This window comes from Urtica dioica, chromosome 1 (assembly GCF_054948205.1).
Source record: "Urtica dioica subsp. dioica isolate 48M chromosome 1, U.dioica_male_clone48M_v1_H2, whole genome shotgun sequence".
Lineage (NCBI taxonomy): Eukaryota > Viridiplantae > Streptophyta > Magnoliopsida > Rosales > Urticaceae > Urtica > Urtica dioica.
The window spans coordinates 8,384,336-8,445,283 of record NC_142756.1 but is presented as its reverse complement, the minus strand read 5'-3'; the positions used below and the strand labels follow the sequence as shown (position 1 = coordinate 8,445,283).

The window sequence follows — 60,948 nt, the reverse complement described above, 5'->3', positions numbered from 1 at the left end:
TTGACTTTCGTCATATTCTTGGCTGTTTTTTATTTGGAGCGATTAAATTATAGACCTTTAACTGATGAGCAAATAAAGAAGCATCCTATTCTAATTTTCCGTTGGGGTCTGATTCAAACTCTACTTTTTTGTCATCCTTATCTAGTTATCTTGTTGAAACTTATCCAAAAAAAAAAAAAAAAATGAAGACGAATACAAGTCAGGTAGTAGGAACGAGCAAAATATGAATCTTATTATCATGTGGGAACAAACTACCTAACCTGCTCAAGCAAGGAATATATAACGCAGAGTTGTTAGATATATGAAGACACCCCAATGGACTGCTCTGTTACTGAATTTACAATCCCACAACTATTTTTATTTCAAATACTCAGAAACATGTTCATGAGAGACGGCAAAAGACCATTTAGCAGTTGTAGTACGGAACACCAGTTTTCCAACCAGAAACATTGACTCAGACCACTCTAAAACCAACAAGTTTCTGCACAAAATCCATGTTCTTGAAGTTGGGAATATTAGCTACTGGACATTCATGGACAACATTTGATTCAAACTTGAAAAACAAACAACACATTTTCTTCGCCCGGCTTTGAGTCAATCACGGCCATCTCATTTCTTTGCGCGCAGTTTAACTCCGAGAGCTCTCTCCAACTTTGTGATTATCTGTTGGTTGGGAATAGCCTTCCCAGACTCGTACTCCTGGATAATTTGAGGCTTCTCGTTGATGAGCTAAATATGGAAACAAGAAACGGACATCAATAACCCGCACATGAAATACCCAAAAGTATTTAAAGAGAATGAGACAGAGCAATCAATACTTGAGCAAGCTGAGACTGGGTAAGCTTCTTGTCGGCACGTCCTTGGATAATAGCTTTCTTTAGATCAGTTGGCACACGGTTATCTGTTGTTTCCGAAATCAATGTCATAAAGACATAATTAAAAAAAAGTGTACAAGAACACATCATATGGCCAAACCATGTCATTCAAAGAGAGAAAGTGAGACTCAAAAGAATCATCTCAATTTTTCAAGTGTGATAGTAAAACAGAGAAAGATACTAAAAAAAATAACCATTACCAGGTTCGTCACACAAATGAAACGAGTTTTCAAAATTCTTATTCTAGTATTGAACAGAGAAAGTGAGACCCGAAGAATCATACCCGGCTCACTGAATTGATTTTTTTCGAGTCTTACAGTATTGAAAAGAATCACCACCACGTTCGTCGCGCAAATGAAACGAGTTTTCAAGATTCTCATAGTATTGAACAGAGAAAGTGAGACTCAAGGAATCATCACCAGGCTCATGGCACAAATAAAACGATTATTCAAGATTCTTACCCATACTATATTTGTGTGGTGGGCTTAATAGACAAGACAACATGTCCTATTTTTTTTCTACATTACTTTTTTGTTATCGTTCGTCTCTCAAATTATTACTAAATCACACTGTCCAATCATGAAACACACGACATGTACGAAATCGCAAATAATCCGCAATCCGATTCATCGAGAAACAGCATATCAAAGAAAGACAACAGAATCAATTCTCAAAAGCTAGCTTCGAGATTGAGAGAGAACTCACGAGCGAGGTTTTCCGTTTCATCATCGAGTTTTCTCGTGTTCAAGGACGTGCTACTGGAAGCGGCTTTGTTGGTCCCAGCAGTAGCTGATTCAATCAATCGAAATGAATGAAATCGCCATCAGAAGAAACATCATAAGCACACAAAAACCTAGCCATAGACATCACCGATTTCTAAAGCAATAAATCATTAAAAGAAAGAGAAGAAGAAAACATTTCTTAAGGGTTTCGATCTCGGCGCCGGAGCGGCGAGCGGCGTTGACGGCCTTCTCGTCCTTCTTCGCGGCGGAGTTGGGAGCCTTCTTCCTGATGACGACGGGTTCCCAATCCTGACTGATGTGTCCCATTCCGGCCATGGCTTCTCTGTTTCTCTCTCTTAGGGCACTTCCACAAGGGATTTTCTTTTCGCAGATATTTTTCTTTCTTCTCGCTGGGTTATCTGATTCTGATCTCTTTCATCGTGTTAAGTACTCCACGGATGGATTTATTTTTCTGGATCACGTTTGTGGGCTTCTTTTATTCATGCTAGTAATGACCTTCAATATAGTCACTTCAAACTTAATTCCCATAATTCTCTTCCTTTATTCCATAAGTACCCCTTTTCTACACTTTCATCGTGTTTCCAGTTTTATTTGAATTATTAGTGTTTTAATCATTTTTTTTTTCTGTTTAAAAGTTCTTTACGTTTTTTTTTTATTGCAGTTTCATATAGAATAAGGATAAAATTAAGGGGGGTATTTGAGGAAGGATCGAAATTATGAGGTATGAAAAAAAATTAGCATCTTTAAACGAGATATTAGTGTGACTCTTCTCCTTGTCTATTTTTATAGTTTTGCAAAACTAATCAACAATTAAACAAACACCTTTTTATATGGATTTAAATATAGACTTTATTATAAATATAGATTTTTATTTTTATGTTTAATTAAAATATTTTCACCTAACTTCATAAATGACACTTTTAAGTGACACTTTAATGGCAACTTCAACTCATGCACTAAATTTGGTGTTTAAATCACACAATTTTTTTTTTGTTATTAGCACCAAAAAAACTTTTCAACTCCAATTACGACACCAAATTTCACACTAAAAACACAATTTTTCATTATCATATAATTAAAACTAAATAAATTCTTTATAATTCATATATTTTTAATTAATTAGTTAAAATTATTTTTTACATGTTAATATATAACAAAAATTAAAATTTATTAAATTTAAAATAATAAAATTAATATTAAATTACTTAAAATAATATAATTCATTTAAATAATTACAAAAAAACACAATTGAAAGATAGATTGTATAATGCTAATTATCTAAAGAGATTTCTAACTAACTAGACCACTTTAAACATGTGATTTTGGATCTAACATATGTTTGACAATTTTTAGAGATATAGCCAAATGGCTTATGTGGCAATAATTAAGGTCTGATTTGCCCTTATTTATTAACAAATTCGTCATTTTCTCTCTCCTATTTTTTTCAAATAATTTTTTTTGCATCAAAACTTCAAAAATTCGTATCTTTCTCATACGAACTAAAAAATTGAGTGATTTCAGATTCTACAAATTCGTGGCGTCGAGATCTTCAAAAATAGACCTATTGTGTTTGATGCAAAATTATATTTATGTCGATAATTTAAAAAAAAATTAGTTATTTCCATATTTAAAGTAGCAACGTGATTTTTCTACATCTATGGTATTAAACATGATTTTTCATCAAACACAATGGATCTATTTTTTAAGATCTCGGCGTCACAAATCTGTAGGATTTGGATTCACTCAATTTCGAGTTCATATGAGATAGATATGGTTTTTTGAAGTTTTTATGTAAAAAAAAGTGTAGGAAAAAAGTAGGAAAGAGAAAATGACGAATTTGTTTATAAATGACTTTAATTATTATCACATAAACTTGTTGGCTGTTTCATTTAAAATTGTGAAACATAGGCTAAAAACAAATTTCATAATTTCATTTTGGCTATTTTGCTGCACTGCCCTTATCTAAATTAGTCTATTACATTTTTTATTACATTTTTTTTATTATAGTTATCTTGTAAGATATGGTTTAAATATACGTATTATATGGTAGCATATGTGCGAAAAGGAAATTCCTATTACGAACTGATGTGTATTTTCATTGAAGGTGTTGCCATAAATAGGCTGTGGAAAGTACAAAACATATGAAATAAATGATAATATCAACTAATAACTTCCTGATATATATCAAGAGAATATCAAGGAAATAAATGACAAAACAATTAATAATAAATAAACTTCTATTACATGCTAACTGATTGTTGATTGTGGCGTGTTGCGCGTAACACTCGTTCAATAGGTTCAACAATATGTATATATATATATATATATATATATATATATATATATATATATATATATATATACATATTAATGAATATTCAAAAAAGTTTTTTTTTTTAAATACAAATTTTCCGTGTATACAATACCACATCAAATTTAGCGTGATACTGTACAAACGCGTGTGGATTGCAGTATGGTTGGAGAAGTTTTTGCACTATATTTGGCGTTTTATCGTTATATTGGAGATGACTTAAGATATAAAGAAGTAGAATTTGATGTTTATGATAGAGGAGAGTGTAAGTATCGATGTTTGAATATGTCTAGGAATTCTATTTGGGACGATGGTCCATGCGGAAATTAGAAAAGAGGAAAGACCCTCGAAACAGCTATCTTAGACTCATAGGAGTTACATGCCCCCCTTGAAGTTTTGAAAATTATAAGTTTTATCTTAATTTTGTTAGCCATATTGCCAATAATCGGCGGGAAAATAATAGACAAATAATAATTAAATAAACTAACAAGAAATTAATATATTAGAAACATAGACATGAAATAAAATAATTAAATACAACTGATAACCAAAACCGGGAAACAAAAGAAAATGGGGAACGTCAAAGCTCATTAGACGATTTTCTTAAAGCGTTATTGCTCTTCCACCGAGTGTTGAAAAACTTGAGCAATCGCTTTCCAAGATACAACGATGTATGAGACGAACAAACCACCAATTTGTTTAACTCCAATGAATTTGAACATGTGTCAAAAAACTATCACTAACACCGAGAGAATTAAAAAAAAAACTAAAAATATTTTGTGCATGAAACTCTAGCTTTAATCCTTGGCTAAGCTTCTTTCTTTTCTGCCTCAAGCTACGGAGAAACTCTCATTTTTTTCCCCAGACGAATGGAAAGACTAAAACATGACCAGCCTTTTACAGGCTAACATATGACCAGTTTTTAAACAAAAATCGTAGCACATAATGGTCTCATAAAGTCCATATATGTAACTCCAACCTTTAAGGTCAATGATGCCAAAAACGGTCAGCCGCCAATGGTCAATCAAGCCATTACTTTTAAGTCAATGTTCACAAAAGTTATGGCTATTATTATTGTTACAGACTAACATAAAAGAGTTATTCATGTAATAACTAAAAAAGAGAGGTGAAAGTAGCAATAAAGAGATAGTCAAGACAAGCAAAACGAAGCCCATCTTGGCCGCCGATCGAACGACGACGCGTACGCCAAGATCACCTGACCCGAACCCTTATGCAAACTTTGCTGTAAACGCTTATTATTATTTTTTTCATTCTCATTATGAGAGACTATTGTAATTTCGTTTTCTTCACACAATTAATGTATTTCTTGTAACAAACTTTGAATATTAATTTCTCATTCACTATAATTTTGATTTTGAAAAATAAATAATCGATCTTATACCTCTCGTAACGATGAATAAAAATCTGTTAAAAATTTCAATTTCGATGAGTGGGTCCCACTTGAATATTTGTCACAAATAAGTCAATACAATACAATGATATCAATATCATTAATCACACAAATTTTCAATAATTTTTTTTTATATAATTTTAACTTAAATTTATATGATTTTTCTAAATTATCCTTCTCCGAATATTACTTCAAATTTGCCCCGATTAGAATTCTTAGCTCCAATCATTTATCATTGTGTACTTTTCCCCTTATTTCTTTAAATTTTTATTTTGTTCCCTTTATTTTTCACAAGACTTACAGTGAACCTCCTCGTTTGGCAAAATCTGCATCCAACAGGATTGTAATTTTTGTATTTTGTTTGTTTTTTGTTTTGTTTTGTTTTGTTTTTATATTTTTTATATATTTTTTTAGTTTTTGCAATTATTCACCGAGACAGAGAGAGGGAGAGAGACATGCGTTTCACGAGCTTGTAGCGAAGGGAGCGACTGTTGGTTTCAGGGCCAAAGCTCCGAAGAAGAGCTCTCCGAGAGAGAGAGAGAGCCCTCTCACACAAAAATAAAATAAATATATAAAACCAAAAAGCCCTCAAAAAGGTAGCGCATGACGTCCTCAAGATCTTCTCTTCCGTATTTATTTCTCGTTTTCCTCTTTCGATCTCTCATTTCCTCTACGCTTTTCTTTCTTCTCAATTTCATTTCTCTGCATCTCTGCTCTACATATTTGCTTTCGTTTCTCTCCATCCACGGCCGTTCTAGGTCCTGATCCAATTCCGCTCTTCTTTCCCATGTTATATGTGTAACTCACGAATTATATTCTGAAATTACTAATTTTGCTTCTTTTTTTTTCCCCATGTATTATTCACTTTATAATTTCGAATTTTCAATTTTTCCTTGTAGACGATATTGCTCCTCTGTGTCGATTTCTCTTCCAACTGGTTTTGCATGAACTTCTGTGTTTGGGATTGTCATTTTCCGTGTTTGTATATTGTAGCTGTGTGCTTTAGTAAAGTTGTGGAAAAGCTCTCATCTTTCTGCCGAATTTAGCGAACTTGATATCTAACCCCCTTGTTTTTTTTGCAGAGAATTGAGAGCATATGAAGGGAAAGCTCTGATGCAGATCTGTTGCGGCTCTTTTGCTTACGCAAAATCAGAATTTGGATGCGCCGTATAGAAGGAGATAAGCTTTCTCTGCTGATTTCGCTCAAGTGGCCATTTAGAGTCATTTCTTAGTTATTCCTTCTGCGAAGGCGTTATCGACTTGTACTGATATCGGAACCATTGTCGATTCAGTTAAAGTTGGTACCGTGTTTGCATCATGCCATATTATATACAGAGACTCTACAATACTTGCAAAGCGGCGTTTTCACCCAATGGGCCGGTTTCGGACGAGGCTCTCGAGAGAGTTCGCAACATGTTAGGTACGAGGAAATTTTTGTCTGAAAGCTTGGTGTTATTGCTTGCTAATGCTGTTTAATTATTCTGGTAGAGAATTGTAATCAACTAGTGTTTTTTTAAGGGGTACGAGTGTTTCTCAAATACATTGAATCTTGCTGGAACCTAAAGAGGGGTTTTCGGGATGTCTGCTCTGAAATATATGGATTTTTTTAATATGAAATTTATGTCTTGAATTTTGATTTTATCCTCTTGTTCTGCTAGTTGTTTTCGTCAAACTTTACTTGTATGTTTTTTATTTTATTTTTATTATTATTATGTGAATAGCACTGAATTTTTCATAGAAATCTGAAATTTCTTGTTTCATAGGCAAAATTCTCTAAAATAATCAAAGCTACTTTGGTGTCTATCTATGCATATGCTTCAAGTTTTATCACTTGGTGCTGTGTATATGATTTACTCTCTTGTTTGATCTGCCATAGAGGTACGGGCCTATGTTTGTCTATAAATTAGTTTATTTGCATCTTTTCGTTTACTGGTAGTTTGTTAGGTTAGCCGATTTTAGATTTATGTGCTATAAACTTACAAAACTGGAAAGAGCCTTGGTCTTCTTAGAATAGTATCAAATGAAAAGGGCAATATTTTTTTTTTATCAGAAACCTCATTTACTTTAGAAAGAATATAATCACTGAAATAGATCATAAAGGTTCTAGTCCCAGTGATATTAGTCTAATACCTTGGGTGGTAACATCAAAGCATATAACTATCTAGAATGGCAGGTTGCATAATTGTGTGTTTTGATTGCATTGGATATTCCACTGTTAAATATCAATGCATAGACATTACAGGTGCTATTTTCATGTGGCAGTTCCTAATCTTCTTACAGTGTTTTTGACCACCTGTTATTGTTTTTGTTATTTTTATGTTCTTTTGTTTCTCCTGCCTCCAAAAATCGTATCGACCTAAATAGTTGTATCTCTCTGATTTATCACTCTCTGGTGTACCATTCAACCTATATATGGCCATTTGTTAATATGGAAGTTTTGGAGCTATAATGTTGTCTTTTATATGGTCAATGTTAGCATTAATGCCTTTCCCGATGGAGGTATTAATATATTTGATAAGTTTTTTTTTTTTTCTCTCAAATGGTGTTCGCGTTAATGTTTAGTTCACGCAAAAGGTTCGAGCCACGAACATGTCTTTTAAAAAATAAAGTTAATTGTCCATGTAGTAACATATTTAAGAAGCCAAATAAATTATTGCGATTTGCAGATTTCTTCTTATTGGCTTTCAATTTTTTATGCTCGAGTGTTTTCCAGATTTAATTGTCCATGTAGTAACATGTTTTAGAAGCCAAATAAATCATTACGATTTCCAGATTTCTTCTTATTGGCTTTCAATTTTGATGCTCAAAAGTTTGTGATTGTCACGTTTCGTCTGTGCTCTTATAAATAGTTTAAGATCACCTCCCTCTTTCTGTCACTAAAATAGCACTCACCGTGTAATGTATGACTATCTTCATATCAGAAAAAATCAAGCCGTCTGATGTAGGTCTTGAGCAAGAAGCACAGTTGGTACGTAACTGGCCAGGTACTATGCCAGAACGTAATGGGCGCCACCAATCACTGCCACCAATCAAATACTTGCATTTACATGAGGACGACAGTTTCTCTGTAAGCACTGTAATTTAATTTATGAGTTATTATCGAGTACAAATTTATATGTCGCTTGGTGGTATATTTGAAATTCAATATTTTACGGTTCCCACCAAATATAAATGCAACAATGATTTGGAAGCTGTTTTATACAATCTTTCATTCTTTGTTTTATTTGTCAGATAGGGATTTTCTGTATGCCACCATCCTCCATTATTCCTTTACATAATCATCCTGGAATGACTGTGCTGAGCAAGCTTATCTACGGTTCATTATTCGTAAATTCGTATGACTGGATTGATTTACCAAGGCCAGAAGATCCTTTAGAAGGTGTTTTTTTCTGTCCTATATCTCTACTTGAGTATTATATTCTCTAATTTTTAAATCTGCTTGCTTCAAATTACTTTATTAATGGACACAGTTGGCGAAATGTTGACATGCACACTTCTAAAGCAGAAACTTGGCCGCCTAACTCTGTTAATAGTTTAGGGACTAAAAATTATATGGAGAAAATTTCAGGGACTATTTGGGCATAAAAGCCCAATCTTATTCTTTTGATATGCTGCATCGCTAATGTGACACATTTGTTTTATGCTCAAGGATTTCTAAGTCTAAGCCTTGAATATAATGGGTTAAGCAAAAGAAAATAGAAAGAGGGATGGGTCTAGTGTGTTAGGACCGTAAGGGTAGTACTGTAATTACGTATTATTAGTTAGTTAGGCTGTTTACTTAGTATAAATAAGAGGTGAGGGAAAGAGAATGGGGGATCGGAAAAGTACCGGAAAGAATTGGTTAGGAAGTTAGTTCAATTTGGAGAGCACGGACGTCTCGAAAGTCCGATATCTCATTGTAATAGTTTCATTCCTATTTGAAACAATAAAAGAAATATCTCGGGGCGTATCAAGTTGGTATCAGAGCAGTAACGATCTCGAGGATGTGGAATCAGATTCCGACCTTCGACGGCCGTTATCCGGCGAGTTGGATTTCATCGCTGGAGTACTTCTTCTCTTTCGACGAGTATTCAGAGTACGAGAAGTTAGAGATCGCAGAAGAGTCAATGGTTGGATATGCACTACGGTGGTTCCGATGGGAGGATCGTCGTCGGCGATTCATATCCTGGAGAGAATTGAAGCTCTGCGTTCTCGACCACTTTCAACGACCACTTTCAACCGCCGCCGGTGGTGCAAGTATCTCACTGGCAAACCAGATCGAAGAGCACGGCGGCGAGATCGGAGGCCGTAGAAGGAGAAACCGGATCGATCCGTCAGCAGATCAAGAACGCGAATCAAGACATCCAAACGACTCATCAAGAAATGAGGAACGAGGTCACGACGAGACTCGACGAGATCCAGCACGTTTCAGACGAGAGATTCGTTCATCTCACGTATCTGTTGGAGCGATTTCTGCAGACCTCGAAGACGAGTCCATCGCAAATGGAGGCTGGTGCTCGAGCCGCGCCTGAGATATTGAGGATGATATTGAGGAGGGTATGTTTAGTTTTGTGAACGATAAGTCTTTGGGTCTAGTTGGTTTCATGATGACTTTTTTTTTCTAGGATTTTTTGGTTTATAAAGGTGGATTTGTTCAAGGTTTATTTTTAGCTTTCGGTTCAACGGTATTGCTAATCAAGCTATCAAAGAGACACATGTGTGTTTGATGCCGAAGAAGGTCGAATCCAGAAGAGTGGCTGATTTTATTTTATTATGTACAGTTCCCCGCCCAACTCTTCAACATCTGGGGAACTGAAAACACTAGCCATTGCTAGGTGTTGAGTGGGAATCGAACTCAGGACCTCTTAGAAATAAACCAAGGGCCTGACCGCCACTAGACCGACAACACTTGGGTAGAAGAGTGGCTGATTTTAGACCGATGAGCTTGGTGACGAAGGTCGAACCCAGACGAATTGCTTATTTTAGACCAATCGACTTGGTGATTAGTCTTTATAAGGTTATCTCTAAACTGTTAGCCAAGGAATTAGAGGAAGTTATGGAGTCTATGATTGCAGAAGCTCATGGTGCTTTTCTGAGAGAAACAAATTACAGATCTCATCCTCAACCCGCTGAGGTTATCGAAGATTATATGAAAAGGGAAAGCAAGGGGCTGTCCTCAAAGTTGACTTGGAGAAGGCTTATGATGATGGAGTGGATTGGGGATTCTTGGATTTCGTCCTTGAGAAGAAAGGTTTCGGAATTAGACGTCACTGTTGTGTGCAGAGATGTTTGCCATCAGGCTCTATTCAGTGGATGGGCAGCCAAGAGAGCATATATTCTTTGCTCGAGGGGCTTAAGACATCAAGCTTAAGTGCCACTCAAGATCCAGTTTATCAGATCCTATTAAAAAGACGCAATCCTTCTTTGTCCCTCTCACGGAGAACCAAGACAACCTTTTCTTTCAGTGCCATATTGCCGAGGCTATCTGGACCTGACTGTTCAGAACTTTAAATATTGAGCGGGACTTCCCTTCTTTCTTCATTATCGTCTCCAAGGAAATCCTTAGTGGCTTCACGCCGCTAAAACAGCAGATTTAGCTTCTTGCTGGGGGATTGTGGAATTTTCTTTGTAGGAATGATGAGAGAAGATTAGTCATTGTATCAAGTTGTGGTGGTTGGTGTTAGTTTCTAATTTGTCCCAGAGCTTTTTCTGCTCTTTCTTTTTTATTTATCAGTTTCTACTTTAATTAAGTTAAAGAAAAGACAGAAGTCAATGTAGCTGTTTACACATCCTTTATCTTCTTCTTCTTCTACTTTCACTTCAGCCAAAGTTTATAGGTAAAAGTGGTATATTGTTGTGCAGCAAGAGCAGCTAAGTTGGTGAGGGAAACCGAGATGACAGCCCCGAGTCCCGCAACGGTGCTATACCCGACAACCGGAGGCAACATCCATTGCTTCAGAGCCGTGACGCCGTGTGCCATCTTCGACATCCTTACTCCGCCTTACTCTTCCGAAAACGGACGACACTGTACTTATTTCCGCAAGTCCCCTAGGAGAGACTTGCCCGGTAATGAAAACCCTTTTCTCAATTTATTTTTTTTAAATATGTTTTGCTGCTATATTTTCTATTTAATATTAAAAAAAATTAAATTAAAAAAAAACGTGGTATGTTACGTTGGGATTTAGGTGACATTGATTTGGACGGAGAGATATTGCCCGACGTGGCGTGGTTAGAAGAACACCAACCGCCTGATGACTTTGTGATTCGGAGAGGGCTGTACAAGGGTCCCGTAATTAGAACTTGAGAGAATTTAATTTATATTTATTTTTTTCTGCCTACATTTTAGTCAAATTTGGTATTACATGTTAGGAAACATTGAGGGGGGGAGAGAGAGAGACAGGTGTGGTGGGTATATGGGGGTTGTTGAAATAGTCATTGCAATAATTTGTAGCAAATAATGTTTTTTTGACTATGTAAGTTAGAGGCATATTTGGGTTGTACATAATAATACAGCTTTTTGCTCCTCAATTTATTGACCTCACATTAAACATGTAGATTAAGTAGGTCAATGTAAGTTGGGAAACTCTTTTGTTGGTAAAAAAAAGTTCACCTGGGAATTGGTGTGTTTGTTTAATGACAATCATATTATTATTTAGCTCAGCTTCCTTTGTGTTGCCGTTTCTCACAATAGTACAGCAAATGTGGTTCTGATTCTAATTTCTTTATACAGTGTTTTCTTTCATTGGAGAATCTACGTATCAACATGGAATTTCATTACTTTGATATATAATCAATCTTAAGGTGATCGTAGTTATATATATTATAAACTTGTCACGTTTGAGCATGTGCCATTTGCGTGTTTTGCATCGACATCAAGACAATGACATGTTACCGGTTTTACGAAAAAGGAAATTAAAATGGCCAAATGGTGATGTCTTTGCACAGTTAGTTGTGCTAAATTAAAGTGTTTTGATAAGAAAAATGCTCAAGTCGTTTTCCAAGAATTAAGTAATTACTTTTCCCAAAATCATAAGTACAGATCATCACAAATTGTTTTTGGCTATGCTTAAGATGCATGAGTTTTTTAAGATATATTATTGTAGTGACCACTATCAAAAGAAAAATTACCCGGTGATATTATAGAACGTGTTATATACCAAGCAGATCCTCAAGAAGAATGATTTGTCAAACGCAACGAAACTCAACATACTTGGAGTTCTCAAAAAAAAAAAAAAAAAAAAAAAAAAAGACATGAATGAACCATTCAAAAACACGGACAAGTTGATTCCACATGTAAACAATAGTGCTCTCTCTCTCTCTCTCTCTCTCTCTCTCCATATATTGTATATATAAATACATATATATACATACATAATAGAGAAATTTCATTTTGTAGACTTAAAAATGATCAAAATATAAAAACTAGACCCATTAGTTTAATAATATATAAAAAATTTGGACATTTTTTGGACAAAAATGTCCCCATGAAATTCAAATAACTCATCTTCCTCTGTCATTTCAACACATCTTCATCACAAGTTTTGTCACCTTCGAGTTGGTTGCGCTAGGATTAGAACTTTCGGCGATCGAGCTCACCGCTGAGCTCGTGGGGTTCGGGGCAACGCTAGGAATTTGGGTATGTGTTCAGCTTCGATTTTTCGCATCATTTTTGGGAAAATTCCATAGTTAGGGTTTCTAAAACTCTCACTATGGAAAAATCCGATGAATCTGATCGGAGATCATCGAATTTCATCGGATTCCGATGAAATCCGATGAGATTCATTGGATTTTTTCATAGTGAGAGTTTTTAAAAAAAACTTGGAAAAATCCAATGAATCTCATCGGATTTTTCCGATGACCTTCAACCCAAAATCTGATTAAATCCGCCAAAATCCGATGCTTATATATATATATATATATATATATATATATATATATATATATTTGTCCGAAAAGTGTCCAAAAGTTCAATTTCGGATATTATTAAACTAATGGGTCTAGTCTTGATATTTTGATAAGTTTTAGGTCTACAAAATGAAATTTCTCTATATATATATAGAGAGAAAACTCACCACATGCTCAAGCCCAACAACAGTTGCCATGTCAACGATCCTCACCTGCCCTCTCAGTCTCAGCCAACACACACTGTTGGATCCAGTCCTTGTTATCGTTAGACAGGCTGTGACATGATGTGATTGTAAGAATCTGTCATGAGTAGTGATTGGTCGTGGCGTGGGATTATCCTAAGGGTATGTACATTGTATATACCAAGGTTCGAAATGCCGTTTTCAACGCCGTTTCGAGCCTCTTGATTTATGAAAAATCGACATGCTGACGGAAAATCGTACGGAAAATTAAAAAATTTGAAAAATGGCAATTGATATGCCGTTTTCAAATGCCGTTTTCCATGGAAAATCGACACGCTGATGGAAAATCGAACGGAAATAATGTTGCACAATATAATAAAATATATAAATACATACATATATACATCTTTTAATTTTTAACTTTGTAATTTACATGACATTTAAATTTTAAGCTATAATAATATCTATAGATCTAATATATAGACTTATACGTAATGGTATTTATGTTTCTTTTTCTAGTATATATATAGACTTTCATATTGAAATTTTCATTTAAATTATTTTTATATAATATTGTATTTATATATGTATATTTATATAATCTTTTATTGATATGAGTCATGACAATTTTCAATGTCACGGTACCAACTCCTAATGTTATCACACCTCTCATGAATGTTGAATATTCACAAAAAAATAAATAATGTTGATTCAATACTAGACTTTTTTAATAAATAAATTGTTCAAATTATTATATTTTTTTAAGTATCAATGTATTAGTCGAGGTTAATCAAATTTTAACCGATAATCGAGCGAGTAATTTAACCAAATTAAAGAATTCAAATATTTCATTTAACTGAATGAGTTAACATATAATGTTGGTTAACAATATTGATATAATATGTTATCTATTATGCAGTGTTAAATATCAGCTCATAATATACATAAATATTTTAAAAAAATGAAAATTAAAAAAAGCTCACAGTCAGTAAAGATTTTAAAGTGTTGATTATGACAAAGTAGATGAATTCAATCAAATCATGTCACGTGGGTCTATAGCTAGGTCAGGTCTCTCTCTCTCTCTCTCTCTCCCCTTTGTCCCACTCTTCTCACTTCGTCTCCTCCTCTCCCCTCTCTCATCTTCTTCTTCCTCATTTTACTTCTTCACCAACCGCCATTTTTTTTTTCCAGAATGAGTTTATAGTTTCAAACCGAAAACGACATAACATGGACAAACGGCATGTCGTTTTCGGAGAAAATCGAACGAAATAACATGGAAAAACGACTTTCATGAGTTCGTCGGCCGTTTTCCCGGCGAAAACGACACCGCCGGCGAAAATCGGGGAATTTTGGCGACATTTAAATCCATGGTATATACCCTATCATGGGAATGAAGGATCAAGCAACGGGGGTCATACTGCTGCAGGAGAGCCTTGAAGATGGTTTATACAAGTTCAGTGGTGGTGGCTCGTCCAAGGAAGAGATCGTTCCAGTTTAAGTTTCTAAAAGGCCAAATTGTTCGCCCATGTTTTTTGTTTTCTAAGTGTTTTAATTCAATCAAGAGTGTTGATCGCTCAAATATGTCGGTTACTAGGTAGCATAAGCAGTTAGGGCATCCCGCTAAAGATATTGTTCTTCGTGTTTTACAAGATTGTAATCCAAAAAACAATTCAACGAGATTTTCAATTATGTTGTCACTGTGTCAAAGACAAAGGTCATAAACTTCATTTTACCACCTCAAAAACAACTTACATAGAATCCTTTCAACTCGTATATTAGGAAGGTGCGCCCATAGTCTCACGCAATGGTTTTTGATACTATGTTAGTTTTATTGACGAATTTTCAAAATTCACTTGGATTTACCTTCTTAGATTAAAATATGATGTTTACTATGTCTTTCTACATTTTCAAAAACTTGTAAAAAATCAGGTTTGAAAAAAAATGTTTTCCGACTGATTGGGGTGGGGAATTTCAATCTCTACAAAATCATCTTCGTAATTCAGGTATCCATCATCGAAGCTCTTGCACTCACACTCCCGAACAGAATGAAGGTGCTGAGTGATGTGGAGAAATTCTTTAACTAGGATATTCCCCACACGAGCAAGCGTAAGTGTCATCAAGTAATAAAGCGTGCATGGGCACGAGTATCGATCTCACAAGGAACTTGTCTATTTATTTATATTTATGGTTTTGAGTAATTGAAAGATAAAATTGACAAATGTTATGGAGAGTGAAGGGGTGTGACTTCGTTGGTTTATTCGATTCATTTGGTTATAGGATTTTGGCAACAGATAGTATTTTGGGTAAACCTAGTCTAATTCCTTCTTGAATACCCATTAATCTATCTAGAGTAGAAACATACCAAATTGGTTGACGGACCTAATTGGAGAGAGTGTTAAGCTCTTCTCCATCTCCCTCTTCTTCTTCTCTCCAAAAGCTTCAATGGCCTCTTCTCTCAAATCCTCCTCCTTGCTATTTGTCCATCTCCAAAATCAAACCTAATGAGATATGATGAAAACTAAACCTAATAAAGGGTATTTAGTGTTTCCATGGGTATTTTCGGAGCATTGTAGGCCCTTGGATGTGATCCAAGGGTCAAAATAAGCCAAAATCATGAAAATCCGAATTTTGATTGCTTCTTCTTGCACGTCGCACGCTGCTCATGCGTCCGTCGTGCGTTGCTAGGAGATGTACGCGCAACAAATTTGAATTTACCATAACTCCTTACTCCGGACTCTGATTTTGGCAAACAAACATGCGTTGGAAAGTAATAGAAAGATCTATTCAGTTCTGGAAAGAACTCATCCAAAAGCTCCAATTATGAATCTCTAAATTGTGCAGAAGAAGGCGTTAAATTTCTTATTTTGCTCAAACTTGTCTGAAAGTCTTTGAATCACCCCAAAATTGCTCCATTAAGCTCCAAATGTTCTCTATAGCTCAACTACCTGAAAATTCACTAAACACTACAAAAATAATATCAAAAACCCCAAGAACAAGTCTTGATTCACTTCCAAAAAACATTGATAATTATGAATGAATCACACTTATCACTGAGCGCAAACACCGTCATATTGTCAAAATGGGTCTCACACTACTCTCTCAGTAAAACCCCCCTCTTAAATTCTGGGACGATACGTTCACCACTGCCTTATACCTCATCAATAGGCTTCCTAGGAATTCATTGCAGCATATGATTCATCTCGAGGTACTCACCGAATCTAAATCCGATTATTCACGCCTTAAGTGTTTTGGTTGTACATGTTACCTTTATCTTCGTGCATACAATAATCACAAACTTGACTTCAGGTTAAAGGCATATATGTTCCTCGAGTACCATAATCAATACAAGGGTTACAAATGTCTTATATCAGACAGGAGACTCTACATCTCTCGCCACGTAATCCTCGACGCAGATATGTACCGCACTCAAACCTCAACACCCAAGATTAAGCCCATCCAGTTCCACTTCTCAATAGTGTCACCTTTAACCAATCCTCCATGTCATCACCAACACGGATGGCCAAGCCTAACAACACCACCGCTTGACGTTGCGAGGTGCCACTATCACCAGATCAAGTCTGCCCAACAGCACCACCTGATGATTTCGAGGTGCCACCATCACCAGCCCAAGCCTTCAACACTGGTGACCATGGCTCGTCAAGCATGGGCAATGCAACTAGTCCTTCACCACCGACATCGTCTTAAAATCAAGAATCTGAGCAACCTGCTCCCAACCGACACGACATGATCACTCACTCCAATCACGACATCTTCAAACTAAAGCTCTTCACAGTCTTCACCAACCTTCATCAACACGAACCTGAAAGCGTCACTGAAGCCCTATAATCTCCTCATTGGCGAGAGGCCATGCTACACGAACTTGAGTCACTTCATCAGAATACTACATGGTCCCTAAGCACAATACCTCCCAACCGTTCTGTTGTGGGAAGTAAGTGGATCTTCAAAATCAAACGACGTGCTAATGGCGACGCATCCATCGGTACAAGGCTCGTCTCGTTGCCAAAGGGTTCCACCAAATGGTCGGCTTTGACTTCACTAAGACGTTCAGCCCGGTTGTGAAACAAGTCACCATTCTCACAGTGGCCTAAGCCGAAAATCAAAATCTCCGTCAACTTGACATAAACAATACGTTTCTCCACGGCGTCTTGGACCTATATGTAGTTTGTATGACTTCGACACCCCCTTCTCTGAACTGGCTTTGCTTCATCACGTGTCGATTCCTCGCTCTTCACTCGTTATCGTCATATATCCACCATTTTTCTCTTGGTGTACGTTGACAACATCATTGCCACCGACAACAACAACCACGACATCAACACGCTTGTCCAGTAACTCCACAAAAAGTTATCGCTTAAAGATCTTGGCGATCTTCACTATTTCCTTGGCATACAAGAAATACGACGGGGGATATGATCTCATTCTCTCCTAAGATAGCTACATCAGCGACCTCATTGCTCGGGCAAACATGAGCATCGCCAACCATGTGGCATCACCATTAGTCACGGGTCTTCCATTGTCTGCCCACCGTGGCGACCCCATTGAACACCCTGCGTCATATCGCAACATTGTCGGAGGCCTTCATTACGCCACCATCACTGGATCCGACATCGCCTATAGTGTTAAAAAGGTGAGCCAATTTATGCATAACCCTATGTCCACACACTGAAATGTTGTGAAACACATACTTTGGTATCTCTTCGGTACTCAACATCTTGGCTTGCGCTTCCATAAATCACCTCATCTCCACATCATCGGATTCTCATATTCTGATTGGGCCACCGATCCCGATGATCGGCGGTCGACGTTTGATTTATGTGTTTACTTGGGTCATAATCTGATCACGCGTGGTGCTTTAAGAAGCAACCGACGATATCGAAGTCTAGCATGGAAGCCGAGTATCGTAGTCTAGTGCTCTGTACTGGTGAGATCACATGGCTCCAATCTCTACTTCGTGAACTACGTATAATCTCACCTCGACCGCCCACTATATGGGTTGACGATCTGAGTGTGGTCTCACTCTCGCCCAATCCGGTCCTTCACTCTCCGACAAAACATATGGAGCTCGACCTATATTTTGTCCGTGAAAAAGTTATAGCCTAAACTCTTACGATTCAGCACGTTCTCACATTTGATCAGAACGCCGACATCCTCACGAAGCTTCTCGGCAGCCAATTCTTCACTTACCTACGAAACAAGCTCAACCTCATCTTCTCTCAGCCGTTCGAATTGCGGGGGGTTGTTATCGACCCATCAGAAACTCACCACATGCCCAAGCCCAACAACACCCCCATCATGTCAGAGATCCTCACTTGCCCTCAATCTCAGCCAACACACACTGTTGGATCTAGCCCTTGTTACCGTTATTAGACATGCTATGACGTGATGTGATTGGCCGAGTCTATAACGTCATAGCGTGATATTACCCTGAGGATCTGTACATTGTATATATACCCTATTTTGGGAATGAATTAAATAAGCCTGATAAAATACAAAATATTGTCTTTATTTATGTATATGTATATATAATAGCCTCCTAGTGTGAGATCTTTTAAGGTGCCTATGTTCACGGCGATTATTTAGCCAACACAGCAGAGAGACCATCGCACCTATAGATTCCATTATTTGTATATGTTTTGTCTTATTGTATATAAAATCATGTACGACCCAACATTATTTTCAACTTGAGCAATTCTCTATATTATTCCTTGATCTCTCGAATCGAAAGCTTATGATACGCGGGTATCTTGTATGGGTGTAAATTATATGTAGTATTTATATAGGCGATTTGTTTTGTCTTATGGCCTCAGTCTATGGTTTAATTTTATAATTAATCCCTTATCTATTTTAATAGTCTTTTCATTTATACACTCTGCAGTGGGTTTTCCGAGATTAAGAATATTGACCACAAATTATTTGCATTAATTGGGGTTATGAGGAATGTGCCCTAGAAAATAACATGAAACTATGGTGTAGCTTTGAAGCTGGCATTATAGAGTCCTTGGTTGGTAAAGGTTTGGTCAATCCTTACAATCTTTAAATACGTACACATAACTAGTAGTGGTATCGACTATAATTCTAATGACACCCAGCCCCAGTTGGTTTGACAAAAAATCACGCTTGTGATTGACAATTTAACGTAAAAATATTTCTTCATTATAGTATAGATGTTATTTATTTATAATTTGTACTTAAATGTTCAATATAATTGATGATATAATATATAATATATAATGTAAGATTAAAAAAATTAAAGTCTACATATTTTATCAAAACAAATCTGCCTAATCTATATAATGTAAGATTAAAAAAATTAAGTATACAATTTATTTTTTGCTCAGTTTGGAAAGTAAATTCTTGGTCCTTTTGGAAAAGACACGGATAAAAGAGAACCAAATGATCCAGGGATTATATCTTATATTTTCCACGGATGAGATAAGTTTAACTACCTCTTTCAGTCAATCCTGGAATAAATAACAGACATTTTCAAAATTGTTATAGAAATTTGACTTATTTGCTTCATCAGTATATCAACACTTAATATTAAAATGTGAAAGTGCTTGTAACTATCCTTTATACTCTTCTCTCACTCAAACTGCTTCAAAAAAATTTCAACCACTGGGACAAAACTAGAATCCAATGCATATATTACATATACATTATACATTGTTTGCAAGCCCCTATCTATGCAATTTAAAAATGTGGTTAGGTTTATGTCTAATGGTATAAACTAGGATATATATATATATATATATATATATATATATATATATACAGTACATACACTGATTCAAAATAATAACTTAATTAATCTATGATATTGAATGTTAATTGTAAAAAAAATCAATATATTAGCTTAACTCGGAATTAGAATTCATGTTGTATATTAAATACACATTTGTGTCTCCAATTGTTTAGCCTGATTGTGGACAGATACAAACAATTAGTATGTCTTCTTTGAATGTTATCCGATTATCCCAGTGCCAAATTGTCACTGCAGACATGGTTTGTCTAATTAATGACCATATTTAGCTGGTAGTGGTTCACCTAATAAATCTGATAATACCAAACAAAATATATAACATATAATTATATATTTTTTAAATAACATATAATTTTTATTTATGTAGTCTTTTTAAGATACCATGTAAAGACACCTGCAGGCTGCAGATATTGGATAATAATATATGAAGTAGACAAAATCCAGATCACCCCTAAAAATTATTCTTCAGCACATATGGATTTGTATCATGTTTTCGAATCCCGCACGGAATCCTGTATCTCACACCCCCACGGGAGCGGGATGAGTATATCCCGTCGAATGGGTCAAAATCACGTGATATGCCGCAAATACCGCATAAATTTCTCCAAATACCGCACATATTTGTCACTATGTATATGCCTGAATAAGACTAGCTGATCAATGATATCTAATTAATCCCGACTAATACAAAGTGATTCCGAAATTCCGATAATCATTCATATATATATATATATATATATATATATATATATATATATATATATATATATATATATATATTGTCATTTTTTACTTTCCATATTTCCAATCTAAGAGGAGTGGTGTTTACAATTTAGCTAACCCCTCTAATTGATAATTATATTTAAATCAATAATATACATGGATGAAAGCATTATCATATAAGAAATGACTTGTACGTGTCTCTGAATTTTATGTTGATTTGGGTTACGAATTCGACGTTGAAATAAGATCGAGAACTATCAAGATTTGTAAAGTCGCGAGTTACTATTTTAGCTGCTAATTGGTTTTAAAATGAAACTCGTCTAACAATTTGTGAGTATTTAGAACTCTAATATATATATATATATATATATATATATATATATATATATATATATATATATCTTCATAAAAATACTACACCATCAACTATGCTTGACTCATCCTGGTTCTCGGACGGTACCGGAAGAACCATTTCCGATGACCCAAATTTTCGACGATTACGGAAACAGAATTTTTTCTGTTAAGCTCGGAACTTCCGTGCTGTCGGAAGTGGTAATTTTCGATACCATAAATAAGCTAGCGGAAATCAAACAAAAGCTGAAAAAAAAGTTTTAGATGTCATTAATGGCAGACTGAATATGGACCGTTGAATTTTACATCCAATGGCCCAGATTTAATAAAAAAAAAAACAAAACATCCAACGACCCATAATTAATAAAATAAAATAAAAAAACAAACAAAACAAACCTGCGGAAGTATTTCTTCCGTATGCTTCAACTACCATTACCAACGTGTGTCGGAAACCATTCCTACCACTTCCGCAGCCACGGAATACGGCCATTTTCGTGAGGCAATTTAAGTATTCGGAAGTCCTTCCTCCCGATATATTCCGTGCCGATAGCCACGTTTATGCTTAACTCATGTCGTTATATAATTTTTTACCTAAATTTATTTATTTTTCTCTTATTTTTATTTTGAGAATTTATAAATTAGCCCCATGAAAATAAAATTCACTTTAGCCCCTAAGTTTAGAGTCTAGCTCCAGTGCCAGACTCCATCATAAACGAAAGTCGTTGACGACACAATCTCAATAACGTATCTTGTATCTTTCACCTCAACTACATATATAACATATGCACATATGATATCTGACATGATTATTGGCATAAATGAATTAATAGATGATATTGCAAGTCGAGATCGTATATGAGATCCTTTCGGTTAGTCCATATATGAACCTTCTTATGTTATGTCAATTCTTCACTCTAACAAAAACTTAAATCACATAGAAAATGTACCCACACTGAAACTCTCTCAAAACCCAAATGCCTAAACAACCCGTGCATGAAAAAATTGTGCACATCATCCAAAAAACACTAAAAATTTGTAATCTAAATACATGTACTCGCTAACTCGTAAAAGTTATGTTAGTGTGCGTAAGAGAAAAAAAACTTCTTAATTAGGTTTTGCGAGAAGTTATAGGAGGCCCGTATGTTGCTGAGACAAAAATATGGCTAGGAAGATAAAGTTGAGTCAAAATTTATAGTTTATACCAACAAGTCACGGAAAACATGTTCCAACACCTCCATGCAGTCCGTCGTAACTTATTTTGCTAAACACAAAAAATAAACTGACACCAAAAGCACCAACATATGATATTTAGTTGTGCACATTTCAATCATTTCTTATTTTTGTTGTTGCATTATTGAGAATTTATGACACCTCTCTCTCTCTCTCTCTCTCTCTCTCTCTCTCTCTCTCTGGTTATTCTAATAGCTTATTATTATTATTATTATTATTATTATTATTATTATTATTGTTGTTGTTGTTGTTGTTGTTGTTGTTGTTGTTGTTGTTGTTGTAATAAGGTAATATATATTAATTCCCTAGATTTATAGTACCTACGCTGCGTAGCATGGTCAACTAATCATAAAGATTCTCTCGACTAGGTTACTAACCAGAGAAATAATGGACGAGACAACCTGTCGAAGAACAATCGGAACAAGAAATGATTGAGAGGTCACATGATTTTTCGTCGTGGTCATACTGATTCTTTTTTCAACTGGTAATAATAATAATAATTATCATCATAATCATCAGTAAAATAATAAGTTTGTAGTGATACGTATATATTCAAATCCAGATTGGATATCAAAATATAGTGTCCGACCGTCGTCTTGTGCATATATATATTAATACGCATTTATAGGTATATTATATTGTAGCAAATTAGGTGCTACTATTATTGCTATCATAAAATATTGAAAATTAATTTAGGATTTCCCCTCAAAGTCCTATCTACCAGCGTTCGATAAAAATAAAACTAAAACCCATCCCTATACTATTTCAACTCAAAAAGGTAAAGTATACCAAGTCTTTCTCTCTTCTATCTCTCCGTCTAAGATCCATGGATGTGATAATGAAGTATCAATATCATACGTTTGCTGGTAAGTTTTTTATGTGAAAAGTTGTCTCATTTTTGGGCTATTAAATGCATAATTAGTTATCGAATCATCTAAGCTGCTTCATTTTGAGATCTGGCCCAGTTATTAATATTGTTCTTTTAATTCTAACTAGGTTACCTTAAAAAAAACAAAAAACTCTAACTAGGTAAATTACTTGAACACTTTCAATTCCAAGAACTTAATTAACCTAATTTTTTTTTTCAGATCTTGGTTATATGAGAGCCACGAACATTGTCTTAGTCAAAAGCCTAGTTTTAGTATTTCGATTTCGTTGGTAGGGTTGACTGTAATGGGCTTTGAAATTATGCAATTAATTCAAAAATATACTTTTATAGCTCCATGACGGCCATGACAAACTTCATACTTAGATGAGGGAACAAACAATATAGCACTTAGAGAATTGATAATTTTCAAAATTAATAACACCCATATGCATCTTACAATTTTGTGTTAGAATGCCCTAGCCAGATTTGAATCACTTCAAATAATCGCGTATTTTCTCTTCCTCGCTCTGATTATATTAATTTTTTTCCTCATATTTTTAATCAAATGCCCGGGGAGATTTGATAGAGGATGGAGAGCCATTCAAGCGTAAAAAGTTAGTTTCTTTTTTCTCTTTACGTTATTTTAAATATGAAAAAATACATGCTTTATGCAATTATAAAACCAATAAACTGAGAGTTTTCACATGTTTTATACAAATAATTAGCACTTACGATTAATTATTTTTAAAATTCACGGATCTTATGATTTTGTGTTAGAATGCCCTAGCAAAATTTGAACTCACTTCAAATATTCGCATGTTTTTCTCCTACTGATTTTTATTATTATTTTTTCCCCTTTTATTTGTAATCAAATGCCGGAGAGATTTGATAGAGAGGAATGAAAAGCTAGTCAAGTATCAAGCAAATATTTAGAAAAGTCTAGCTTTTTTTTTACTCTCGTAATATTATATGTGAAAAAAATACATGCTTTTATAGACCTATATGCCTGTAAACTGAGGTTTGTACATGTTTTTATTCTAGCGATAGTCATGTTAATGAACCCATTCACTGAATTATCATCGTACATGTTGTTTTGGTGCAAACAGGAATCCATACTAAGCCACAAGTAATTATAGATGACGTCATGTGCATGTGAAGGAGATTATTATAAATAATCAAATCCATGGCCAAGAGAATCGAAACAGCACATGAAGAAAAATATAACACCAGGCACATTCTTGAAAAAACCTCTTCTACAATCAGCGATTTTTGCAAATCTTCAACATTCGATTTAAACGAAGAAGCAACCGGCGATGACGTAAGCAGTGACAACACTTCATATGGTGATGAGGGCTCTTCGGCTGATGATCAATCGAATGATATAAAGAAGACGAGTAGTAGCGCCGAAGCCGAGATGGATTTATTGCAAAAGAGTGGAGCTGTGAGGCCGTACAACCGATCCAAAATGCCGAGGCTCCGCTGGACTGCTAATCTTCATCAAGCTTTTGTGAAGGCAGTTGATAGGCTCGGAGGGCAAGATAGTAAGTCTTTTCCTCTTATTGTTATGATATACTTACTTATGATTGGATCCAAGGATTAAAATGTCGATATCGGTACCGATATCGATATTTTAATTTTACTGATATATCGACTACCGATGGATATATCGATGGATATCCAATAACAATTTAATACCAGCTACAGATGGTACCGATGATATATCGACAAAAATCATATAACAAAATATAATTTAAAAAAAAATTAAAATATATGTTTCTTCAAATCCAAAATATAAAATAATTTTATTATTATTATTATTATGATAAAATAGTTCCAAAATGCTACCTAATCAAGACAATAAATAAATTCAAAATACACTATACAAATCATAAAATAGTATTCAAATGGTACCGATTTTTAATATAAATCAAATATTATTGATTATTATTGACAAATGATTTTAATATATTTTTAAAATTTATTAAAAAAAATAAAATTATGATAATTATATGTATATATACATATATATAGGAATATATATATATATATATATTCAAAAGCTTGATTTTTATTTTACATATAAATATATACATACAAATTTGTATAGGTATTGTCATATATATATATATATATTTATATGTATTATAAAATATAAATAAGGAAATATTGATAATAGTAAGTAAAATCAATAAGTAAAAGTTGTAAAGAATAAGAAGTAATGAATTGTTTATTTTCTTTTATTAAAAAAATTTCAAATTCGGAAGATATTTTGTCGATATTTTGACTTTTTTTAACTACTAAAAGATGTCGATATTTTATCGATATATCATCGATTTTTTTAACAATAATTATAAAACGATAACGAATATAGCTGATATTTTACCGAGACCTCATCGGTATCGATATATCAGCAATATATTGCGATAATTTGGACCTATACTATTTTATAAATAAGTGCTCATATGATAATAGTTGGTTTTATTATGTCAATTTCTTATAAGAAGAATTTGTAACTATTAATTAAAATTATAACTCAATATTTCAAATATTAAAAAATATAGCTTAATTTATGTCTAATTCTCCCGTAGCTAGTATGACGCATTCTACGTCTTGTCTTAGTTTGAGGATATTTAAATTATGAGTTAATTATGTTAGAAATTTAAGTAAGGATTTATTTTAAGATTAAGTAAGTAAGAATTTTGAATAAACTATATTTTTAACTCTTCTCTTAAATTAACTAATGTGTAAAAGTTAACCAAAATGTTGATAAAGATGTAAGTTTTTAATAAACATAAGATCAATTTGAAAAGCAAGAGAAATTAGCCGGGATGATTGTAATCGTTTTTATAAGAATTCAGCATTTTAATAAAGGTATGGAAATTGGATCGTATTTTCCTAATAATAATTCACATGCTTAGAATATAAAAAAACAAAATAGTATTGTTAGGTGTGTTCTTTTTAATAAATAAAGCTGATAGGATAGTATCATTTAGGAGAATGATATAGTTTTATGAGATTAGTCTATGAGGATATTTATAAATCTATAAAATACCGCTCATCTTTTTACTTCGTATCATCTTCATCAATGAATTTTAAAAGTTCTTATCAATGATATTCTCTTGAGTGACTAAGGAGACTAACAAATAAACGCGAATGTGAATAAACTTTGTTGGATCCTATGTGATATAGTTTAATTTGGCATTTTGTTAAAGTTGTTTAAGACAAATTGCAAGAAATTGTTTAAGATCCGAATCACTTAAAATCGCATGTCCTCCCCATTAATATAACTGAAAACATTATGTTTTCAGTTCAGAATATTATGAAGAAATATTTTCGGATATTTGATTTTCGAAAATAACTGATTCGCGCGAGATTTTGTGTTGACCTAATAAAACTCTTCCAACCCTTTCGAAAATAACAGATTCGCACGAGATTTTGTGTTGACCTAATAAAACTCTTCCAGAGTTGCAGTTGGATAATCACTTTTTCTGTTTGATCAATTCATGCCGACTTTAGCCTCGAACTTGTCTAAGAATTGCGTGAAAAAAGTGAGGGAGTCTCTGATCTAATTAAGGGGGGCTTAGATTGCAATTTATTGGAGGATAAAAAAGAACATGTGTTTGAGAGGGAATATGCAAACACCTAAGTTTTTTGTAACTTCGATTGAGATATCGTGGATTGTTTTTTATCACTGGACGTATCAGTATTCTTGAGTAGGTGTTTTATCACCGAACATGGTTACCAAATCTTGGTGTCCTTTATAACTTTCTGCATTGTGATTGTTTGTTTGATTGTTGATTTATTTACTTGTGCTTAAACAATCAGTTCAGCAAGTTGATCTACCCCACTAATTGAACAACCAGCTTATAACACAGTAATTTCAAACATTTCCAAATGGATTTATAACGAGCTAAATCCAATGTTCCAATATGTCAGTCTTAACTAACACGAATGACCATATACCAAGAGCATGAGAAATCCACGATGAAAATGATGACTTAAATAGTTGTTGGCTTGGCCAGGTGTCTAAAAGTTCAGTATAGTCAAACCACTTGCCTATAACTCTGTGTGACCAATCTTGCTATATCTTTCATATTCTCATATAAATTCAACTATATGTAGCCTATATCTAGCCAAATAATTGCAGTCGAGGGGGGTAAATTTGAAATAAAATTATTCAGAGGGCTTATATAAAAAAATCATAAAATTTTAAGCCAAAAATATAAATTTTGATAAATATTTTGAGTTAAAATATAATTTTAAAAAATTCAGGGGACATATGCCCCTAGTCCTTGACTACTTCCTATCACGATATAACTGTGTTATTTGGGTGATCAACAGGAGCAACTCCAAAGTTAGTTCAACAAATAATGAATATCAAAGGACTTAGCATTGCTCATGTAAAGAGTCACTTGCAGGTATAAATTATTTACGTTTACCAATTCATCAATTACAAATGTTTACACCCTATAACATATCTACCATTATTTTTTCAACGACTTATATATCACCATATTTATTTATTTATTTGTTCTTTTTGTTTTTTATTATATATTATATTATCATAAACTCCAGATGTACCGATCAAAGAGCCTTGATGAATCTGGCCAAGGTACGTGATGGATATTTCGTAACAACTTTACTTCAAAAGCCAAAGTTAAGTATATTTCTCAGACTCGCTTATCAGTTGTAGTATAATATGGACTACCTGTGATTTATATATGTCTCTCTCAGTTTAATTTTTTTCCCTGTAGTTTTATCTCAAGCTGCGCAAGAATCTGATGATCGAATTGTTCACATGTATAAAAGATCATACCACACATTGGGAGGCTTTACACTTGACTTCAGTGGTCAATGTTTTCCTTCAACGGTCAAACATCCACGTTGTTCCACTGCTTTTAATACAAGGTAGGAGCATTATAGTATCACAAAATCTTCATCTATGCAATAAAAACTCAATCAAACATTAAAGCATCACAAAATAAAAAATAAAATAAAAAATAAATGTAAGGCATCCTTTTTTAGATGGGTATTCCAGTCAAATAGGCAATTGAAATAAAGATATTTGTAAAATAGCAAAGGTTTATCTACCGATAGCAAAATAGTCAATGTTTTGACCAAAATTACAAATGTAAGGCATCGATAATCGTTTTTGCTATTGGATACAAATTTATATACAAGGTAAATGTCTTATATAGAGATTCAATAGTTTTACTAAAAGTGTCAATTTTCTATGAACGTTGTCTTTTTTTGCTCAAATAATGCTATTAGCTATTTTTGCCAAAAAAAAAAAAAACAAAAAAAAAAACTTCAAACCTAATTAGTCTCGAATGATTATTTTGTGTAAATTTTTATTTTCCATGTACCATCATGCGTGGAGATTTGGTGATCCCTTGACTAGGTCAGGCCTCAACTGAGCAAAGACAACGACCCTGTCATTGTCCAAAACCCAGACAAGAGAACTAACTCGTATCTCTTCGATCTCAAAGATCCGATAACAAAAATGGTCTTCCCACATAAATCCGCTGGATTTTATGAAGGGAGAACACCGAACATCAGAAGGAAAACTTCCGATCAGCCGAATTTTTCTCGTGGGGGCAACGGTATCTCATCTCATGTTCCTCAAGCCAGCAAGGCCAGCTGTACGAATTCAATACATCTAAATCCAGGCAATAGTGTTAGTGCTGAGGTAATTTCCAAACAGAAAGTGACTTTAATAATGGTGTGGCTGCTAGAATATCGACAATCATGAAACTCGTGATTGTATAAACTCAATACAAAATGATATTATAGTGAAACTCAACTTAATAACGAGAATGAGCCAAAACCGGACTTTGTCCATTACATAATAATTTATACTAACTAATTCGGAATTGCAGGTTAACAGATTAAGAACAAAAGACAATCATGTTGAGATGATGAGATTAAAGGAGAAGAAAGACATAATCAATTTACAGCTAAGTTTATGTCACAACAATGATGGTAACGACATATCGAGGAAGAACAGAAACTGAGCATTTTCAAGTACGTCGAGCCAACGAGAGCCCCATGATACAGACATATGCTTCAAATTCAGTTGAAAGTTGTGATCAATACTTGGGATTATATAGATTATGTACTAATTTAAGATCTGATGACCATATTGTGAATTCGGGCGTAGGAATGAGATCTAGTAAGTACTTGTCTTGTCTTGTCTTGAAACACCTTGATATTGAGATAAATTTTACATTTGCAAGTTGTGACTTTTTCACATATTTTGGAGAGATTGATCAAGGATTCGGTAACATTAATGTCCCTAATAAATGCAATAGAATATAGAAAAGAGAAACAAAATAATCCTAATTAATTACTAGAGCATATAGTAGTGGTCAATCTCGCAGAGAACTAGTTTCAATTTGGAAAATTACATAATAAGCCTAAAACGTATGTCACTTTTCATATCTCACTCATGTTTTTCAATCATTTCGACAGTAGTCGTTTCCCTTTTCTCCAGATAAAAATACCCCATGTGTTCCAAATCTGACCAACAGTTATTGTAATCAATTTTAAAAGTTATTGAAATCTGATCAACAAGTATTGAAATCTGGTCAACAAGTATTGAAATCTGATTAACATATTTTTTAAAATTTGGTTCAAAATAATTGTATATTGAAATATGGTTAACAATTAGTGAAATTTAGTTAACAGCTGTTGAAATCTGGTTAACAGTTATTGAATTAAAGGCAAAATGGACACTTCAAAAATTAAAATGATTGTTCATGAAAAATAAAAACTTTGACGGCTTATATTGAATTTTTTTTTTTTTTTTTTACAAAAAACGGCTATTGGAAATTATTTCCGAAATTAGTATTTGTCTTACTTAGTCATCAATATCTAAATATAAGTATATTTAGTTATTCGAATATAGAAAATCTAGGTATTTAGGTTATATCGAAATAGTTGTGAAACAAACAAAATTTTAGTGGTATGTTAATATGTTATATTAGGTTCAGTACACCGTAAATAAATAAAAACTATCTTGTCATATGTTCTATTTTATGAATCAGAAAGTCAATTCAAAATAAGTTATATGTTTGATAGTTAGAATTGTTTTGATAAGATACGCAGTTGCAAATTATTGAATTAATGACCATAATATCCTCGTATTTGAGGTGCATGAACATCTTGAACACGATAATCTTATTTGCTCTATTTGTTCTACATGTTTAGGGTATGAAGTTTTAGTTTTTGAACGAATTTTGAAATAAAAGGAGAGCATATGGAAGAATCGTTCATTTTTGGTTTATTTCCGAATTTTATTTGAAGTTGTATACAATATGATAAGGATTTGAATTTGAAAATTATTGTGGCTTATTTACCAAGACAAAAACAGTATTTTAGAAGCGAATTTTTTCATTTCTAATTATCAGATATACCCGCTTCTAATGATATTCGATTCATTAGAAGCGGACTACTCCGCTTTTAATTCATACAGTCCGCTTATAATGTATATATGAAATTAATATTTTTATTATTCACATTAAAAGAGGAAATTCGCGTTTAGCGACAAATATTTGTCCTAGTGAGATAAAACTCAGATCTAGAAGAATCCAATGTTCTAGAGAGAAAACCTTCTCTATGAGCCTTGTTTGTGTATATTTGTATTTCATTAACTTGTTTCACTTGAGTTACACGTATTTATACAAACTATAATTGTCCAGGTACATTGTATCTTGCTAACAACCTTCCTAATTGCCTAACCGTCTTGACCAACGCTTAGTTGGCTGTGATCAGGTGTGTGCCACTCCAGGATTGTCTCTATCAGCCCCCCTCAAACGAGACGGCACGGTACGGACGTGAAGTTTGTCCCTGAGCTTCAGAAACCTTGAGGTGGACAGGTTTTTTGTGAGTACATCAGCAACTTGGTCAATGGTGGGGACATAGCGAATTTCAAGCTTTCTCTGAACGACCATATCACGTATAAAGTGTAAGTCAAGCTCGATGTGTTTCGTGCGAGCGTGAAACACAGGATTCGCTGCCATAGCTGCAGCCCCTAAGTTATCACACCAAATGACCGGTGGTGTGTTGATCGAAACACTCAACTCACCAAGGAGAGACCGAATCCAGGTGATCTCAGCGGCAGTATGAGCCAGAGCGCGATATTCGGATTCCGTGCTTGAACGCGCGACCACACCCTGTTTGCGTGAGCTCCAAGACACCAGACAGCCGGCTAGGAACACACAATAAGCGCTTGTGGATCGACGATCGTCAACATTGCTTGCCCAGTCAGCGTCAACAAAGCTTGTGAGATGAAGTGACTTGGCGGGAGCAAGGGATAAACCATGTGTCATAGACCCTTTGAGGTACCTCAACACTCGCTTACATGCTAGCCAATGTACTGTAGTTGGGGCAGAGAGAAATTGGCTGAGCTTGTTGACGATAACGCAATATCAGGACCCGTGATGGTGAGGTATTGCAACGCCCCAATCACACTCCTGTATTGGTATGGCTCCTCCATTGGTTCCCCACTTTCCCGGGATAACACAGGTGTCGAAGCCGCTGGCGTGGAACACGGTTTGACACCAGTGAGGTTTACCTTGTTGAGCAAGTCAGCAACATACTTGGTTTGTGACAAAAACAACCCTGTAGCAGACCTAGTGACTTCAATGCCAAGAAAGTAATGAAGATCACCTAAGTCTTTAAGTGCAAACTGGGAGTTTAAATCCTGTGTGAGGCGCTTGATAACAGACTGGTTGTTGCCAGTGACGATAATATCATCAACGTAGACCAACAAGACTATGAAGACGGAGTCTTTGTTGAAGATGAACAGGGACGTGTCTGCACGAGAGCCAACAAAACCCCACGACAAGAGAGCAAGTCGGAGTCGATCAAACCAGGCCCGCGGGGCTTGTTTCAGACCGTACAAGGCCTTGTGCAACTTACACACATGGTTTGGTCTGGCAGCATCAACAAATCCCTGTGGTTGACTCATATATACGTCTTCAGTGAGGACCCCATTTGAGAAATGCGTTGTTCACATCAAGTTGGATGATACTCCAGTTGTGAAACACAACAAGTGTGAGAACCACTCGAATTGTGCATGGCTTCACAACAGGACTGAAGGTTTCAGTGAAGTCTATCCCAGGTGTTTGTGAAAATCCCTTGGCAACAAGGCGCGCTTTGAACCTCTGTATAGAGCCATTGGAATTGTACTTGACTTTGTAAACCCACTTGTTACCAATGATGTTCTGCGTAGGTGATGCAGGAACCAGGGACCATGTCTGATTTTTGGCTAAAGCATCAAGTTCAAGATTCATAGCCTGAGTCCACTTTAGATCTGCTAAGGCTTGTGAGACTGTTTGAGGCTCCTTTGGACCAGGTTCTACTAGTATGGGATGTTTTGTGGCATTTAGGGCTTTTGGTTTGTAGATTCCTGATTTGGAGCGTGTGGTCATAGGGTGAGTAGAGGGAACTGGTTCAGCAGGGCTTTGGTGGTCTGTAGAGGGTGTAGGTGATGGGTGTTGGTGGTCTGTAGATGGTGTAGGTGATGGGTGTTGGTGGTCAGTGGAGGGTGGTCAGTGGAGGGTGAGGGTTCAAAGGGGAGTTGTATTGAAATAGAGTGAATAGGGATAGTTGGACAGTGTGGATGTTGTGGATGTTGGGGTGACTGTAGTTCAGTAGGTTGAGGTCTATCAGGTGAGGGTTGATCAGGTGTGGTCTGATTTGATGGTGTAAAAGTGGTAGTTGGAAGCATGATTATCTCAGTGTCAATAATAGGGGTTACCTGATCAGGGAACAGTTGAGAGAATGGAAATTCACTCTCATTGAACACTGCATTTCTTGTGACATAGACACGGCCTGAGGTATGTAGGCACTTGTACCCTTTGTGTTGCGAGCTGTAGCCAATGAACACGCACTTTGACGACCGGAATTGCATCTTGTTATTGTTGTATGGCCTCAGATGTGGGAACACTGTGCAGCCAAACACACGTAGAAAAGTGTAGTCTGGTTTTCTTTGAAACAACTTCTGGTATGGACTCATTCCATGCAGAACAGGAGTTGGCAGTGAGTTGATGACCAATGTTGCTGATGAGAACGCATCCCACCAAAACTGAAGAGGCAAGGTTGCTTGAGCAAGCATTGACAATCCCAACTCTGTGATGTGTCTGTGTTTGCGCTCAGCTTTTCCATTCTGGCCATGGACATGAGGACAACTATAGCGAGCTGCAATACCGTGCTCTTCAAGAAAAGGCTTGATCGGTCTGTACTCGCCACCCCAGTCACTTTGGACTGCACAGATCTTGGCATTGAGTGACTTCTCTACATATCTTTTGAAGTTTTTGAACACTGTGAAGGCTTTTGACTTGAGCTTCAGCGGATAGATCCAGGTGAATCTGGAATAGTCATCTACAAAATGCATATAATATCTATAGCCAAGTGTAGACACTATTGGAGCTGGTCCCCATAGATCCGTATGTATTAGTTGTAGAGGTCTAGTAGACACAGTTTGAGACAATGTAAAAGGTAACGAGTGACTCTTTCCTAGTTGACAAGCATCACAGAATTGTTTTTCATGTTCAACAGGTAAAGAAACATTACATGTTCTCAAGACTGACTCTACAATTTTATTCGAGGCATGACATAATCTTCTATGCCACGTGTGCCATTGACTCTCCTTTGTTGTAGAAAAACATGCAGAAGACTCTGATTGACAGTTTTCTGGTGGCTTCTGGCTCAAGAAAGCTGACTGACTGGTTCCTCCATCAAGACTCTGTGACTTGTCTAGCACGTAAAGTCCATTTTCAAGCGTTCCTTGCACCAGTACCTGTCCTGTCTGATTGTCCTTAACAACACAATGATCAGCATGAAACTCAACATAGACATCATTATCTAATGTTAGTTTTGATATGCTAACCAAACTTTTCTTTATCTGAGGCACACGTAGGACATTTTTCAGTTTAACTTTTGCTGATTTGGAATATAAATGTGACAATCCAGTGTGAGTGATGGAGAGACATTTACCATTTCCAACCATGAGTTTGTCGTTGCCATTGTACTCAGCGTGCACATGGAGTTTGTCCAGCTCGGCAGTCACGTGATTCGTTGCACCAGAATCAGCATACCACGCTGGATCAGCAACCGTTTCAGGACCAGTATAGAACGCTGCCTTGTTGGTTTGATTGTTGTTGTTGCTTGTGACTGGTGCTGAGGCGGGTCCTTGGAAGGACTCATCGAGTCTGTGCCAGCATGCAACAGCCACGTGTCCTTGCTTGCCATAGATCTGACAAGTAGGTCGTGAATTCGAGCCTCGACCGCCAGTGAACCGTCCTCGACCACCTCTGCCTCTAGAGCGGCCTCTACCACGAGTATCTGTGTAGTTTGCCATTGCTCCAGTGTAGTTTGTGGTGGCTGACTGAACATCAATCGTTGACTGTGATGTGAGCTGCTCAATCCGTGTTTCTTGTGAGAGAGCCATAGCCAAAACCTCTTGAACGGTTATTCAAGACGAATCACCATTACATTGTTGCAGACGATTGTTCACCAGTGCGACAACAACATCATACTCAATAGGTAGTCCCATGAGCAGTGCCAGGATCAGATCATCATCGGAGATATCACCACCAGCCAAGAAGATTGCGTCTGCGATGGGTTTCCATTTTGGCGAAATAATCTCCAATTGAGAGATTTCCTTTCTTCGTTGCTTGAAGCTGAGTCTTCAGAGGCATTAACCTAGCCTTCGATCTAACTGCAAATCTCTGTTCCAGAGCAATCCATATTCCATGAGAGGATCGAATTCTTGTGACTGACCTGAGAATTGCGGTCGATAGAGATGAGAGAAGCCAACTCAAAAGAAGCTGATCTTCTCTCAGCCACTGGATGTACTCTGGATTTGTCGTTTTCGTGACATTTCCTTGAGGATCTGTGATCTCGATGAACTCCTTGGGGAAGATCTTCGTTCCGAAGACGAATCCTTCAAGGTTGTGTCCGATCACTGCTGGTAAGACTTGGCTTCTCCAAACAGAGTAGTTGTCTTTGTCGAGTTTGATAGAGATTGCAGATGAGAGAGTATGAGCAAAGTGCGATGAGGCTACTGATCTCAAGATCTCTGATGACGACGAGGAAATTCCGTCGAACGCCATTGATGAAGCTCTGATACCAAGATAAAACTCAGATCTAGAAGAATCCAATGCTCTAGAGAGAAAACCTTCTCTATGAGCCTTGTTTGTGTATATTGTATTTCATTAACTTGTTTCACTTGAGTTACACGTATTTATACAAACTATAATTGTCCAGGTACATTGTATCTTGCTAACAACCTTCCTAACTGCCTAACCGTCTTGACCAACGCTTAGCTGGCTGTGATCAGGTGTGTGCCACTCCAGGATTGTCTCTATCATAGTGTATGGAGTAATTATTCATTTATTTAATAAATGACTTATATTATGTAATGATTTATTAATAAAGGTATATATGTCCTTTAACTCGTTTATAACAGTTCATAACTATTTTACACTTTAAACAAAACGTAAACTATTTTTACAGACCTTATATTTTGATTTGACTAATTAGCCGAACTTCTCTATACATAGTTATGAAATAATAAGTTACATTTTTAAACTAACAGTTTGAAACTATGTAGTCAAAGACGAGATGTCGCACACAATGTAGAGTCAATATATGCGACAATATGTTCCGATACAATAGATAAAAAAAATATAAAGCAATGTGTAAAAGTAAATGACACAAAGAATGATAACGCAATTCGGTGCAACGTCGCCTACTCTGTAGGGCAGTTTGCACAGTGGAAAGGAAATTCACCATATGAAAAATAGTCAATAGTACATGATGGTCTTATATGAACGATCTCCGTCTCAATATGCTATTTTCCTATTATTACCCATGAATTTCAACGCATGCTCCCCGTGAATCTGATCTCCCTCCACTTCCACTCTCAAACACTCTACAAGTATTCGGTAATCTTCAATGTCAATGATCAGGAATCTTCAATCAAAAAATCACAAAACCCAAACAACACTCTAACGCTTTATGAAACATGAGTAGCGTCTAGAGAGTCACACCATACACACCACACAAAAAGTTTCCTAGTCCGCCGATCTTGCATGTCTAAGAACTCTAATTGTATGAATGAATGTGTCAAGAGACCACTAAGGTCAGAACCTTTTTCTTTTATAGTGGTTAGTACCTTTGAAATTGAATTATGGTTTCCTTACTCATTCACGCAGAGAAAATATATGTAGAAAGTCTTCCGGCATAACATGAAACTTACCAGAAAAACAGATTCTGTGCATAACGGTCAAGATATCTTAACATATCTTGGAGCATGTTGCAAGACATCTTGCCGTAAAAAAACTCGACCTAAAAAATAAGCCAACAACAAACGAAACAACACAGTTAAATATAATAAGCATGGAATAAGTGATTTGGTTTACAAAATAAACATATGTTTCTTTTTATCATTGTACAAGATGCTCTTCTATCTTGGTTAGTCACCTTATGTTTGCTGAGGACATGGTCCTCTTCAATAATGGAGGTAAACGCTCTCTTCAATGTCTCAAGAAAATATTTGCAGATTATGAAATGGTTTCTGGTCAACTCATGAATGCGGATAAAGCTCCTTTATTGCAAGCTCTAAACGGAACTCAGGCCTAGTCTAATCGTACTAAGAGGATAACCAGATTCAAAGCCTCTTCATTTCCTATCAAATATTTGGAGGTGCCTCTATTTAAAGGAAATGGTAAAATTGATTACTTTGAAGGTCTATTGCTAATGTTAGAAAAATGTCAGTTGGATGGAAAGCTAAATTCCTTACTTCTGGAAGTGAGATTACATTGATCAAATCAATCTTGAGCAGTATCCCCATCTATGCTATAGCTGTTCTCCCGATCCCTAAAGCTATTTCACATACTCTTGATCGCATTTATGCCAATTTTTTGTAGAACAATAGAGACAGCAACCTCCACCATTGGGTAGCTTGGAAAAAAATTTGTATACCTCTTTCTTATGGCGGTCTTAACACACTAGACTCTCTGCGAATATGGCCGAGTCTCTGTTAGCCAAAATGGCTTGAAAATTTTAGACCAAAAATAGCTTTTGGACTACATTAATGAAGGATAAATACGGTAAGGCTAATCATACCATTGGTGTTTCAAATATTCGATGCGAGGGATCCATTATGTGGGAAAAAAAATTAATGCCATTAAGCCCGAATCACTCGATTATTCACAATGGACGGTTGGGGCAAGTCTCTTTTTGGATGGATAATTGGTGTGGTTTAACTCTTTATCCTTATGCACCTAGTATTTGTGATTATTCTATCTCTGTCGTTGATGGTCTACATGATCAAGCTCTCATGACTATATACACCAGCGCGCTCCTGAGTTTACATGGCATCAAATAAATTGCACTGTCATGTCTCAAAACATTGATGTTTTGATTTGGACTCCGAGCAATTCAGTTATGTTCTATGTTTATGAGTACTATAATTGGAAATTCTTTCCCAATGTGAGCAATGAATGTTTTTAGTGGAATATTAATCTATGGAAAAGCTAAAGTTCCGACCAAAATTTTCTTTTTCATTTGGAAACTATAGTTTCATGGTATACCTACTGATGATCACAGTTGTAAGTTGGGCATTCCAATTGTCTCTAATTGTCAATGCTGCAGTGAGGATATCTTTGAGACTTTCACCCGCTTGTTCTGTAGTGAAATGGCTACTAAAATCTGGGACTTGGCCCGTGCTGAATTTCTCCATCTAAGTAAAGAGTTAATAATTCCTCATCTCTTTGACAATTAGATTACAGGTAACGTAAAAAATAGTCCAATCCAAATGAAAATTCAAATGATTTGCACTGTTTTGTGGGAAGTTGGACAAACATATGTGTCGCAGTATCTTTGATGATATTCCAACGAATGTTGAGAGGTTATGAAAAATTGTGAAGGAATTCAGTATCTTATTCCAGCTTGCTAGTGGCAAGACAAACTATTTATCTTTGGTTAGTGATCTTGCTCAAGCTCCTTTTCGTTCTCTCTGGTTGAGATAGAGTCCTCGTGTTACTGGTCTCAAGCTTAATATAGATGGATTCTTTAATAATGGTCTTGGGGCTGTTGGACGTATGATCTATAATGTCAAAGGTGAGCAAATTATCAGTTTTGTTAGTCCAGTTACTGTTAGCTCTAGTCTTGGTGCCGAAGTTGAAAGTTTGGCACTATAATTGAGAGTGAATCTCAAATTTAATTGATTTTTTAAATGAAAAAATTCGTATCCCTTGGATTTTTGGACGTCGTTGGAATTTCTTATTGAATGCGGTTAAGAAGGTTGAGCTTAAACACATCTGTCGTGAAGAGAATATGACTACCCATTGTTTATGCAATCTGGGACACTCTTTTTTGCACTTTACTTTATTATATTTTTCTGCTTTGCCTAGTAATATTTGTAATATAATTGTAAATCATAGAAAGAGGGATAGATATCACAAAGGTTTTGTGTAATCTATTATTCGTACTTCCTAAGTTTTTCGGTTTTTTTTTATTATATGATTTTTATTTTGTAGTTACAGTTTTCCTCCGCCATAAGTGAAACCTATTAATAAAAGCCCGTGGTACTGCCCAAGTTTAAAAAATTAAAAAAAAAAAAAGAAGCGCTAACCAAAAAAAAAAAAATCAGCGTAATGAAATAAAGGAAAAAATAGAAGTTAAAATAGCAACAGACCAAATTACAATTACATGACAAATTTAGCGGACATGTGAGAGACAAAAGGTCTTTTATTTGAAACAAAATCCCAGCAAACTTACTATTATTACACCATACATACTTCACGTTATACAATATATAAACCCTAGATCGCCTTAACCACCGCAGCCTCCGCAACCTCCACAACCGCCGCCACAGGTAGTTTTATTCTCATCTTTTTTATCATCAGGACCATCAACACAAGAGAATACCACCATTGATGCGACCGATAAGATTAACAGAACCATACAAAACAACGATATCATGATTCCAAAGCTCACTTGTTGCGCCAATTTCTCATGTCGAGGAATGTTTCCTGATTGGCCTCCACCGCCTAGTAGAGCCACTATAATTTCTCTTGCCATTTTTTTTCTTTCTTAAACTTTCATATGTACAAGAAAAGTTGTCTATTTATGAGTTGCAGAGGACTCGATCTTAACGGAAATGTTCCATCGCTCACTACACTAGGACACGTAACATGTCATTTCCCAAGAAGACTTTTTTTGTTCTTTTTTTTTTTGTGTGGAGGAGTGAACGAAGTAACAAACTGGAGTAGAGAGAGAGAGAGAGAGAGAGAGAGAGAGAGAGAGAGAGAGAGAGAGATTGAGAGAGAGTGTTTGGCTGAATGAGCTCTGATTCTCATTCAATGAATTATGCCTCTCAACTGTTTGATATAAATACAATCAGACTTGACTACATCTCAACCGTCGGTCACTAACAACTTCAACTGATTCTAATCCTACGGTTGATCTGTAGACAAGGTTTAACCAACTTGACTGATAACTAACATATTGACTCTAATACACCCCCTCAAACTTATACATCGTGTGACATGTTAAGTTTGGAAGATAGAAATACAAACTGGGGTATAGTAAGGGGTTTAGTGAATATGTCAGCTATTTGTTCTGTCGTTGGTATGTATCGAATCTCCACTTGTTTGTTGGCAACTTTCTCCCGAATGAAGTGTACGTCGACTTCTATGTGCTTAGTCCTCGAGTGAAATACTGGATTTGAGGCTAGGGAGCGAGCCCCAATGTTATCACACCAGATTAAACTTGGACTTGGTTCCAGATTGACCCCCAGCTCTTCAAAAAGTGACTTAAGCCAGATTAGCTATGTTGATGCTTGAGCCACTGCTCTGTACTCAGACTCAGTAGAGCTTCTTGCCACCATATCTTGCTTCTTTGACGACCATGAGATCAGACTATCTCCCAAGAACACACACTGGCCAGTAGTGGATCTCCGATCATCCAAATTACTGGCATAATCTGCATCAGCATAGGCTGTGAGTTGGAGTCGCTTTGCTGGAGTGAAATGCAACCCTGAGCATTGTGTGCCAACCAGGTATCGAAGTAGTCGTTTGCATGCTGCCCAGTGTTTGACTGTGGGGGCTTGTACATATTGACTAAGCTTGTTCACTGTAAATGAAATGTCAGGTCTTGTCATGGTCAAGTACTGAAGCGACCCAATGGTACTCCTATATAGTGAAACATGCTCAAACTCAGGACTGTCTGTTTTGTAGAGTTTGTGACTCGGGCACATGGGAGTGGGGCTTGCTTTAGAGTCTAGCATATTAGTCTTTCGCATCAGATCTCTCAAGTACTTCCTCTGTGTTAGTTTCATCCCAGTCTCATCTCTCACAGCCTCAAACCCAAGGAAGTAGCTAATGGAACCAAGGCTTTTCAGAGTGAACGTTTTGTCCAAGTCACTTATTGCCTTAGCTATGAGCTGCGAATCATTTCCTGTGACCAGGATATCATCAACGTACACTAGCATGTAAATGCACTTTTCTCCTTTCTTGTAGATGAACAGAGAGCTGTCTGATGTGGAGTTGCAGAATCCCCATTTGATAAGAGCCGAGTTGAGTTGTTCATACCAGGCCCTTGGGGCTTGTTTCAAGCCATATAAAGCCTTATGAAGTCTGCACACGTGGTTTGGCTTTGATTGATCTTCATATCCTTCTGGTTGGTATGTATAAACTTCTTCATTTAGCACTCTGTTAAGAAATGCATTGTTGATGTCAATCTGTTGTATCTCCCAGTTGAAAGTGACAGCCAGTGTGAAGATTACTTTGAGAGTAGATGGCTTGATGACTGGGCTGTAAGTCTCAAAGTAGTCAACTCCTGGTGTCTGCTCAAAGCCTCTAGCTACCAGCCGTGCCTTTAACTTGTTCAGCGAGCCATCGGAGTTTTGCTTGACCTTGAACAGCCACTTGGTACTGACTATGGACTTTGCTTGTTCCTCAGGTACAAGTGACCAGGTCTTGTTCTTCTGTAGTGGCTGAAATTCAGAATCCATGGCTTGCTTCCAACCAGGGTTAGACAGTGCATCATTAACCGATAAGGGCTCATCTACTATATCAGCAATTGATGATTGTACATTAAAGAGTTTTGCTTTTGATATGCCTGCTTTAGACCTAGTGACCATGGCATGGTTGTTGATGGTAGTGTTGTGAATGGATTCAGTGTTTTCATGGTGTATTTGTGGTTCACTGGCTATGGTCTGGGTCCTGACATTGTTGGGGAATGGGAGTACTACCTCGAGATGTGAAATAGGTGTGACTGGGACATGGTGCTGGTCAGTTGTTTGTGTGTTGGGTCCACTGGACTGAGTGCTGGTTTGTCTGCTAGTATGAGTTGTGTCAGGTTGCTGCACAGGGTCAGGAAAAATTTGTTGTGTGTTTATTCGAGGTTTGTAAAAGCACATTGTAGGACTGTTGGACATAGCTGGGAGTTCTTTATTTGAGCAGAATAAACTGTCATATGGAAACTCTGTTTCATCAAACAGGACAGACCGAGCTATATAGACTCTACCTGAGCTATAGAGGCACCTATAGCCTTTGTGGAAAGGACTATAGCCAAGAAACACACATTTAGATGACTTGTACCTGAACTTATTTTGATTGTAAGGTCTTAGGTAGGGGTAACTGGCACAGCCAAAGGTTTTGAAGAATTTGTAATCTGGAACAGTGTGATATAGGGTTTCAAAAGGACTTTGTGGTCTAGTGTTGGAGTGGGCAGCCTGTTGATTATGTACACTGAGGTTACAAAGGAATCCCACCAATATTTGTAGGGTAGCTTGGCTGTGGAGAGAAGTGTCAACCCCATTTCTAAAATGTGTTGGTGCTTTCTTTCTGACTTTCCATTCTGTTGGTGTGTGTGAGGACATGGGTGTCGAAACTTGATCCCTAGGCTTTGAAGAATAGGTACTAATGGTCTATATTCACCCCCCCCCCCCCAATCTGTCTGTATGGCTTTGATTTTCTGGCTGAATTGTCTTTCTATGTAGGTGTTGAATCTATGGAAAACTGCTTTAGTTTCAGACTTGGTTCTAAGAGGAAAAATCCAAGTGAAGCGAGTCAAGTCATCTATGAAGTGTATGTAATACTTGTAACCATCCACAGACAAATCAGGTGCAGGACCCCAAATATCAGAGTGAATTAAATCAAACGGATGCTTAGAGTGAGTCTCAGCAGACACAAAATTGAACTGGTGTAATTTGCCAATAGCACAGTTTGAGCAAAAATTGAGATTTGATACAGACACAGGACTTTTGACAATTTTTAACACATTCCTAAGAACATCTTTTGACGCATGGCCTAGCCTGCTATGCCAAATGTTGACATTCTCCGTGCTGGCATTATTTGAGACAGTATTACACACATTTGACTGAATACAAGACTCAACAGTTTGTGACACATTTACAGAGAAAAGACTTCCATTTAGAGAGCTAACAAGAGCTTGAAAACGTGGTTTGAGGTGATGAGACCATTTTGACAGGTCCAGTTGGTACAACCCGTCCTTAACAGCTGCTGCTAGCAAAACCTCCTTCGTGACCTTGTCCTTGATAAGACATTGATCATGATAGAACTCAATGAGAATGTTGTTATCTTTGGTGAATTTGGATATGCTAATGAGGTTCTTGGTGATGCTAGGGACATGTAAAATGTTTTTCAAAAGCAGATTTCCGTTGTTACTCTTTAAAGCAGAATCACCAATATGCAATATAGGTAAGTGAGAGCCATTACCTACTATGAGCTTGTTCTTACCCTTGTATTCAGCGTTGTTGTTGATGTTTGTGACCTCAGATGTGACATGGTGAGTCGCTCCACTGTCCAGGAACCAATCTTGATTCGAGTGATCCTCATGAGGCGTCATTGCTGTGGCATAGACTTGAGCACCTTGCTGTTGAGAACCACTGTTGGACTGCTGTTGAGGCATATTCGAGGCAGGTGATGAATTCCCTGAGAAGTGAACATCAAATCGGTGGAAGCATTTGTTGACGAGATGTCCTACTCTTCCACATAGTTGACAAATTGGTCTATTGCCATTGTTGTTGTGATTGCGTCCGCTAGATCGTCCACGGCCACGACCTCGTGATCGGCCATTGCTTCCACGCCCTCCTCGAACTGCTAGATTGGCCATGGGTGCCGACAGGGGATCTGAGTTGTTGGCGGAGTTGATTGCCTCTAATCTCATCTCATGAGATTGCAGTGCAAATTGAACCTCAGGTAATGACAGATCGTCAGATCTGCTCGTCAGATTCACTACCACAGACTCATACTCAGAGCCTAAGCCACCAAGAATGTAGAGTACCAGATCGTCATCTTTGATCATAGATCCGGCAAGGCTTAGGTTATCTCCAATCGTCTTCATTTTGAGGACGTACTCATCAATGCTTAGACTTCCTTTCTTCGTTGTTTGAAGTGCCAGACGAAGTTGTAGAACTCTTGCTTTGGACGTCGTTTGAAAGATTTGATTGAGAGTAGTCCAGACATCTGCAGATTTCAGGCATCGATTGACGTGACCGAGCATTCCTTCAGAAATTGATGAGAAGAGCCAACTGAGCAGGAATTGGTCATGTCTGAGCCAGAGCATATACTCTGGATTTGGCGATTGAATCGTTGATCCATCAGCGCTGACTGTGTTGAGCGATTGAGTTGGAACTGGAATCGTGCCTTGAAGAAATCATTCCAGTCCGTGCGCTCGTGTTGTTGAGAGGACTTGTGAGCTCCAAAACTGAAAGTTGTTCGATCCAGTTTGAGACTCAGCGGATTGATGTGAGGTGCAAAACTTTGATAAGTTTGCAATTGAGTGCTTAGTGAAGACTGAAACGCCGTCGGAGATGTCTGTGTGTTTCCTGAAGACGCCATTGTTGAGCGGAATCGAGTTTGGATCAAACTCGCTCTGATACCATGAACGAAGTAACAAACTGGAGTAGAGAGAGAGAGAGAGAGAGAGAGATTGAGAGAGAGTGTTTGGCTGAATGAGCTCTGATTCTCATTCAATGAATTATGCCTCTCAACTGTTTGATATAAATACAATCAGACTTGACTACATCTCAACCGTCGGTCACTAACAACTTCAACTGATTCTAATCCTACGGTTGAGCTGTAGACAAGGTTTAACCAACTTGACTGATAACTAACATATTGACTCTAATAAGGAGACTAATTAAATGTTTATATAAGTGTTGGAGTGGAGGCACAAGCTTTGAGAGCTTGTTATTAAAATTCAATTAAGAGGTATGACTATATATCATCTATGTATAATATAACGCGGTTTTGAAGTTTCAAAACTACTACGAACTTTCTAATGATGATGATCTTAGGCTGTAGCGGGATGTTTTCTATTTTTTTATGATTGAGTGACTGAAACGGAAAATACCAGCCTTTCTACAAAATTTTATTCAACACTTAGGTTTTAATACATCTATACATCCCATATTAATCTAAGCAATACATACAATAATGACAATGGCAAATTGTTCACATCTATATAATTAATAATTATTAATTGGTCATGGCTCATGTAAATATATTGTATTCATCTTTATATATAGCAAAAATGACACGGCGAAGAAAGTGAAACGAAGGAAGGAAAAAGAGAGAGAGAGAGAGAGAGAGAGAGAAACGAGAAGAAAAAACGCTGAGGGTGAAGTGAAGAAAAAACGTATACCAGAGTTAATAATTATAATTTTGATAAATTAACTAAATGTATTTTCTCTCTTTTCTTAAAATTTAAAGAAATGCATAATGTGTGATCTAGATCTCTATTTCTTATAAATTTAGTACCAATGTGATAGGTGTGTGTCGTACGTAGAAAACTCCTATATATCATCTATCCCAACTAAATCCGAGCATGTTCTTGAGTAGTTTTGAGGTTTTTCGTGTGTTTTGAAGGTTTTCAGGTCAAAAGTGGAATTTCTATGATACTCTGGGCAAATCTGTACAAATCGAGGCATTCGGGATAAAAAACGAGTCAAAAACGAAGAATGAGTCAAGAAGACATCCAAACCTTGCGCCGCGACCCTCATAGCGCGCGCCGCGAGGTCTGGAAATCATCCCGAGCCATCTTCGAGCAGTTTGCGTGTTCCGCGAGGGTATGGAAGTGTTGACCTCGTGCCGCGACCCCCAGACCGCGTGCCGCGAGGTCGAAGAACTTTAGCGTCGAAAATCCCCGAGCGTCAAGCGCGGAACGCGACCTCCCGAGAAGATCTACATCGCGCCGCGACCCAGCTACCGCGCGCCGCGAGGTGCGCGAAACCAAACGAGGAAACGCATTTTCTTGGTCAATCTGAGCCGTCGGATCAAGTTTTATTACCCAGTCTACTCCGAAAATTAGAGGAAACCCAAGAATTTCGACCTAAGCCTATAAATACACTTCTCAACCTCTTGTTTAGGACTTTTAACACTTTTTTTATTCTTTTCACTTAGTGTTTGGGAGAGATAGAGAAAAAGAGGAGAGCCGTTCTTCATCAATTCGCGCCAATTACAGTTTTATTCTTTTCCTTTACTCTTGAACTCCCGTATTTTAATTTACAATTGAGTTTTTAATTATGGTTTCTTCTTCTTCCTATTCTTTTATTTTTTTTTTGTTTTCTCGCTACGCCATGTACTAATTCCATTAAGGACTATGGCGTAGCGGGTTTAGGATTCGGTTATGGATATGATTTAATATATTGAAGTTCAATTTCCATTCTCTACTACTTTGATTAATTCAAATCCGTTTTAATGCTTGATCGAGATTAGCTACCTTGTTCATGATTTTATACTTCAATTTGATGCTTGAGAAAGATTATGTTGTTAGTGTTTTGGTTTGAATTACTATGATGCATGCCTAGGCTAGAAAAATTACGCGTGAATACTCTTGATATGAATGCATGCCATTGTTAGGGATTGAGATCGAGAGAAGATTTTCCTAATTTTGACATAGGTTGTTAGATGCTTGAGAGAGATTTAGCAATATTATTCTGTGAGTATGGTTAGCAAAGAGTAGTGTGTTGATTATTGAATGTGCGTGAAATTCGTGTATCCAAACCGTTCAATAAACTCGTGAAGCCTTGGTCCTTAGCCTCTCCTTCTGCTTACAACTTTTATTTGAGTATTTTGTTATTTATTTGCGTAGAACTTGTCAATAATTTGTGACATCTTTCCATCTCATCTTTAGTTCAATTCGTGCTAGTTGATTTGTTTGTTAATTAAGCTTGTTCCTCGTGGGATCGACACTCGTACTTAATTCACTATATTACTTGAACGACACGTGCACTTGCGCATGTAAAAATCGCAACACAATGCAAAAGTATCGACGACACGATTATTGTAACGCCGACACGATTATTGTAACGCCGACACGATTATTCGTGTATCGACGACACGATTATTGTAACGCCGATGAAACCTATTTCTATAACGTGGTATAATTTAAATTAACCTGTGGCTAATAAAAATCAACTAAAACCTTGCATATCTATTTTTTTGGAAGGGCCCTCACATTAGACTTTTACTCACTTAGCCCTAGGAAAAAAAATCATGAATTTATATACCCACGAAAAATTCACCAACCAAAATGATGCTTCGAAGAGAATCCTCGAGATCGAACGGAGAGTATGAAGGGGTGTGAAATATTCGACTCGCCAAATCTAATTATTTATGCACAATCAGAAATGCATGTCGGTTGAATAAGTCATCGACCTCGACATCAAATAAAGAAATTATAAAGCTCATAATTTATCCCGAAAAAATCATTAGATTTGTCTAAAAAAACAATAGGTCTACCTTGTCCCCTGAGACAATAAAAACTAGTTCCTCAATAATTTTTTCAAAATACTAAAACTCGAAGGCTGTTGTAACTTACCAAATATACGCGAACATTATGAGGGCAAAAGCCTTGAAGATCTAGCACAATATAATAGAGTATATACATAAGAGGAACAACCACTCATAAGTGAAGGGCACAATTTTTGAAAGCATAACTTTGAATAGAGAGAAATTGTTAGATCAAAGATTTAGTCCCAATTAATTAACAAAATATGACCACTTATTAAATCAAATAATCGTTTGAGGACACGTGTACACAGATCAAGGCAAACATGTATCTGTGACGGTTCACTAGATCATAATTTCTCACTAACATACAAAGAAGTGAAGTTCCGAAAATAAGTACTAGATCGTGAGCCTGATCAACCCACGACCCTATAATCAACCATTATAAAAGGAAGACAAGAGGACAGCAAAGGGGGATACCCTCACACACACAATAAACACTCACACTACTACAAATGTTGAAATCTACAACCCATTTTCTAAAACTCTTACGGCTAAGTGTTGTAGAAACTGGGTGTTTCTACAACGCTTATGGCTAAGCGTTGTAGAAGTATGATGTTTCTACAACGCTTACTACAAGTGTTATAAAATTTCATATATTTCAGATTTTCTACAACGCTTAGACTTATCCGTTGTAGAATCCTCGCTACGGCGACGTGTGTTTTATGCCGTGGCGACAACCTTCTACAACGGATAGTCCAAACATTGTTGAATAATGCTATGTAATGAACTTCGCCACGGCGAAATTCCTTCGTCTCCGCTGCGAGAACTTCTACAACGGTTAAATTATCCGTTGTAGGAGGATCTCGCCGCGGCAAAATACATTTTTTGCCGCGGCATGTTCAACTCGCCGCGGCGAGACATAGCCTTCGCCGCGGCGAGTAAGATACCGAGACCAACTCATTTTGCAAGAGAGATTCTCGCTGTGGCGAAGAAGGATTCTCGCCGCGGCGAGAAGCTCCTACAACGCCATTAAACAATTTATTTTCTTTCTCCCTTTTACTATGTTTAATTAGATGGTAAATATATTTGATGATATACTTAGTTATGATTAGTCAACATGTTATGTATTCAATGGTAAACATATCTGATGATATAATTAGTTATGATTAGTCAACATGTTATATATTCAATGATAAATATATTTGATAATATAATTAGTTATTCTATAAAAATGCGCACTAAAAATTAATTATAATAAGCTCGAAATTCGTACTTTAATTTACAAAATCTGAACACAAGGTTATGGAGGATAAAAAGATCAGCATAATGAATTTAAGAAAATGAAAAAAGAAAACCAAAATAGTTACTGACGAAATTACAATTACATGACAGATTTAGTATACATGTAAGACCATAGGTATTTTATTTCACACAGAATCCAAACAAACTTACTAATATTATTACACAATATTTCATCTTATACAATATAAACCCTCGAGTCTCAACCACCGCAACCTCCACAGCCTCCTCCGCAACCTCCACCGCCACAGCCGCCACCGCCAGAGGTAGATTTTTTATCATCACCACCACCAGCACAAGAAAAAACCACCATGGATGCAACCGATAAGAGCAACAAAACCATGCAGAACAACGATATCATGCTTCCAAAGCTCACTTGTTGCGCCAATATCTCATGTGGAGGAATGTTTCCTTGGCTCTCACCTAGTAGAACCACTATTGCTCTTGCCATAATTTGTTTTCTTTCTTAAACTGTGTTGTGTTATGAGAAAACAAAAATGTTTATTTATTAGTCGCAAAGGGGCTCAAAACTTGGCGGAAAAGTTCAGCAGTTGACTAGGGCAGGGTAACATGTCATTTCCTGAGGACTTTTGGTGGAGGAGACTATAATTTAATGCTTGTATACGTGTGTTTGAGTGGAGGCACAAGCCTTGAGAGCCTTGTTATTAAAAGTCAATTAACAGGTCTGACTATATATCATCTGTATATTAATATTACGTGGGTTTGAAGTTTCAAAACTACTACGAAGTTTCCAATGATAATGACAAGGGAAACGAATAATACCTTGTATCATCTTTCAGTCTTTCTACCAAATTTAATTCGATGCTTAAGTTTCAATAATTCTGTACATTCAACAGATTATAAACAATAAAATATAATGGTAGTGGCGGTGGCCCATATAGATTTTAACTTACAAAAAGAGATAGACCTTCTATTATTAGGTTTTTTTAATTATTAATTGGTCATGGCTCATGAAATAATCTTGTATTTATCTTGTTTAGTGGCACGTTGATCTTAAATTATTAAAATAAAAAATTTGAAGTAACTGAACTACTAAAAATTTGTGAATTGCTAAATAGCCAATATTTTGTTAATGATATGTATTCAAATATTCTGTATATATCACTAGGAATTCTTCTAGACATTTTGTTACAAGAAAGATCCAAGTGATACAACTTGTTTAGCTTATCTATTCAGATGGAAATCTAACAGTTAAATCAGTCGTTGGAAACGTCGAGCATCTTTAGCCGAACGAGCCTGGTACCAACTAAGGCAACTCTTCTTTTATCTATATATGCACAAATGACTTACATTGGAAAATGACCAATCCTATGAACGACAAATATATGTGAAATTACTTCGATCAAATTGGGATTCTGACATACCCTTACAAGTACCTATAAGTTTGCAAATGAGGTTGGGGTTTCAGATCCTATAATTTAGTTGATTTTTGTGTGAAAAGTAAAAAAAAAAAAAAATGGATCAAATGACAACCTGCAAATGACGAAAAGTTGAAGCAAATTCGTTGTTAAAATTGGAAGAAAACAATGAGTAATCAGAAAAAAAAAAAAAAAAGAAAAAAAAAAAAGAGAGAGAGATGGAAAGAAATAAATATCTCACCTGCCAATTTGACATTTAAATTACCAAGTTAGGCTCGATGAATGCATAGTTATAAAAATGTTATTTTGAAATTGTTTCAATTTTTTTTTTTTTTCATTTCTGGCTATATAATTGAAAACATATTAAATTCCATAGTAATTAATTGTATGATATATAAGGACAATATCAAAATTAATCGTATGATATTTAAGGACAATATCAACTCCTTTTGAACTTAATGTTGTCCCTTAAATTTAATATTTAAATGTTTGAATTCAATTACGGAAATCCAATGAACTCCAATGACTTCGAGTGACTACCGATGAAATTCATATATGGTTAGAAATAAAGACTAGTAAATCAAAATAAAATAAAACAATCCTAAAAATAAAGGGATATATACCAAAAACAAATTGAAGGGTAGGTATGCTGTGAGTGAGGACCGACACTTTAGAGGTGGAGCCTTGGTGTGTGAAATTGCCAATTAAATTATGTTTGGTACCGTGGATGCTGCTCTAGATCGGGATCAGGGAGGATTCGGTGTGGGTTGCATTGCTCGAGACCACACCGGAAAGGTGATGGCCTCGCAAACGCTTTCCCAAGCTAGGGGATTTACCCCCCAGCTTGCGGAGGCGGTTGCGGCCTCCAAGGCGTAGTTCTGGCTCTCAGCATCGGTGGGGCGAGATTGGACCTTCATTCATATTGCTCGGAGGTGGTCAAGGCAGGGGGAAGATCCCCACAACCGAGCTCGGGACGATTTTGCATCACATCAAGAGAGAGGTAAGTAACTTGGCTGAGTTTAAAATTTTATTCATTCCTCGTCTTTGTAACGTTGCGGCTCACAACTTAGCCCGTTTTGCTGTTCTTCATAGTTCTAACTCGACATGGATGGGGCTTGTCCCTCCGTGCTCGGAAGAGGCTATTAGAGCCGATGACAGAGAGGTCCGCTCCCGCATGTCGGGAGAGTGACTTTCGAGCTTGTTCCGTTTTTACCTTGTGTGGTTCGTTTGTTGTATTACATCTTTGTAATCACGGTTTTCCTCCGCCATAAGTGAGGGTTTTTATGATATCTCCGTGGCACCGACCACGTTTCAAAAAAAAATAATTATGTTTGGTACCACCATCACCATATACAAGTATATATCGATATCGATTAATTTCAAGTTGCTCAATTCCACATAATATTTAACCTATTTTAATGTTTTCACGAATTTCGGCTTTCCTAAATTTTAGACCACTCTACAAGATGTAAATGAGATCATTCATAATAAAATATATAGGAAAGCTCTGAGCAAAAAATAATAAAATATAGGAAACGTGGGAGCAATATTTTGCGTGATAATATCATGGACCAAGTCTGAAAAGAATATTGTGTATGAACTAATGAAGTACTTTTTTTCTGGGTCTTAAAAAAACACAGTACTGTCTCCATTAGATTTGAATAACCAGCTTCTCTCTCAAGCTTGTAAATCTAGTCCAACTCTTATCTAAAAGTTAAGAATTTACCTGGCATACAGATATGTTTTAAAATTTATTCCACAAATATCGATCACAACTTATTAATCCCATCAAATCAATGATTGTCCAGAGAGTTTTTCGAACTACAGTTATATTTTTTTAATGTTTACCAAAAAAAAAAGTTTACTGTTTCATTTAACTTCTTTTACTGTTTATGATTTTATTTAGAATGTGAATGGTTGACCTGTAAAATTAGTACAACAATATATCACGAAATACTATAACTTTCGGGAACGCGAGTTTCGAGAAGATTGAGTGTTTAGGCAAGACTTTTTCAAAATACAGACGAATCTTGTACAAGGAAGTAAAATACAAGGGGATTGTAGAAGTAAAGCTATGACAAGTTTTCCAGTAAAAAATCCAGTCTTCTTCTTCCTCGAGTTCTTCCGCTATTTATAGATGTCCTGTGTTGATAACGTGGGGTGATCAATTCCACATCTCTGACACTTAGCTATTTTTTGTTTGTGCGTTTAGTGGGTAGTTATTTTCAGTGCTTTCCTTGATCATAACCGTCGAGGTGAGCATTTTGTTTATGTTTATTTACACGTGTTTTCTTTGTTTTGATTAGGCTTTGACCTACCAGCTTCTCTTCTCTTCGAAGTTCTGTTCGATAGGGGCCGTTCTTGACTTATGAACGTAGCGTTCCTTATCTTTCGTGAGTTCTCGGACGTATTTGACTCGAACTCCAATCTGTATTCCTATTGTTCTCGACACTCCGAGGACTCTTTTAGTCGTTTCGGATTATTTGAGTAACAAGAATTATTCACCGTTTTAATTTTAAACAATCATTTCTGAAAAAAAAAAAAAATTAAGCCAATATTCTTGAAATAAACATAAAATTCTAGTTTCCGTAGAATATTCAACAAATAAATTAAATGAGTAGCAAATAGTAATCACTAGGAAACATATAGTTATTAATATGATCTAAAAGTCAATTGATTAAACCCACACGACTAGAAAACCTCCGGTCTCTGGTCCAAGTCTTATTTGAAAAGTATACGTACGGTACGACGATGAAGCCCACCAGTAATTTCTAAGAAATCTACTATTTCTACAAGATTGCACCCAAAATAGCATCTATATAAGAAATATTTCTCGTGTGCAATACAATTTAGAGTCAAAGAAAAAGATTATTAAAAAAATGGCCAGAGAGATAATGGCTCTATTAGGTGGCCGTGGGATAGAGAACATTCATGAGCATGATCTAATAAGCTTCGGAGGCATAACATCGTTGTTTGGTATGGTTGTGTTATTGCTATCGGTTTTATCATTTCTGATATTCTCTTGTGCTGATGGTGGTGAAAAGAGAAAACGGCGCGATGGAGGCGGAGGAGGAGGCGGCGGTGGTGGCTGTGGTGGGGACGGTGGTGGCTGTGGTGGGGGCGGTGGTGGCTGTGGTGGGGGCGGTGGTGGTGGTGGTTGCGGTGGAGGTGGCGGAGGCGGTTGCTGAATGTTTTATTAGTTTGTACTGATCATGTTCATGTTTATAGTAATATTCTTTTATTACTTCTATTTTTATAAAGTTTATTGTCGTCCTTATTCTTTACGTGTGTCAAATGGTATTGTTAAAATAAATTTAGCGGTGGGTGTTGTATTTTTCTCATTATTTATTGAATAAATTTCGCTATTGCCCCCTGAACTATGACGTCGGTAATAATTTGTCCTTGGTATTCTGATTTGTGACAACTGTTTACCTTGAACTTATGTTTTTTATCAGAAGTAATCATTCCGTTAATTTTTTGCACCGATCTGTTAGTTTTTTTTACCACGTGAGCTTATTTCTTGGTGTAATGTCTAAAATGTCCTTAATGAACTTATCATGAAAAAAACAAGAGAACTTATTGAATACAAAGAACTTTTTATTCCCATTACATTATGATAAACAATCAAATGATCAATCAAATAAATTAAATAATAATACAATGATCAACGTCATTGTCATCAATCACATGATCTGATCAGACCGCGACGGCAATCGTCGGAAGAAGTTCATCGGAACCGAGGTGAGTGAGGCAACCAGATAGAAGACAGCGAAGATCGCCGTGGCCTGCCAGCTCACGAGCGCCTCCGCTCTCTCCCCATGCGCAGCCACGTCAGCGAGCAAAGTCTGAGCTCTTCCCGCCAAAGCCCTGAGTCGGTCGTACCTCGCTCTCACGGTCTCCGCCGCCCTCGAAGACGGCATCCCGTCGGTCGAACTCCTCGTCCAGCTCGTCCGGCCCCACCGCCTCCGCCTGCGAAAGCCTCGCGCAAATCCCGAACTCCGGTCTCCGGCGCCGTAATCTCGCCGCCACCGCCACGAACAGTTAGGCGAATCCGGCCGCGACCGCCACGTGGGCGACCGCTGAAGAGGTGTTTTGGTTTCAGGTTTCTTAGTTGGGCGTGGATTCTTTGACATTGTCAGTGATTCCAGTGGATATCGGAAAGCCCAGCGTGAAGCTAGAGAAAGCTAGCCTGAAAGACGGTTGTTGCCGGCGGGAAAATCCGGTTCAAGAGATTGTGAATATCATTTTGCCTGAATATTTATACCTTTCATTTGTTTTTATTTATTATTTTTTTATAATGGAAGTATACTGTCCATTACGCTACACACCCTTCATTAATTAATTTTTACAACAGAAAAGGAAAAACAAATAAAAAATACTTAAAAAAGCACGAGGTCCTTCTCTAAATTCCAAAAAAAAAAAAATCCAGAAAACTTATAAAAAAAAAGATCAATTTTTTTTTTCTTTCTCTTGAGTTGTTTCATATTTATTGTTATTTACATAAGTTAATATAAATTAGTGTGTCAATAGATAACCCCTGGTATTACGAAAGCCCTGGAGAGACATTTAGTAGGATTAATTTCCGTTAATGCCCTCTGAATACTGTCCACGTCATCAAATTTCTAACAGACCAGTGTAAAAATTAACAGAAGGATTACTTCTGATAAAAAACATAAGTTTAAGGTAAACAATTGATACAAATCAGAATACCAGGGGCAAATTGTTACCGACGTCCACTACAAGAAATACCACATTTAGCGACGAAACTATTAGCGACGACTTAATCGTCGCTAATAAATCGTCGCTAATCACCCTTTTAGCGACGATAATCTCGTCGCTGATTGTTTGGTGCCAAAAATATTGAAGTTTGGCGGCAAAGATAATTAGCGACGAATTTATCGTCGCTAATTGTTTTTTGTCGTCGCTAAGTTCGCGGGAATATAATTAGCGACGATTTTATCGTCGCTAATTATTTGTGAATTCATTTAGCGACGATAAAATCGTCGCTAATAATGTAGAATTAATTTCGACTTCTAAAGAGGGAAAAGTCCCTCCAATTTAATTAAAACGAAAACATTTAGCGACGAAAAAATCGTCGCTAATTGATTTAATCGTCGCTAATTGATTTCGAATTTTAACGAATTTTAAAGAGCGAAAAATCCCTCCCATTTAATTAAAACGAAATGATTTAGCGACGATAATCGTCGCTAAAGATGTGAAATTTACTATTAGCGACGACTAAATCGTCGCTAAATGCCAGGTTGAATTAAGTTCATTTAGCGACGATTTTTAATCCATTAGCGACGATTTTATCGTCGCTAAATGTCTTTAAATACCAGATCGCGACCTGGTTCCCTCATTCGCTCCCAAACCCTAAAATCCCCATTTTTCTCTGGTTTCTCCTCCTCCGCCGTGCGCCTCCTCCGCCGTGTGCCGCCAACGCAGTCGACGCCGTGTTCCTCCCCGGTAAGTCTCTCTCTCTTCACTTCTCTCTCTCTCCTCACATCTCTCTCCTAATTTCTCTCTCCTTTCTGCAGCTCCTCCGCCGCTCCGCCGCCGACGCCGTCCTCATCCTCGTCAGCCCCGGTCCGACAGCGCTGCTCTTCCCCGCTTCCCGCGCGCGCGCCGTTTGTTGTCACGGTAAGTTTTTTTTTTATAACTTTATATATATATATATATATATTAGTTATTTATATAATTAATATATTAGTTATTTATATATATATATAACTTTATTTATATATTAGTTATAAATATAAATGAATTAATTAGTTATAAATGTAAATGAATTAATTAGTTATATTTACATAATTTAGTATAAATATTTATATTTATAGAATTAATTAGTTTAAATTAGGTATAAATTTAAATTAGTTATAAATATTTATATTAGGTAATTTAAATTAGTTTATAGAATTAATTAGTTTAAATTAGTTATTTATATTAATTAGTTTACACAAATATTTAAATTAGTTATAAATTTTAATATTAGGTATAAATATTTAAATTAGTTATAAATATTTATATTAGGTAAAATTATGTAAAAACATGTAAAAACAATTAGTTAGTTTATGTAAATTAAATGGAATTGTATTTAATTCTTGTTACAAAGGATTAATAATGTAAAATTAATTAGTTGATATGGATTATGAATTTTAATAATCGAACCACTGAGGTTGGATTTATTGTTAGTTTTAGGATGTTTCTATGCAGGTTTTAAAGTTAAAGGCTTGATGCTGGGTTTTTAAGTTTATAGGGGAGGTTCTGCCGAAATTTCGGTAGGATCGTAAAATTATAATATAAAATCCGAAAACTACTAAATTTTGAAATGTTCAATCTATAGGTAAAATGAGTTATCCAAATAGGAATTGGATAATCGAGGACCAACGTTTAAGCATTGAGTTTGCGGCTGGCATGACAGAGTTCATGACAATGGCTCGACAACACGTAAACATCGAAGGACAAGTTAAGTGCCCATGTAAGAGGTGCAACAACGTATTGATGCAAAAAATTCCTGATATAGAGAATCATCTCTTTATCAGAGGATTTAAGAGGAATTACACGAGGTGGAACTTTCACGGGGAGGAAGAAGATGACGTAATGCAGTATCAGACGGATTACAGAGGAGGAGGTGGGATGTTTGATGTTGTACACGATATCTTAGATCACAACGACGTAGACGGTGACGATGACAGTATTGACCCGAATGCAGAATACCAGAGTAGACATATCGATGACCTTTTCAGCGACCTGAACACAAAATTATGGCCGGGTTGTACGGAGTATTGTCACTCTCCTTTGTTGTCACGTTGATGCATTTGAAAGTGATGAACAAGTGGACGAATAAGTCGTTTGATCAGCTACTGAAAGTACTGAAAAAGTCTCATCCGATCGGCAACACGATTCCAGAGTCACACTACGAAGCAAAGGCGAAATTGCGTCAATTTGGTATGGGTTACGAGTCGATTCACGTCTGCAAACACGATTGCGCGTTGTTTTGGAAGGACAACGCCAATCTAGACGGGTGTCCAGTTTGTAATGAGAGCCGGTGGCTGAAGAAAGAAGGTGGAAAAAAAGTAGCGCATAAAGTGTTGCGCTACTTTCCACTGAAAGATCGACTTAAGCGACTGTACGCGAGTCGGCACACAGCTCTAGAGATGCAGTGGCACGAGAAAGAACGCATTAAGGAGGATGGTGTACTGCGACATCCTGCAGACGGAGCAACGTGGAAGAAGATCGACCGAAAATATCCCATGTTTGCGGCAGAACCGAGGAACGTCCGGCTTGGACTTGCCGCCGATGGTTTCAACCCATTTGGTGACATGAGTTTATCATACAGTATGTGACCGGTAGTCTTGACTGCGTACAATTTACCGCCGTGGTTGTGCATGAAAACATCGTACTTGATGTTAACATTGCTTATACCAGGTCGTAGTGCGCCGGGAAAAGACATGGACGTTTTCTTACAACCGCTGATTGAAGGAGTTGTGGGAAACCGGTGTTGTGTTGAGAGATGGTTCGACCGGTGAGCTATTCAGGTTGTTTTCCGTACTTCTATGGACGGTGAATGATTTTCCAGCGAGAATCAGTTTGTCGGGATGGAGTGGTCAAGGGTACCTTGCTTATCCGACGTGTAACAACGACACACCATCTTTCAAGGCTCGAAACAAGATTGTTTACTGCGATCATCGTCGATTCTTGCCGTTGTTACACCCGATGAGGAAGAGCAAATTGTACAAGGTACGAAATGAGAAACGACCACCACCAGTGAGAAAATCAGCGAGCGACATACTTCGACAATTGCGATTAGTGGGAGATGCAACCCCGGGGAAGCACCCTGACTTCGGCGGGAAGAAACGAAAGCGCGATGCGAGTGAGCTGAATTGGACAAAGAAAAGTATTTTCTTCGAGTTGCCGTATTGGTCGAGTCTTACGCTGAAGCATAACCTCGATGTAATGCATATAGAAAAGAATGTATGCGACAATCTTCTGGGTACCTTGCTGAACATCGAGGGGAAGACGAAAGACACAGATAAGGCGCGGTTGACTTTGGCGGACTGGAACATAAGGCACGAGCTTCATTTGTACCAAGAATGAGATAGATGGATAAAACCGTCGTCGTTATACACTCTGACACCTTCAGAACGGAAGCGGTTTAAGCCTATGTTGTAGACGAAACATTGACATTCTGCTCAAGGTATCTAGAAGGCGTTGAGAATCGTTTCAACATGCCCCAACGAACAGACATCGCGTCTAACTTCGAAGGTGTCGAACGGGAGTTATCGGTGTTTCAGTCATCAAGTTGTCGGCCTTACGGGAAGATGACCACGATACGCTTAGATGAGAATATACGATTGCTCGCTGAGTGGTACATTTTACGAAATTGTCCCGAAATTGACGATTTCATGAGGTAAATGAGTGAAATAAATGAACTTGAATTATTTATACGAAGTGATGTTTTAAATGAACTTGAATTTTATTTCATTGAACACATAGATCTCATGGAATTAGAAGGTCGGCCAGATGTTGAAGAAGCGCATCGACTTGAGTTCCCAAAATGGTTTTGGGAAAAGGTATTTGACTAATTAACTCAAAGAATATGATTAAACTCGCTTCGACACTAACCGACTCGTTAATGGTTGTATGTAGGTATTTCGCATGAGCCAAGATGGATTATCCGTATCCTCCGAATTATATACATTGACATTGGGACCACATTTCGCACCACAGACGTATCCGTGTTGTGTGGTGAACGGAGTTAATTTTATCTCCCGTCAACGTGATAGCAGAAGAACGACTCAGAATAGCGGGGTATGTGTACCAAGTGAACGAGGTCACGACTTTTACGGTCAAGTAGAAAACGTCATTGTCTTGACGTATCAGAACAATTTTCGTGTCGTCTTATTTCAATGTCGTTGGTTCGGTGACCAAGATCCGAGGAAAATGACACGCAACGACAATAACTTGACAAGCGTGTATGTGGCAAAAGAATGGTACAAAGACAAGCCATTTATTTTGGCAACTCAGGCGAAACAAGTTTTCTACTTGGAAGATAACTTGAATGGTCTTGATTGGCGAATCGTCGAAGAGTGTAATCATCGAAATGTGTGGGATCTTCATGATATTGACCTCATTCTTGGTCAATCTTCGTCTTCAGTTCAGTTGTCAGTAGAACCGTCAGATTTAGATTCACTGTCGACGCGTCATCAGTCTGCGATACCAGAGCCCGTGAGCAACGACACAGTGAACTTGTTGGAAAATATTGAAGAAGAAGAGTTTATCGATGACGAAGAAACTGAGGACGAAGATTTGATAGAAGAAGATGATTTGTCAGACGACGATGATTGATAGTATATAACGTTTTTCATTTACTTACTAAATTAACTGATTTAAATCATTACGAATGCATAACTAAATAAATTTTGTTTTGAATTTCAGATGGCTGCGGCTACAGGAGCTGAAGGCAGCGGAGGCGGGGATGACTTCTTAGCCCGTCTCCCGAATTATTGCCAGTCGGCGCCGTACGTGATGGCGTCGAAGAAGAAGACGAGGATATCGAACCGGCCGTGCGTGGGCCGACGGTCGGGCTTCGATCTGAGCGTGCACGGCACCCCGGGGTGAAGGAAGTCGTTATTTATAACGAGGAGTTTTAGTCGTTCTTGCAGCCAGAGCGCGAGATGAATCCGGATCTCGCGACGTTCGCGAACACGCTTGGGTTGGTCGTCCGAGACAAGATCTCGCCTATGGTCCTAAGGTGGACGAATGCGAACGTGGGGCCGGCGAAGGAGGCCGAGATCCGAGCAGCGATTCGAGACAAGTACGACATTCGAGTCGATGGTGATGCAACCGGGAAGAAGAAGGTGATTGTCGATGCGGCAATCATTCGAGACGCGAAGACTCGTCTTCGCGATTGGAGGCATACCTTGCGGTCATGGTTCGACATCGACTGCAAGAACAGCGTACAGGTGGCGCGGTCGCTGAAACCGAGGACCGTTAAGCTCGACACCGAATGGGAGACGCTGATACAACGACATACGAGCGATGAGTTTAAGGTAATCAAATCATTTACGTTAAATATGTGTTTACCATTTTATTAAACGATTTGTTATTTACGTGTACGTTTACTTATATTACAGGCCATACAAGCGAAGAACAAGGCGAATCGCGCGAAGAAGAAGACGAAGACTCGACAGGGGACGATTGGGTTCTCGACCCACCGCATGAAGAACGTAAGTTTTATGTTTATATGATACATCAAATTGTTAAAATTATCTAACACTTGAAGTTTTGTTTACATGCATGCAGAAGAGCGCCGAGACAGGCGCTTTCGAGAGCTTGTTTGCGAACTACAAGCGCCATCATCAGTCCGACAAGTCCGAATGGCTGACTCCTGAAGCCTCCGCACGTTATGTAAGTTTACATTTATTTTTCTTATTTTTCGATTAATATATACTAACTAGTTAATTATATCAGGATCGACTGGTCGATAGGTTCAACACGTTGCGAGCAGAGGCTGAGCAACAAGGAGCGGACGTTGATATTTCCGTCCTAGAGCAGCAGGCGATCCGCGATATTATGGGTTCGCGGACTGATCACTTGACCGGCGTCGGACGTTTGGTGCCATAGGGAGCACGGATGGCGGCTAAAGTCGCCGAAGTCTACGGTTCGGAGGCTGGGACGTCGCAACCAGGATATATCTCGTAGGAGGTGTTGACATCGACCCTCGCCGCGTTCGCCGAGGTAATACAGAGTCAGGTGCCCGGCCTCAACCTTAGCTCGTTCACGCCCCAATTTCCGCAGAGTTCGCAGCAGGCTCCGTCATCCCACAGCCAGCAGACTCCGACGGCCGGCGTCCACACTCCGACGGGCGGCCAGCAGAGGACTCCCGACGCCCGACGGACCAAGTCAGTCTACTGATCAGCACGTTGTTCCGCCGCAACCAGCAGAGTTTCAGCGCCAGCCGAAGAGCGTTTCACGTCGAGGATGGGGAAAACGAGCGCCGGGACGACAAAGCAAACGTCGCGACTAGTGTTTTATTAGATATTTTGTGTATAGTAGATTATTATTTACATATTTCTCGATAACCAAAAACGTACGTAACCGGATTTTATATATTTGTTGATTTGGATGATAT

The 60,948-nt window shown here is 37.1% G+C and overlaps 3 protein-coding genes across 4 annotated transcripts; 2 read left to right on the top strand and 1 right to left on the bottom strand.

Annotated features, from left to right (window-relative positions):
- Positions 1 to 332: 332 nt before the first annotated feature.
- LOC149406993 (multiprotein-bridging factor 1b-like) lies at positions 333 to 2,049 on the bottom strand. Its single transcript, XM_089610428.1, has 4 exons — positions 1,792 to 2,049; positions 1,581 to 1,664; positions 819 to 901; positions 333 to 729 (listed from the first exon to the last, which is right to left on the bottom strand). The coding sequence occupies exons 1-4, from the start codon at positions 1,931 to 1,933 to the stop codon at positions 610 to 612; spliced, it is 429 nt and encodes a 142-aa protein (XP_089466554.1). The 5' UTR covers positions 1,934 to 2,049; the 3' UTR covers positions 333 to 609.
- A 3,694-nt stretch (positions 2,050 to 5,743) lies between these two features.
- Positions 5,744 to 11,984, top strand: LOC149406992 (plant cysteine oxidase 5-like). 2 transcript variants are annotated; one of them, XM_089610414.1, is made up of 6 exons: positions 5,744 to 5,936; positions 6,423 to 6,760; positions 8,262 to 8,407; positions 8,572 to 8,719; positions 11,182 to 11,385; positions 11,505 to 11,984. In XM_089610414.1, the coding sequence occupies exons 2-6, from the start codon at positions 6,658 to 6,660 to the stop codon at positions 11,621 to 11,623; spliced, it is 720 nt and encodes a 239-aa protein (XP_089466540.1). In that variant the 5' UTR covers positions 5,744 to 5,936; positions 6,423 to 6,657; the 3' UTR covers positions 11,624 to 11,984. The 2 variants fall into 2 exon arrangements, with proteins under 2 accessions (XP_089466540.1, XP_089466545.1); XM_089610419.1 differs by lacking the exon at positions 5,744 to 5,936 and adding an exon at positions 5,967 to 6,098.
- An 11,339-nt stretch (positions 11,985 to 23,323) lies between these two features.
- On the top strand, positions 23,324 to 29,615 carry LOC149406991 (uncharacterized). Its single transcript, XM_089628184.1, has 7 exons — positions 23,324 to 23,357; positions 24,466 to 24,900; positions 27,701 to 27,777; positions 27,935 to 27,971; positions 28,114 to 28,267; positions 28,766 to 29,048; positions 29,239 to 29,615. Exons 2-7 carry the CDS (start codon positions 24,543 to 24,545, stop codon positions 29,371 to 29,373), a joined length of 1,044 nt encoding a protein of 347 aa, XP_089484310.1. The 5' UTR covers positions 23,324 to 23,357; positions 24,466 to 24,542; the 3' UTR covers positions 29,374 to 29,615.
- The last annotated feature ends 31,333 nt before the right edge of the window (positions 29,616 to 60,948 follow it).

What these genes read in the sequence shown, in the direction of transcription:
- LOC149406991 (XM_089628184.1), top strand. Translation starts at nt 24,543, where the DNA reads ATGGCCAAGAGAATCGAAACAGCACATGAAGAAAAATATAACACCAGG. An exon ending in ATGTAAAGAGTCACTTGCAG is followed by an intron (nt 27,778 to 27,934) that starts GTATAAATTATT and finishes CATAAACTCCAG; the next exon opens with ATGTACCGATCAAAGAGCCT. An exon ending in TCCACTGCTTTTAATACAAG is followed by an intron (nt 28,268 to 28,765) that starts GTAGGAGCATTA and finishes TGACTAGGTCAG; the next exon opens with GCCTCAACTGAGCAAAGACA.
- LOC149406992 (XM_089610414.1), top strand. Translation starts at nt 6,658, where the DNA reads ATGCCATATTATATACAGAGACTCTACAATACTTGCAAAGCGGCGTTT. An exon ending in ATGAGGACGACAGTTTCTCT is followed by an intron (nt 8,408 to 8,571) that starts GTAAGCACTGTA and finishes TTTATTTGTCAG; the next exon opens with ATAGGGATTTTCTGTATGCC. An exon ending in GCCAGAAGATCCTTTAGAAG is followed by an intron (nt 8,720 to 11,181) that starts GTGTTTTTTTCT and finishes ATTGTTGTGCAG; the next exon opens with CAAGAGCAGCTAAGTTGGTG.
- LOC149406993 (XM_089610428.1), bottom strand. Translation starts at nt 1,933, where the DNA reads ATGGCCGGAATGGGACACATCAGTCAGGATTGGGAACCCGTCGTCATC. An exon ending in GATCGAAACCCTTAAGAAAT is followed by an intron (nt 1,665 to 1,791) that starts GTTTTCTTCTTC and finishes TGATTGAATCAG; the next exon opens with CTACTGCTGGGACCAACAAA. An exon ending in CCCAGTCTCAGCTTGCTCAA is followed by an intron (nt 730 to 818) that starts GTATTGATTGCT and finishes TTCCATATTTAG; the next exon opens with CTCATCAACGAGAAGCCTCA.